Source organism: Hippocampus comes, unplaced genomic scaffold (assembly GCF_001891065.2).
Source record: "Hippocampus comes isolate QL1 unplaced genomic scaffold, H_comes_QL1_v1.1 scaffold105, whole genome shotgun sequence".
Taxonomy (NCBI): domain Eukaryota; kingdom Metazoa; phylum Chordata; class Actinopteri; order Syngnathiformes; family Syngnathidae; genus Hippocampus; species Hippocampus comes.
In genome coordinates, this window is record NW_017806235.1 from 2,300,710 (window position 1) to 2,370,522 (window position 69,813).

Genomic DNA, 69,813 nt, shown 5'->3' on the forward strand with positions numbered 1-69,813 from the left:
AACAGGTAGACTTGTGGCAAAAAAGGTGACAGCTGAAAAGTAGCGCACGAGTAGAAGGAATGTGAGAGGCTGTGTCGAACATGCGAGAGAGCAAGCGCTGATGTGAGAGAAGCTGCCGTTTGTCCTCGGGCTGCTCTCTTGGAGGAAGGGCAAGGATGCGGAGGCGGTTTTGCAACATTTACTGCCACAAGCAGCGAGCGCGTGTTCTTTCTCGACGGCAAGCAGCCACCAACTCACCTTACATAAGAAGGAGCAAAAAAAAAAAAAAAACGAGAGTTTGTGAGAAAACAATCGCATGTGTGATTATTGCGTAACCCGATACATGACATAGGGCAAAAGAAACGGATTATGGCCCCAATATGAATAAATCGTGCGCACAAAATACTAATTTGGGCCCACGAAATACGAATTTCAGTATCAAACCGCCAAATTGATATTTTGTGCGCACGTTTCATGGCCACAGTTTAATATTTCGTGGGCGCAATTCATTTTTTGCGCAACTATTTTATGGACACTATTTAGCATTTTGTTTGCGCATTGTCGGCAGTATATTTTGGCCACCTGACATGTCTGGCGCTGCATACATTAAAAGGACATTTACATTTTGATCCTGCTCTATTTTTCACGATCACGGGAAAGGAACTTGCAAGGCCTAGCAGGTACACAAATGTCATCACCGATGTCAACACTTTTAGTGCAGCGTCTTTCATAAAACCCGCACCACAAACAACTGTTATGAGACAGTTTTAGCACCAGACTGACATCACTGCGTATCCTATGTGTATGTTTAATCTTTCAAAACATAAAAATGCCCGTGGCAAGACAAGGACATACGATCAGTGTAAACGAAATGAAACAACTCACCTCTTTTACCCGAGTATTGCACTGATATTTTTCATTGGAATGAAATTATACTTGCACGCGGTGATTCCCAACCTTGATCAAGCCAAGGCATATTAAAAATGTCACCACCGAACAAAAACATCCCCCTGAAACGATCTCATTTGATGTATTGCCAACATGAAAGCTTTAAAGTGAACTAAAGGGTCCGATTGATTTATTAAAGAGGCGTGTCCCAAGACTTTTGTCCATGCAGTATGACGCGCAGTCAAGCAACTGCGGACCAGACAGATTCCTCGGGGGAGCACTGAGAGCGCTGGATGCAGCAGTATGGAAGATTCATGCACTTCAGGCCCCAAAAACAGAAGCCGGATGACCAGAAGATCAAACCATCTGGGTCACCATCCCAAATAAGAAATCCCTCGCCTCCAAAAAGTGAGACACATACCTCCAACGTCTGTCTGGTGCACAGCTTAGGAGAGGATGAGGGGGGATAAATGAGGTAGCTCAAGAGAATGTCACCTCAGCAGCTACAGCTTAAAAGCTCATTTACATCTGTTTCGCAATCACACGCGGCTAATCGAGACCTTTGACGGCACCGCATACCAAAAAGGGCCGCCTGTCTATATTCTTTGAGCTGGAGACCAGCGGGCTCCCAGGACATGAAGTTTGATAAATGACTGTTTGCCCTGACTCTGAAGCCTTTTGGAGCACAAAAGCGTGGCGGCTGTAAAGCAGACATGAATAGAATGAGCTTTGTGTTTGGATACCCAGATGGAGGCTTTACACGGTGGGAGACAATCAAATATATTCTTGTGTGTTTATTATAATTATGAGTATTTGAAATGAATCACAGCTCTGGCCTCCCTGTGTGGAGTTTGCATGTTCTCCCCGTGCCTGTGTGGGTTTTCTCCGGGTACTCCGGTTTCCTCCCGCATTCCAAAAACATGCATGGCAGGCTGATTGAACACTCGAAATTGTCCCGAGGTGTGATTGTGAGTGTGAATGGATATATGTCAATGTGTGCCCTGCGATTGGCTGGCAACCGGTTCAGGTTGTCCCCCCGCCTACCGCCCGTGTGGAGTTTGCATGTTCTCCCTGGGTCTGCGTGGGTTTTCTCTGGGTACTCCGGTTTCCTCCCGCATTCCAAAAACATGCATGGCAGGTTAATGGAACACTTTAAAATGCTTGTAGGTGTGATTGTGAGAGCGGATGGTCGTTCGTCTCTGTGTGGCCTGTGATTGGCGGGCAACTGGTTCAGGGTGTCCCCCGCCTACTGCCCGAAGATGGCTACAGTGGGCTCCAGCACTCCCCGCGACCCTTGTGAGGATAAAGCGGTTCAGAAAATGGATGGATGGAATGAATCACATTTCTGAGGGCTCAAACATGCACAAAAACGCAAATTTTGCACATAGACATCAGGCCTGGCTGGGTGTTTAATTTCTCTGTGGAACTCGAGAGAGCCAACTGTTCATACACAAATAAGTCGGTTTTCCGCATATGTCACCTTTACTGTGAGTTTTAGAGTGGAGAAGATGATAGCATTATGTCTCATTTTCTATTTTAACGTTGACCGTCATAATGTTAAGTCCTGCGTCAAGATGAGATCATGCACTTGTGCTCACTCGCTCTTTCTCTCCCTGTCGCTTGCCCGCCCCCCACCCCCTGAAATAAGTTAATTGCATCTTAAATTAGGGAAAGAACTTTACTCCATAATAAAAGCTTTACAATCAAACGGAGCTCGCCCGAGGCCCCCACAGAGACGAGTGCAGCGACGTGCACTGTGATGTGTGTGAAACTGTCAGCAAGATAATTTATCTGGCACCTTCCTCTCATCTCCGTTCGCTTCTTTGTCTCCCAGATCAGGCACTGATGCCAGAAACGATGTTACGGTAATTGGATTGTCAATGTGTCAACATTACCTGCTGGTATCAAATCTGCTGTTTTGGGAAAACATGCATCACAATCAATCAAGTGTACAGCGTGCTAAAATGTTTATGTGACAGCGTCAATACACTTGTGTCACCCGTTGTTGTTCGGATATGCGTCGCTTAAAGTGTTATAACAACTCGGCAACGCTTATGCTAACCATTAGCATGGAATGTACCATAATGCATGAGCAAGACCACATATAGACCCCAACGCCACCCCCACCCCCAAATTGTTCTTTCTATTCAGTTTTCCAATACAGATACAGGGCGTGGGTTCTGATTTGCATAGCACGCCTCCCGTTCCTGGCACTGATTTATATTTATGGGTATTCTCATCCTGTGAAAGCAATTGAGTGATTGTTTTACAGTTGCCCCTCTCACCTTTTTTTAAGGAGACATTCACCTACTTCATGAAATCAACCTCATCGGATGGAGCGCAAGATAATCCTTCTCTATTTGTCAACAACCAAGCATATATCCTGGAATTTTATGTGCATGTTTATCATCCTTTTTTTTTTTCTTGCTCGCAAATGGAACTGTAGCCTGAAATGAGTCATTCACATGCTGACTGGGGATGCAATGTAATGAATGGAAACCAGCTGCAATCGTATCTTTTCATGCTAAATAATAAGGCGAGGGCATCATGGAGTACTTCAAAAGGCACAAACGGGATGTACAGCGTTCGTTGTGTCCCGTGGCGACCTAAAAAAAAAAAAAAAAAACGCCAGCTTCTGGTGTTCAAAAATTCTCCATCCAAGCTTTTCTGCTATTATGATGTAAATTTACCATTTTCTGTCAGTTAGTTCACAATGGCACCAAAATTATTTTAATAGTGCATCCAGTGACTTTTTTTTTTCGACAAGAGAAATCACTATGAAAGTTTTTTTTTTTTTTAACCTGAGGAAAAGAATTTGAAACAGTACTTTTACAATACGGGCTCAAGTGTGTGTGTGTGTGTGTGTGTGTGTGTGTGTTTTTTTCCACTACCACCTGTCCTCAGAGCCGAGTGTGAGTACTTTTGCCACTTCCCAAATCGCAACAGTGGGATCTATACACATTTCGGTTGTGCGGATTTAGCACCTTATCTGGTGACTTTCAGAAATAGGTTCTGACATCCGGCGGACCAGAGGTCACAACACCGGCTCATATTGGAGGGGCTCCACCTGTTCGATCCTGTTGTTTTCTCTTTGCACGACGTGCAACAAAGCCTGCCGCAGGCTCAGCCCACCTCGCTGCTGTTATTGTGCAATTTCTTTTTTTTTTCATCACAGAATAGAGTTCATTTAGACCTCAATGTCTGTGTTTGTGCGTGGCGGGGGCAAACAGGATTGTAGCTCCAGGAGAGAAAAGTAAAAGGATAGTGTGGGAGGGAGTGTTTTGGTCTCTGAGTAGAGAAATATCAGCTTCAGTATTTTGTTTTGAAACAATCAAAGCCAAAAGTCTGCTGCCCTGATGGGAAAAAAAAAACTCATCCCACAAAACAATAATCCCACTCACCCCAATTTTCAGTTTTTATTTTATTAGTTTATCCACAGGCCGCAATGAAAAAAAACATTTGTGGGGTTGCAAAGACAAGGCTTTTCTATGACAGTAACTGTTTTTGTGTGTTTACTGTACATGAGCTAAAATGTCTCTATGGCTCACCTAAATATGCAAAAACAGCATTAGAGTATTGATACGATTTTATTGTTTTCTGGAGAAGAACTGATGGACGTTTTTGCTAAACTATCCTTACTTATTTTATTTTTTGCACATAGGTTAAATCCTTCCATACGCAATATATAAAGCCAGGAAAATCCCAACGACAGTATTAGTCTTTTTTTTTTTTCAGATTTTGTACTGCAGAAAAAAAAGTGCAAAATAAGCAATTGCACAGAAGTAATATTTTCTTAAATGCTGAAATAATACAGTATGAAAAGATGCTAAATATGACAGCTTTGAAATTTATTGTCGGGTATCATGGCTATACAGGGCCAGTGCCAGTGCTGACAGCGTTTCCAACATGGTTCAATGAAGCCAGCACCCCAAAAAGGCTTAATGCATACCAACGTGGCATGGCCCACTGGTTGAGAATTACGGCACTCGATACAAAACTTCTGCTGTGATTACTCTTGTAAAACCTGCATTAGAAAGTGCTGCTCAAGTTTTTTTCAATTCACTTCTTCCTCCCACACAATCCAGACTACGCCAGGATTTGAACGCCTCTACTTTTGCCCTCAATGAACCGTTCTTGCTTCGCACAAAAAAAAAAAAAAAAAGTCACGAAAAATTGCACCTTATCCTTCTTAGTTTTATCAGCACATTTTGTCTCGAAAATATTAGGAGACATTTATCATAATTTAATCAACTCACTTACTGCTGTCACACTCATTGCCCTTGTTCTGCCTTCCTCTCTCAGTGTGCCATCTGCGGGAAGACATAAGAGGCGATCACCCCTGGGCACAATATTCTCAACTCCCCTGAGAGTGTTTCAAACACGCACATTACATTTCAAATATCCTCCAGCTCACATAGTCCAGTCTGAAAGTGGGGAGGCATGAATCCTAAATGGAGGAGGATTGACAGGTGAGTGGGTGAAAGTGAAGGGAAAAAAATGGAGACCATGGCAAAACAATTCGGCATGAAATTTTTGCATTTTGTAGCCATGATGGGAGAGGAGACTGGAGGTGGGAGAACTTTTTTTTTTTTGGTGCAGTTAACGGGTGAAAATTGCATCTTGTGCATGCTCAGGGTACACAAGGCACACTTAACGCGGATGCACTCTATGGCTTAGACACAAACACGCTGAACTCTTGACTCCCTGAACTTATCTTGGAGGACAAGTGACAAGACAGAGAAAAAAGTAAATGTAATGTTTGGTGTTTTTTTTTCCTTTCTGTTTATGTAAGACTTTATGTACCCAGAAGGCCAATTTCTCTCAAATATGTTTCACAAGTGTGTCTGCACACTTGTCCTTTCCATAAATACATTAAACTCTTCCCTCCATCATGGGTTGCACGTTCGCCATCCCGCTATTTCATGGATTTGTCCTTGAGTGTTTTGAAAGGCGCTTATGAATGAAATGTATTTTTTTTGTTGGTTTTTTTACCGTTTTTGGGGGGGGGGTCTACCTCTCCAGTATATTGGGTGTACTGTAATTCCACTTTACTTAGAGCTGTTTAAAATTAAATTAAAAATGTTAAATAGAAATACACAAATGAAATATCCAGAAGTCCAATAACACGAAAACAAATAGCAACACTAGAATAAATACACATACTTACAAATCAGGAGCTGTGAAGAAAACGAGAACGACGATGAATGATACCGAGATGTCTCGAAAATCACACTTGAAGCACAACCACAATCAATAACCCAAAAAGGAGTAGCAGAAGTCAGAGTCCTTAATGACAAGGCGAGGCTGGCTGGGGAAACGAGGCACAGGTACACCTGCTGGAGGGAAACGACCTTCACTCCAACTGGAGCTGGAACACAATCAAGACAGAACATGATAATAATGGGCGGTTTTACTGTATTGGAAGGTCTGGTGAAGGGTTTATGTAGCCAGGTCTTTGGAAAGACTTTGACACCTGTGATCTACACCATTTTGCATTGTTAGTTAGCATTAGGTGGCCCGGTGGTCGACTGGTCGGCCTCACGGTGCAGATATGAAGGCTTCCGGTTTGGAGTTCTCCCCCTGTCTGCGTAGGTTCTCTCAAGATATTCCAGTTTCCTCCCACATTCCAAAAACATGCGTGGCAGGTTCATGGAACACTCTAAATTGTCCCTCGGTGTGAGTGTGATGGTTGTTTGTCTATGTGTGCCCCGCGATTGATTGGCTGGCAACCAGTTCAGGGTGTCCCCCGCCTACTGGCCGAAGACAGCTGGGATAGGCTCCAGCACCCCCCTGCCCCCCCTTCCCTGCGACCCTTGTGAGGATAAAGTGGATCGGAAAATGGATGGATGTCTATGCAAGAGTCACAAGTACTGTCATGTTGTGCTGCGTGTGTGGTGAACCGGACAAATGTGAGTGTGTCCCACCAGGGTGCAAAAGCTGATACACTCCAAAAAGGTGTTATCCTCCTTAGTGCCCGTGTAGACAATGTGTCAGCACAAGGGGGACTTTGGAGAGCGCGCACTTGGAAAGAAAGACGTGTGCAGTGATGCATGGTTCATTCTTTGCCCGCGCAGGACATCTGATAATAAGCCAATCACTGGTGCTGATGGAGATGGAAGAATGATAAGGGCACCGTCGCCCCCGCAGGGAATGAGGCTGACGTAAGGGGGTTGGAAATAAATGGTGTGTGCTGATGCAGACTGTGTTTCTTTTGCAAGGCGGCTGAGCACCTGAGACCAAGATGGAGGCAGCCCGGCAGCCCTTGGGTGAATGATTGTCTCATGTCTGCCAAAGCGATTGCATGATTAAAAAAAAAAAAAAACACACTTTGTTCTCCAATAAATCACATCTTGCGGAAAGTAGCTTTGCTCCGGCTCTGTTTACAATCGCTGTGGAACAGCAATTACGGTGTGATATATTAAGAAATTAATAAGTGCTTGGTCAAATCTCGTGGCATTTGAATCATAAAAAAATTGATAGACGAGGCTCATTGCACATTAATTGCTGCACCCTGGCTATAATCGGGAAATAAATGGGAATGTTATTTGAGTTTGGCACGGAGACAAGAGCTCGTTGCATGACTGAAGTGGATTTTCACATATGGGATGGAAGCAGAAAAATTGACTCGTCGACCGGTCGATGGTTATTATAGTTCATGAAAACTTATGAAATAACTAAAACTAAAATAAAAAAAACATTTTCATGAATGAAATCAAATGAAAATGAAACATACATTACATTTATAACACGAACTTTCAGAGGAATAAATCAAGGCAACTGCAGTGAATTGTTTCCAGTCTTGCAGCCTTTTTGCACAGTCAAGAAAATATACTCAACTAGACAGGAAATAATTGTATTGAGACAAATGCATTTATGTATTTTTTGTATAGGCTTTAAAATGTCTATCTGGCCAAGTGATTTATACACAGAACATGTCACAGCATTCAAATGTTTTCGGGCATGCATAATTTCCGTCATGTGCACTCAGAAAATAGGCAATAACAAATCATCATCAGGAGCTGGCGAGCACACAGAACGGCAAGACAATCACATATGTGAACCTGCATGACAAATCTGAGTGGTTTGTCTGAGTGCCTGCAGTGCCGAGATGAACTAACATTTGCCACTGTGCGTGTGTGCGTGTGTGTATGTGTGCATATGAGCGGGTGCACGTGTTCCGTCTAGGACAATTTGAGCCTGCAGGAGACCAGAAGCTTCACTTCAATAATTGTGTACTGGCTGCAATTCTCCCTCCATACCGTCTTTCTTTCTTGAGACCTCATTTCATAACCCATAAATACAGCAATGACGTGTCATGCTAAAACCATCATAACCACCCATATATTCGCTGTTACTAAAAATCAGCGGCTGGGATTGTGTCCTTAAATCATTCTGTACCAAGGTGGGACACGTATGGCGAGATACCACCATCTTTGTTCGATAAAGGGGCAGTCAAGTCAAAAATCGTCTTTCGAAATCATATGTCCTATGTGCTAAGTCTAAACTCTGCATTCTGATCAGTATTGCATTTTTTGGACATTGATGAATGAGGGCGGCCATTTTGCCACTTGCTGTCAGCTGAAGATGACATCACGGTGCCTCAGGGTTCAGGTAACGACCGTTATGTGACACCTGTTTTCTGATCATGTGACATTCCCAGGCTGAACCCTTAGGCACGGCCGGGTCATTTTAAGTCGATAGCAAGTGACAAAATGGCCGCCCCCTGAGATGCATGAAAACAGGAATGCCTTTCAATTTCTTTGTCTTAAATTAACATGGACTGTTTGGGCTTTTGGAGGGCTTTTACGTGTTGATGCATATTAATAAACAGGACGGAACCTACAGAATGGAATCATTACATTTCAAAATCGTTACATCCTTGAATCGTATTAGACCCCAAAGAGAATCATCTTTTGGGGAGGGAGCTGTACAATCTAAATCTTGAATGATATCAACATAAATAGAGCAAACTATCAAAACAGAATACAGTACTGTAATATTATGAGTACTCGATTATCTTTGCAAAGGCAGATTTTTTTTTTGACATCACGCTTGAAGCTGTCATTAGAGATACAGTGTACAATCTTCATCATATGGGGTCGGGGGGGACAACAGAGTCTAACAAGTCATTCATGCGAATGATTGCAGAGTCTATTTGGAAATGGGTCTGCTGTCATGTGACGGAGAGTCGGCAAGCAAAGCACAAGTGGGAGAGAGAAGAGGCGGAAAGCAGTATGTGTGCGTCTCGTCCTTTCCAGCTTTGATGGCTTCTGCTAGTACGTATCCACTTGCCCGTGCTGGAGTGTGCAGCTGTCGTGGCTCCCCCCCCACCAAACAAGAAGACACAGGGGGTTCCTATAAGGGGGAATGGTGTAGCCAAGAACTCAAAGTCTCTCCTATCAGTACACACAGCTCTGATTATGTAAGCAATGAATGGCAGAGGATGGAGAGATGGAGAAGACAAATTAAAGACGGCAGCGGAGTGACAAACAGCCGGTGGGCGTTAAGAAAGGGACAGAGAGAAAGGCGAGTGGAAAAGTCTGACTCATTCCCACAGTTCTGGCTTCAGAACTGCGCTGAGAGCCATTTACTGCAGATGAGAGCTTGACGACAGTTATATGCCTTCAAAGAAGGATTAGTCTTTAAACTCTTGCTTACGATCGAATACACACACTCATTTGATCATTATTTGTCTTATAAAGACCAAACTGGTGGTTGCTCTCATTTGTGGAGCCAAAAATAAATAAAAGTCGTGCTCCACAATCCATCCATCCATCCATTCATCCATTTTACGATCCGCTTATCCCCACAAGGGTTGCAGGACGTGCTTGAGCCTATCCCAGCTGTCTTCCGGAAGTCGGCAGGGGACATCCTGAACCGGTTGCCAGCCAATCGCCGAGCACACAGAGACGAACCACCGTCCGCGCTCACACTCACACCTAGGGACAATTTTGAGTGTTCAATCAGCCTGCCATGCATGTTTTTGAAATGTGGGAGGAAACCGGAGTACCCGGATAATACCCACGCAGGCCCGGGCAGAACATGCAAACTCCACACAGGGAGGCCGGAGCTGGAATTGAACCCGGTACCTCTGCAGTGTGAGGTCGACGCGCTAACCACTTGACCACCGGGCCGCCCGTGCTCTGTAATGTATTTTATAAATACATACAGTCCTCATGACAGAGCCGAGTCGAAAGAATTGAACAGTTTTTACCACATTTTTTGCTTCGATTCACTTAAAAATGTGCTTGCATCATCCGGTGTGTGCACCTTGGCCACCTGGGGGCAGTGAAATGCTGACATATCCCTTGGTTGAAACTCCTTAGTAAGCCACAGTAATATTACTCATTCTTCGCAGAGGATAAAGAATACATGCCTGATGGTATTGTCATATTATCTGTGTACAGGTGTTTCTCTACTTTTGTGTTCAAATATCCAGTGCTTAAAGGTTTATATGACCGTGACATTGATGCTTGTTGTTTCTTCTTTGCGGTGCTTCCGATATAATTAATGAACAATTACTTTTCTTCTTATACCATCAACAGTTGTTGTTTCTTAACTTCACACTGTGTACAGCGGCGAATTGTATTTTCTTGGCGAGACATTTTCAGCGACTCATACCATGAGCATGAGCTCCAGCTCGGCGTGTTCTCCATCTGTAAGTGCTCCCACAAAGGCCAAGCTGTGAAAGCCACAGTAAAATAGCTGTAATTATCTTCAATCAGCCGACAAGCAGGGGGTGGCTGCAAGGCAGCGAGCACACAAACACAGCACAAGCGGCGGATAAGCAGGGTGGGGGCGGGGGGGGGGGAATAGCGGGGGAAATGAAAGAAAAGGACTGCGAGTCTCAAAATCAAGCGGCGTGTCATCATAAATGAGATTTTTAAATGAAGCTGATGCAGATGTGAGGCGGAATCACTCCTTCTTTGCCTCATGCTTCATTAACGCATTTTGTCTGCCTCCGATGCTCCTCCGTAAAACTGACATCATGAATGATTAGTTTGAAAGCCGTGGCATTTGTTTCTTGAGTGCTCAACTAACCCCCCCCCCCCCCCCCCCCCCCCCCCCCCGTCCGTGCGCCTCACTCAGTTTAAATGAAAGCATTATCTGAAATTGATCAGCAGGTTCACTAATTCATGATGAGTTCCAGGCACAGAATGAGCAATTGATTTTTAGATAACATGCATGGGTGGACATGCCGCGGTTGGGTGGTTGGCAAGGGTCTGGCCAAGCGAAGCATATCAAACCCTGTTTCAATGCGCCCGGACCACCTGTGTTTCTGTGTTATTCGGATCTGCTCCAAATTGCATTTCAAATGGCCGTCACTCTCTTGTGCGTGGTTTCACATTGACTGTACCTGTTTTCTTCAGAGGCAGCATTACAGACAGTGAAAGAAGCTGTGGTGCATTAAGCACAGCTGGACAGTGTCCCATGAATAGATGTAATTATTGCACGTTATTGTACAGAGGCACAATATGATATGGGCAAATGACATCATGACGATGATGAATTGATTCGCGGTTCACTTGTCATGAATTTTTCTTTTTGGCATTTTTTTTTTCCTTTGGAAATGACACCAAGCTATGAAAAATGTAGCGAGCTACAGTTTGTGTGCTTTTTCTGAAGTGTTTCTTGAATGCCACCAGATGCTGTCTTCAAGGAAAAGGTCAAACTACGGTTATGGCTTGAGATAAGAGTGACTTGACTTTGTTCTGAGTTCCTGATTTTTTTTTTCCAGATAGGAGCTGTATTTTAAATATAACAATAGTCACAGGCATGTAACTTTATCTTTGGCAAAAATAATGCCAACTGCCTCTTACTGAGACAATTGAGAAACTCGTCTTTGCGTGTATCTCTGTCTGTATAACACTGCCCTCAAGTGGCCACACTAGGAGAAGCACATGCAATATCCATTGAATTAAACCAAAAATGTTTGCAAAACCTTTAGTAAGCGCTGGGATGAATTTGGTTCGCAGGACACCTTCGCAGTTAACGGTTCTGGGATTTAATTGTATTTTTTATCTTTTCAATTTTATTTTCATGTATTATCTGTGGGCTTCAGGGGGTTTTCTCAGGCACTTCCTCCCACATGAGTGAGTGAATGAGATTGTGTGGTTGTTTGTCTAAATGCATGATTGACTGATGGGTGTGCTGTATTGTGACTTCCTTAGACAAAACCTTGTTGACCGGTGTCCTTCTTCCACCCAGCAGTTAGCCCAGCAACGTGATTTGCTGGCTGCACAGCACGTGGTAATGTCAACCCAGCCTCAGTCAATGCCTCTGACTTGACACGCTGGGCTTTTTGTTTTTTGTTTTTTTTCCCCCCCTCCAGCACCTGTTTCTGGCCGTCAGAGCTGTTCACGTTGTGCCGCTTTCTCTGCGGAGGAACAACAACTCTGTGACAAAGGTCCCTCAACGCAGGCTCGGGGCCCCCCAAATGTGGAGTCAGGTAGGTCATTGTTTCTCTGCGGGTGAAAGGTTAGGCCTCAATTTAGTATGACACTACCAGCTTTTTTTTTTCCATTTGTGTTGCGTCCATCCATCGATCTCTGAGTGGGGATTTTTCCCTCACATCTATTTATAGTGGCGTGAGGATATTAACTCCGTGTCATGAAATGTCATAATGGCCTGACAGCATTTTAATGTAAATGTGGTGGTCGTGAGATACTTTAACGTCCATTCAAAGTGGAGAAGTTGACCTTGCGCCTTAACAGTTGGAAGACGATGCATTTAGATCAAAGTAGAAATATTTTGCCTCTCAACTTAAAACTCATTCACTGAATAAAAGAATAGACTCTCCTTTAACCAGAAGAAAATGTCTGATTTGCCCCCCCCCCCTTATTTTATGATCAGCAGTAGAATAAAGATAGGTTGCATAAAATGCAACCGTTTCTCAACTGGGCTGATCTCATATCAAAAATGGGTCATCAATGTCATTTACCGGTGGTTGTGCACCAGTAAGTTGTTCCCAAATTTGAAATTTACAGTGGAGTAGCATCAGACCCCACCCCCCCTCACCAACCCCCATCGATCACAGTTGGAAAAAAATCGAATAGACAAGCGTACTTGTCAATGGCAGTGAAAATTACATAGATTTTTCAGATACTTGAACTAGTACAGAATGTGAGTAATTTTGCTACCTCTGGTGAAAAGATTCCAAATGGAAAAATACTGACACAATCGAACAGCTTTCCCTTTCAAAGAAACACCAACAATCGACAAGGACTCTCAAAAAGACACCGTTCGATGAGTTCAATCCCTTCGTGTCATTTTGTCTCAGGACGGACATGGAGGAAAGCTATGAGACCTTTGAAGAGGAGTTAGGGCCAACAAGAAAAGATTCTCTTCCGCAGAAGCCTGTTCGACAAATCCGACAACCAGGTGGTGACACACACTGACAACCGCTCACACACGCGATCTGTCATGCCCGCACGTGGGATAAAATACACTTCCTGGAACTACACAATTGCAAGCAAAACTATACATACCAATACAAGCCACTAAAACATGATCCTTTGCCCGGTGTGCTACGGTGATAATGTGCCTGAGTTGTCCCAGAGAGACGGTTGGCCTTTGAATCGTTCATCTATTCCGACAGAAATAATTCGCCTAAATCCCACAGAATATTTGTATGACAGTGCCCAGAAAAGCAGAGTACATACACTTTTAGTCGCATGGCTTTTTTTGGGGGTGGGGGATGAGATTAACAAATACTATTTTTGTCTATGCTTTGTGAGCCTCAGAGGATCCAACCTTGCTTTAGCCGTTTCGAATTGAAATGACCCACCTCACTATAAGGCAGAACTGAATTATTTCTTCCATAATCAACGAAAAGAAAATTTAGGAGTTCAAGCACAATATGTCTCAGAAGTCCAACCAAATTTGTCATTCAAATCAGAATGATTATGGATGTCATATAAGACTTTAGCTTGAACATTGTTATTTTGTTCTGAATCCCTTTGTGTCATATTTTATTCATGTGTGCCGATTTGCTGAATTATTTTAGGTTGGGCTTTTTTTTCTTGCCATTATGATATATTGTTATGTTTCTGTTCTCCCATGAATTGTATTTTTTCACATTTTCAACACTTCTTTCATCTCTTGGGCTTACAGTATAACAGAATTACCTTGAATGCACTGACCTTGCCTGGCTTTAATTCATCTCCATTTGTCTATTGTTGCAGAAATGTATGCGAGCAGGAAGTTTACAGAGGTCAGTAGATAAACAAGCAGTATGATACAGTCTATTTTTCTTTCGTTTTATCTTTTTGTACGTGACATTATTTCTGCTGTATAGGAAATGTCTACAGTTCCTCAGCCCCCAAAAGTAGAACCAAAGGCGTTGCCGATGGAACCAACTGCTCCCAGGAAATGTGGGTTTCTGTTTGTACTTCTTCTCAAATTTACATGAAAACAACGTCGAACCCTTCTTCTTTCTCCCTTAGTTCCTGTACAAAAAACTTTGTCCATGCAGAATTTGGCTCAGATTGAAACACCGTGGGAGAACGTCACACTCAACCGTTGTCTGTTTGTGGCCATTTCCATCCTGGTCCTCACGTCGGGCTTCCAAAGACTTCATGGTGAGCACATAAAAAAATGGCAGAAGTTTGAGGACAAAGCCAATGTATGCCAGCTGTGACCGAGTGCTGTCTTTTCAATGTAACAGAGACCCTGCGTGGTCAGAGGATAGCAGAGGAGGAGCAAGAGATCGAATTGACCGGGAGGCAACCAAACACGTTACGACACAGAGGCAAACCACCGCAGGTGAAATGAAATAAAGTCTTTTCAGACTAACTAAACACTGTCAGAATGCCAGAAACACTAAACTACATGTCTCAACAACCACTGAAGTATTTGTTCAATGAAATGAAAGAGTTTAGCCTCTGTCTGATACCACGTCAATCTAATTTGTCCATAGCCTTCAGTATCGGTCAAGAAGAGTAAAAAAAAATCCACACGTAGTTGACGCTCCGAAACAATAAATGGATGACTTACAACGGTGGCAAATCACTAAACAAAGCCCCTCAAATCATTTCAACGTAGTTCCTTTGTACCAAGATGCCAAAAGAGGGCAGCTGGCCCATTTGGTTGGTCAGAGCAAAACTGCAAATAAAACACAACATTAGCAATCGGCTCACATCCAGACATTTAATAATCAACGTCTGCGGTGAGCTTTTAAATGTGTTTTTCATGTTATGAGATCAATATTTATTCTGAACTGCTCCTAATGATGGAAGTGACGCAGTTACATGCTCCAATATTGCATCTTTGTACAGTACCGATGCTTTGTATAATGGTGACAAGTGAATTAAGCCCACCCCCTTTGTGCCATCAAATACTAAAACACTCACTTCATGTTTTTAGCCCGAGACAACCCTGTGGGAAGTTTTGTTTTGGTGGCTGCCGGACCTTGATGACGATGACGAAGACGACGACAAAAAAAGGACGAAGAGTGGTCTCAGAAACAAGCCAATGCCAGACAAAAAACTCATGAAGCAGAGCAAAGGGACATTAGAGGCCAGGAGGGCCAAGAAAGTCCAAAAGCAAAAGGCAAAGGACAAGAAGGAGAAGGAGAAGGATATGCTGAAGACATCTGATGAAGCAGATGAGCAAAAAGTGGAAAAGGAGGAGGCGGTATTCGACGCAGATATGGAGAAGGAAAAGAAGAAAAAGAGTCATAAAGGATGATTTCCTTTCCTCGGTACACACAATTTCTCACCGCTTTTGCAGCGCTTGATACAACTTGCTTGTTAGCGTTAGTACGGCAAGAGAGCACCACCTTGCTCTTTACATCCACATCTGTCAAAAGAACAAATTTAAATAAAACTAACCAATGTGCCACTACCGTTGTGAAAACTTTTTGTTGAACATGAGGTGGCTCAGAGATTTTTTTCCCCCCTTAATAGCACAAATGCATCACAACATTGATCATGAACAATTTAGGATACATCACAGTGGATGTCCAACTTTTTAGAGGCTAAAAGATCATGAAAATTGGACATAACAGTTGAGCACGTAGTCATACAAGTTGCCACTTTCAGCTTTACAACACATTTTCTTCAGAAAATTCATCACAGTAACTGACCTCTGAGATTTGTTATTATCAACTTCGAGGCAAAATCTACCCAAGAGATCTGCAGTGTTATGGTGCAGGTTTCCCCAATGATATCATTACCTGTTATATCTTCACATGTGCCGTAGTGTTGGAAGAGAAGACATACAGACCCCAATTTTTTATTATTTTTTTAAGAGCATTTATTTACAAAATCTTAAAAATGAGTTGGTTGTGTAACTTGAACACGATTAATTGTTAGCCACTGTAAGGGCCTCGGGGGGTGGTGGCCTCATTGGCATTGGTGGCATGGGCATTTGAGGGGGCATTTGAGGGGTACCGGGGGCACCCGGGGGAAGGATCATCCCACCCGGAGGTGGAGGCATGGACTCGTTTTGTGGGCGAGGTGCACTCATAAGAGGGGGAGGACGCTTCATAGCAGCAGGAGGCGGTGGACCAGTCGGTGGTAGGAGAGCTTTTTCCATTTTAAAGTGGAACTGAAGGAAGAACTGAGGGGAGGAATAAAACATTTAGACCACACGCTTTTTCAGTTATCAAAGACTCTTGATTTTCTAACTGGCACCTGTTTTGTTTCTCGGTTCCAGTGTGTCCAGAAGCGGCTCTCTGCTTTGTCGATTTCTCTACTGGGGACCTAAAAGAGCCGAGGTGTTAACATCATGACACATCAAAAAGAAAAAAAGGAAAGAAAATTAGGCGCCAGCAGTCACCTTAAAAGCAATAGTCTCATAAGGTTCCGCAGCGAGCAACAGGTACTGCCAACGGCGGTCCGGGGGCTCGATGCGCTGTTCGTATGCAGACATGAAACGGTGTCTGGGTCCAATACCTTCCGCTACTTCCGGGTAGTCAATCTGAAGGTCGCAGAAATCCACCTTAGCTTCTTCACTCATTTGTGTTACAGTTTCAACAGTTTCATTTTATTGCAATTTACACCAACCTGGAAAAGTAAAGACTGCTGCCCAGTCTCCGGATCCCTCTGCTTGGTTACTGAGAAGAAACATGACATTAGTGCACTAATACATACTCATAAAAAGTTGGGGATGTTTTGTTTTAAATTCAAATTTTAGGATCTGGCTCCAAATGCACTATAAACATTCCATGTGAACTTCATTGGACCATCTCTCAACTTTTGAATGCGCATGTCCATGTTTGAGTTTGCACAAATTCCTGATCAAATTAAGTTCACCTGTAAAGATTGCTTATTTTTCATGAATTATTAAATTTCCACAGAAAACCCAACTCCCCCAACATTTTGTGAGCAGTTTCTAATCATACGGCCATACCCTACCTTTATATCCGGGCCGACCAATTTTCACAAACTTCTTGACCTCGACCTTTACTTTTGCTGGTGCCGGCTGAGCAGGAGCTTCTTTGGCCTCTTTGGCAGCTCGCCGCGCTCTGACAAAAAAAAAAAAAAAAAAAAAAAACTAAGGTCTTAACGATTTGAAAACAAATTGGACATTGGTGATGGGCCAGCCATTGCACACAGTTCAAAGATGACGTGGTACTTACAAATTAGTCTGATGTTTCTTTCCTTGTGTATGTGCTAAGTAGCTGCCCTATAATGACCAAGAGCATGTCGTTAATATTGCACTTGAACCACAAAGACTTCACATGTACGTATTCAAATTGTGACCTCGTTGTTGTGAAGCGTCAGGCAAAGTTTGCACTCATATGATCCTAAATGATTCTTCATAAAGTAGGGATCTTTGTTGATGTCAATGGTCTCCAGAGCCAGCTGGCGCAACCGCTCTCGTCTGTCCCGATTACTCTCCGAGGAGGACGCCACCCCTCCACTTCCCGTCTTCCCTCCAGCTCGATGTTGGAAATCCATTTTTGCAAGGTGATTGATCAAGACACGAAGATGCTCTCAGGCAAACGCCCAGTTGATCCAACACTGGACAGCTACTACTTTTTCTCCTTCCTGTCTTGGTTACCTAGCAGCGGAAATACACAGTTCAAGTTACAATTTTATAAGCAGAAGCAGATGTACTGTTTGTTGACTAACATTTAGACTATTGAAAATGTTAATTTAGAGACTACACGAAATAAAGTAATCAGAAGATGGGACTGAGCCCTTCACGAAAGTGCAAACCCCCAACATACTTCCATGAGCCCAATTCCGATTCAGAGAGTGCTTTGACGCCACCTTGTTGGATATTAGCGACTTACAAAAAATACAAATACAGTGCCACAGCAAACAACGGTGAGTACGTTCCAACAATGAGTGATTTGGCGAACACCGAACCGCAAATGAGCGGGATTGCGGTACATCATGTTTAGATTAGGACATATTTCGATTTTTTTTTCAATCAAGTGGGCAGTTATATTGATTTTTAAGTTACATTTTCGAACCGAAAACACACACTTTAAGTTATTAGGGGCAAGCCGACTTTTTTTCTTGATAGTTATGTGACTTTACCGGTGACTACTGAACGGAGACTGGCAAAGCTAAAGCTAAGGAACACGGTTAGCTTCCTCCGAACAACCCCATACCTCAAACGACCATCGAATCACAACAACATAAAAATATATTTACTGCACTACAATAACAGATATAAAATCCAATTACCTGTGCTATTAATACGTATTTCATATCGTATGTACTGCTTATTTAGAAAAAAAAACACTCACCAACAATACAACGCAAGGATCACGCTCACAGTGAATGCAGTCAGTGAGCATGCGCATATCGTTTATTCTTCTTTGCGACCAGTGACCACTTGATTCAATATTTTTACTAGCGCCACTTAACGATCGGAAGGCGCATAAACAATTTGAATTTCGAATGCTTCTTTATTATAAACCGCCGAAAACACACGACTCAATCTTCTTAACACTTCTTGTCAAAAACATATCTGTAATCACGTACTGTATCTTCTATCGTTACAATTTGTTTAATTCCCTCATTTTCTGTATTGAATGTAACCTTCACAGGTCGGACTAAAATATTAATCCAAGTTTCATCGGACTACCGGAACCAGTAAAAAACAAAGTACATCAGAATTAGGTTATACGTCCCCCAAACCGTGAACCAAACATCCACAGTAACTGAGATCTGGGCAAATTTTAAGCATATTTATATTTTGGCTGAAAACTTTGCTGAACACAGCTGCCTTTTAATTAATGAAAACCCTTTATTTATTTATTTTCTCTTTTTATTTTGAATATGTTATCTTAAAGATCAGTGTTTTCTACTGTGGTAACAGTACTCTCGTCCACCGACCACAAACCTTTATGGATGGTGCCATACAGGTATTTTACATGATCATGTACAGTATTTTTCTGTCGTTTCGCTTACTTCGACCCTTTCTGGCTTCCGTACAACGAGTCAAGAGGAGTGGTCCTGCTGCGTGTTCTTTGAAGGCGAATAGACACTTTTGCTGTTCTTGAAGAAGTTTCACTTTGTCTTATCCAGCAAACAAAATATTGAGATGCAGAAACTTATTTAACAACACCAGTCAGTGTTTCTGACGACGTTTGTTAAATAACGCGGTTGAGTTTTCATGATGGGAAATTGCCGTGATCGTACCTAGTGTGTCCAGCGGTCGTGCCGAGGTGAAACTTTTACTATCAGTGATGCGTTTCAACGAGAAAGAGATGGTGCATTTGAGCCGACAACCTTCAGAAATGGTCGCCGAGCTTGGGATGCGAGGACCGAAGAAGGGAGACGGTAATCTCTTCGAGTATTTGGTCGTTTCCAACTGCTGACCGCTCATGCTAGCCTCGCAGCATTAGCCACAAGACACTTTCCGGTTTGCGAGGTTTACCTTGGTTCCTTTTATGTTACAGTTGTGAAGAGGAGGCTAGTGAAACTCGTTGTCAACTTCCTCTTTTATTTTAAGACTGACGAAGAAGAAGTGAGTGTAACTACAGTACTATGGTCTTGTATTGTACATTCATTAACTGTTTAAATGGGCGAATGACTCTAAATTACTTTGTTAGCCTGTTGGAGCTTTGCTGCTGGAGCAGTGTCGGGTGGAGAAGGAGGACAACCTGACCTTCTCCGTTGGTGAGTGGTAATCATTTGACATTTTAATGTCTGCCTGTTATGCACTGTTTCCCATTACTGTAAAATTGTTTGGGTCACTGGTGAGCTGGCGGGTTTTCCAGATGACCTTGGGCGAGAGGCGGGCTTCACCCTTGGCTGGCCGCCTGCCAATCACAAAGCACAGACACAAACATCACATTTATTTTCACGCCAATGGAATATTATATATAGTCTTGGTGATTGTAATAATTACAGAATAATATTCTAATAATCTCTCACTCACAATGGTTATTTGGGAGTCACTACACTATGTACGTGTCAGTCCATCTGTAGAAGCTCTATTTTATATTTGCAGCGTTTCTCGAAGATGCAGAGAGGAAATATCTTTTTGAGTGCGACTCTGAGGAGCAGTGTGAGAAATGGATAGACTCCATCATCAAGGCAAGGTGAGAGTGCTTCCTCTGGACACAAAATTAATGACGAGATAAATATAAGGTAAATATAGTGTCATCTTAAATATGGAGTTGATATAAAGCTTCACGTCACAGATGTTTCTTCTGTTGTGTGTTTTCACGCTGTTAAATTTAACAGTCGGGATAAGCAAAGATCAAAGGGGATAAGTGGTCAGTGACACAGGAGTTAAGATTGAACTACATTTTTTTCTCAGAACTGCATTTTTTGTTGGGGTTTTTTTTTGTTTGTTTTTTTAAGAAGAAAACAACATCTTGTCTCTCCTGCAGCTATGAATTCATGAGAAGGAACCTCATCTTCTACAGAACTGAGATCCACAGGCTTACTGGCAAAGTAATTTAATTTTCTATATACATGCTGTCATCATTTACCTGAATATCTACTACCGTTCATAGAATTTCACCAAATTGTGCATGCTAGATCAGCCAAAATATCACTTAGGATATATGTCTGTTACGTCTGATATATCCTGAGCACATGCCTACTACTTTACCATCCCCGCAGGATCCATTGGAGCAGTATGGCATATCTGATGAAGCTCGTTTTCAGGTCACTAATGGCCTGCAACATTCTTCCCGAGATGCCTCCTCCATGTAGACCAGCGTTGTGCCAAGATTGATTAGCATTTTTCTTTGAGTTCTCCTTGCCACTCGGGTAGTACCACCACCTAGGACTGACAAACAGTGGCATTACTGTAAGCACTCCAGAGTTTGTGCACACCTTGTTTTCACATGACTTTTTTTTTTTTTCATCGGTTGATTACCAGCTTCAACAGTGTGTGACTCTTAAACCACTGGCTTGCTGTCACCTTTAGGTATCATGTCTGATAGTGGGCTCTCGGTCCCAGTTTTTCTACTGTAATTTTAAATAATGTGATTTTTAGTGAGGTATCATTTGATTTGCTACTGGGAGACTCAATCAGGACATTTGGAAACATATTAACATTAGATACATTGCAAGAGGAAAAAAATCCTAATTAAGGCCAGAATAATAATGGCATTCGAACTGCTGAGTTGAGCCACACGTGTGTGGGGGTGGGATGGGGAGAATTTTTTTTTTTTTTCCTAAAAGTACATGTTTATTTTCTTGCTCGTCTAAACTACTTGGTTTGTCTAAAGACACACTTTTGCACACAGTACTTTATTTGGTCTTGAGGGTTTATTTTATAACAGTTTAAAAAATTTACTTGAATTCACTTTGCATTTTCTATTGCACTTTCATTCACATTTCTTTGGTAAAGTTGGACCATCCTAAGTTACAAGTCTTGACTTTCTCTTGTGTGTTGCTACAGCTCTGACCCACATTACATTGAACCGTTCGGTAGGTTGCCATATGGTAGGTAAATGTGTTTAGTATATATGCATATCTATGTGATAAGGAGGGTTCATTATGTGTCCTGTTTTCTACACAAATGTAGGTTGCCATATGGTAGGTACATGTGTTAGTATATATGCATATCTATGTGATTAGGAGGGTTCATTATGTGTCCTGTTTTCTACACAAAAGTTATTTGTTGACTTCGTTTCATTTCTACAGCTGTTTTTTTTTTTGGCATTAAAAACAATTTAAATGATGTTCATACTTATCTTTTGCAAAGTACTACTGAAATGAATGAAGTGACACCCATTGGTATGATAATAAATTAGTACCTTGATTAGTGTACAGTCACAAGGTAGATTATTAGCCATTTACTATTATTATTTTCAAATTCGACTCGGGGGGCATGTTACTGTTGGGTGCTGTTACTGAGAGTTTTTGTGTAGTATTGATGGTTTCTATAATTGTGATCTAATAGTGGTGGTATTAATAGGTGGCAGTCGGTAAATCCACTGAAGGCTAAAGAATCAAATGCCAGCTACTGGCAAATGACAGGTGTCAAGTAAAATTTATTGGCAAAGCCTGTAAAGATTTGATAGTACTAAGTTAATGTACAGTAACCCATTGTGTGAAAATCATGGCAAATGTAAGATATGTATAGTGACATGAGAAACGGTGGATACAACGTAGGATTTACCCTTGTATTTTCTTTTGTGGAAGGATCCAAAATGGCGCTGATACATTATAGAATGTTGTAACTTCCGTTTCCTACATTTTTGTTCGTAATATTACGACTCTAAATAAATACCCAAGGACTGGGTGAAAGTTCCGAAACCTTTTCAATGTTTTTGCAGGAGGAAGCAGTGCCCCCGAAAGCGACGTTTCCTTAGCAACGGAAAATGCGCGATTCAAAAACAATGACGTTTTATTTTCCCGTGATCCTTAGCGACACTGGCTTCAGCGCTTAGCGAAATAAAAAGAGCTGTCCCGTTCTCTTAAACCTTTATCGATTACACAAAAAAGACAAAATATCCGCAAAAGATTTTGCATCGGCACGGGAGAAAGAGTGCCGGACGTGCGATCGAAGGAGTTTTCTTCGGCACCGGTGAGTGGAAATTCAAAATGCGGATTGTAAATAATGGTGCTGGTCAAGTTTCTCGACACCTTATTTCGGCTAGCATCGCTAGCTGCAGCTACCTATAATTGGCATTGGCGCTGGAGAGATTTGTTTCAGTATTCCCATTGTTAGGATAAAATTGACGTCTGTCATGCGGTTCAAATTACAATAAATTCAGATGTTTACTGCCGCTTTTGTCGTGTCCTAAAGATCAGCTGCTATTTGAACCACGTCTCTGTGTTTTTGCACAAGCCTAATATCTGTAAAACAGAGATTATATTTTTGTGTCGGTATTGACGGCTAAATTACCTTGAAAAATAATATAACTATACAATAGTGCATTTTAATATGCGATTTTCCCCCAAGGCCCTCCTTATTACTGTTATTATTATTGTTTTCAAACAAAATGACCAACAAATTAATCTGTATTACTGTGTTGGATACAGGGCTGAACGATTTTGACAATTTAATTAAGATTGCCCCCCCCCCACCCCCATCATATTGGGGTTGTGATTTTAAATCGATTATATTTTCTTTTTTAACAAACGCAAGCAACACATTTACTCCATATCACAATAATGTTTTGGTCTTAGGTTAGGTGTACAGTATGCTTAAAGGCATGACCATTACTATCAAAGGCAGTTTATTTGTCTACTGACACACCTTTTTGTTTTTCTAAAAATTGCAGCATTTGCAATCAGATGTGCTGAAGTAGAGAGACATCTAAAACAGGCGGGATATGGCTCTCGAGGAACTGGAGTTCCCTACCTCTGTTTTAGTTTATACTATCAATGTATAGAGATTTCATAATTCATCAGGGAAAAAAAAAGTGTGAGTGTTGAATTAATTATTATAACTCATTCTATTGTATGAATGGTAACTCACAGGTCTGTTTTACCTTCTGCCATCTATGGAAGAGTATTTAATCGTTCTTCCTGTCCCTGCTACTGGCATAGCTAAATGGACATAGATATGTTTGTAATTAATAAATATTGGATTGACAAATTAAGTGGAATTGGATCATGTCCTACGGCACACCTGAAGATATCTGCCGGCATGCCGGTGGGGAAGCGTTGATGATGAACTCTAACCATCATGAATTTATTATAATACAATTGGATTTACTGTTAACCTCTTTTCAGGCATTATGGATCAGGACTATGAGTCCAGGCTGCTAAGGCAACTCAATATCCACAATGCGAATGCCAGCCCAGTGGTAAGTTCACGACATCCACAGGAATGACTTGTAACGTTTCATAAAAGATTAAATGCAAATGTACTGAACTTAAATAAAACGAAATTGTACTTATGCAGTGATTTTATTTTTTATTTTTTGAGGTGAGGGGGCGGGTCATATCATCAGAGAGCACTTGCGTGAAAATCACTCGAGTCATAAAATGACCTCTGCTCTCCTCCCCTGTGTAGAAATCTCTTGGCGCGCTACGAGCTCTGTCGCCAGTCAGCTCCCCGCTGTCCTCCCCGAGCAAGCACGGCGATCGCTTCATCCCTTCACGGGCCGGCGCCAACTGGAGCGTCAACTTCCACCGCATCAATGTGAGTTTGCTGCAATGCGGGCAAAGAGGCAACTGTCAGTTGCATCAGTGTCAAAGTGATTCCCTGAGCTGATGCTTAATGCTGTGCCAAATCGAGTGTGAGGTCTCGGTTGATGGAGCTAACGTGTTTTTGTTGTTCCGGCGTAGGAAATTGAAAAGTCACACAATCAAAACAGGAAAACCAAAGATGGAACAGCAGACAGTAACAAAGGTAGAGCCGTCCACTTGTTCCTGCTTCTTTTCAGACTGGCAGGACACATTGTTTCAGTCTGGTATATTCACATTGTAAATTTTTCATTGCTTTGTTTTTTTTTTTTGTTTTTTTTTAACTGCATGTTCAAAATAAACCTTCAGTAAAATTGAAGTAGATGGGTAGAAATATAGTGCTGCTTTGCCTTAAGAGTGCAGCAACTTAGAAGTTATGAGCCGTCACTTGGTTATTTTAAAAATTTGGATTAGCGAGTTTCATATTGCCGCTCGAGTGAAGGGAAAAGAAAATACAGGTTTAGCGAAAATTAAGCGACGGTGATACCCTCACATATGGGCAAGGAGAGTCAAAATCGTAGATGCAATTTGAGCCACATATTGAAAGGAACAAGCACACAAATAAAGTACAATAAATGCAAAAATGTGAGAAAAGTGTGAAGGTTTTTGAAATCATTCATTTCATCAGTGTGTTTGAACTTGTGCGCCCTCAGCGGATGGTCTCGCTTACTCGGCGCTGCTGAAGAACGAGCTGCTCGGAGCCGGAATCGACAAAGTCCAGGACCCCCAGTCTGAAGATCGCCGTCTTCAGCCAGCCACCCCTACAAGGAGGAGCCTTTTTAAAGTAACATTTTATCGAGTCCTATGACTTACATTTTTATTGTTTTGTTTTTTTTTTAACCACATTTAAGATAAAGGTCTGCTTTTCTCTTCTAGTATTCTTTGAGTACCAAGAGGTCTCTGGAAGAAGATGGAAATGCAGTCTCTCCTTATTCTTTATCACCCGTCAGTAGCAACAGGTAAATATTCCCTCCAGTGTTTTTTTTTTTTTTCCCTTCTCTCTCTTCGTTTTCTTCAAGCCGAGGTGGGTTCGGATCATACTCGCTGACACGATCCATTGTGTTTCGCAGCCAGAAACTGCTCCGGTCGCCACGGAAACCCATGCGCAAGATATCCAAAATACCTTTTAAAGTACTCGACGCTCCCGAGCTTCAGGATGACTTCTACCTCAACCTTGTGGACTGGTCCTCTCTCAACGTGCTCAGTGTGGGACTGGGCACTTGTGTGTACCTGTGGAGCGCCTGCACCAGCCAGGTGTGTGTGTCTGTGTTTTTCTCTGTTCGCCTGCAGACATTTAAATGTGTTAAAATGGGGTAAAACTACATATGTGGCTGTCCATATTTATCGGAGGTTTGATTCTTCCCGTGTCTGTCTCTTTTTAGGTGACGCGTCTGTGCGACCTTTCTGTGGAAGGAGACTCTGTAACATCAGTGGGCTGGTCAGAAAGGGTAGGGTTTGTTTTTTTTCCCCCTAATTGTTAACATTATGTTGTAAGCAAGTTTGTTGATGACCCACCCCTCTTTTAAACTTTATTTAAAAAAAAAAAAAAAAAAGTCATCTTAATGCAGATGTTGTTGGTCTCTCTCATGTCTTTTGTGCTTGTTTCTTATTTAAGGGTAACCTAGTTGCTGTGGGGACTCATAAAGGGTACGTTCAAATCTGGGATGCCGCCGCGGGGAAGAAGCTCTCTACACTTGAGGGACACACGGCCAGAGTGGGTGAGTTGAGAGACCAGACTCAAGAAGGCATGGATGGTTTGGAGATGATTGGATTTTTTTTTTTTTATCCTTTTGGATTTCTGACCCAGAAGTGTTTTTTTTCCATACAAATGTTTACTGTCATTTTTGGCTTTACTGCTGTGTTAGTGTAGTTTACTGAGACGACGACATGTTGCGACTTGGGGATTATGTCACAGCTGTACCGATGTTCATTTTATTGCTCTTCATATTTCTACGTATGTGCTAGGCGCGTTGGCATGGAACGCAGACCAGCTATCGTCCGGAAGTCGCGATAGGGTCATCCTGCAGCGGGACATCAGAGCCCCGCCTCTCCAGTCCGAGCGCCGGCTCCAGGGACACCGGCAGGAAGTGTGCGGACTGAAGTGGAGCACGGACCATCAGCTGTTAGCATCTGGCGGCAATGATAACAAGGTTTACAGAGAATTTCGGAGTGTAATTAGAGCAGAAGATGTCGGTCAAGGTAACACCGTCATGTATTTATCGGTGCCCTCCTGACGTTTGCAGTTGCTGGTGTGGAACCACTCGAGCGTCCTCCCAGTGCAGCAGTACACTGAGCATTTGGCGGCAGTGAAGGCTATCGCCTGGTCCCCCCACCAGCACGGCCTGCTGGCCTCCGGAGGGGGCACCGCCGACCGCTGCATCCGCTTCTGGAACACTCTGACGGGCCAGCCCCTGCAGTGCACCGACACGGGCTCTCAGGTGTGCAACCTGGCCTGGTCTAAGCACACCAACGAACTGGTGAGTCAGACTCAAAGCTTATATTGCGATAGAAGACTTTGTCCACATTTCCCACCACTGCAACTGCCTTGGAAACTGAGACAAAATACTGTCGTCTAATTTGACTCCCAACTTTTTATTTGTTTTCCCTTCTCAGGTCAGCACACATGGTTATTCCCAAAACCAAATCCTAGTGTGGAAATATCCCTCCCTCACTCAAGTGGCCAAACTTACAGGACATTCCTACAGAGTTCTCTACCTGGTCAGTATTTACTGGGCTATTTGTCATGGGGCGTCTCCAGAGCAGTGGTCCCCAACCACTCCTCCGTGGTTTGGTAGCCACTTGGTACAGGTGGTTGTTTAAAAAAAAAAATGCAGTTATGTTCTCGTTTAAATCGGTCATTGGCACAAAAAAAAAGGTCAGGGGCCACTGCTCTAGAGGATGACATAAAAAGATCAATGTACTATACATGTCAATGAGTTTACGGGTGATGTGTGTGCAGGCCATGTCCCCTGATGGAGAGGCCATCGTGACGGGGGCAGGAGATGAAACTCTCCGCTTCTGGAATGTCTTTAGCAAGATGAGATCCACTAAAGTACGTTTTTGGTTTTTGTTTTTGTTTTTTGTTTTTTTGGGGTGGGGGGGTCATTAAGTACTGCATAGTTCCTCTTGGCATTATGGTGTTTATTATTCCTCTTGCAACAAATAATAGCTTTTTGGCGGAGCCTGAATTTGTCTGAAAAGAGAGAGACTCCACTAAACGAAGTTACTCGCAACTGCCTTTAAAACCCACTTGTGTCCTCTCCCTTTCAGGAGTCTGTGTCAGTCCTCAACCTTTTCACCAGGATCCGGTAGTCAGCGCACTCAGAGCTACTGGCGACGAAAGATGAAAATTCCTCTTTGCATGCACCAAGTCCATGCGTTAAGCATCAGCCCAGTTGTGAATGCTTGAAGTGGTAACCACGCGCGATGTTCGATGATCACAGACTAAATAATCAACCAGACTCATCGTCACAGAACCGTTTACAGCCCCTAAATTGTGCAAAACTGCCAAATGTTGAGTTTGTCTTTTTTTATTATTTTAAAAAAATAATAATTTATTATGTTTTGTTTTGTGCTTGTCCTGCGTTTGTTTTGCATATCAATACTTTTGTGTTTGTCGTTGAATTCAGCATTTGCGCAAGTGAACGTTTTTGGTTGAATCTGTGGAGTTTGCCGTTGCCTTCGGGGGTTTGGCTTTGCCGACAGACGTGTGAGTCCTGCATTATGAATATGTTTCATCGGGCTAAAACAAAACGTGTATCGTTTGAGAAAGCACCAAAAATCGCAAACCTCACCTGTGTAGTACATCACTGCAAAATGAAAGCATTGCCGATCAGAGTCATTAGTAACAGCAATTAAAGCCTTACAATCCATAACAATTAGCTGCACGGTAAAATGCTCTGCTTTGCGACCATCGTGACATTTGGCTTGCGGTTCTATTTCTGTGCAGGTGCTTGTTTTGTCTAATTTGCAGCCCAAATTCCATATCACCTGCAACCCACCCCTCCATTATCATTCTTTTTATTTCCCAGTTTGAATGCTGAGTGTGAGACATTTACATTCATGCTATTTATTTGTGTTGTGTAAAGAAGTTCTTGTACAGTAATGGCATGCTTGGTGGAAAAAAAGAAAAAAACGGAGCGGAGAAAAGCAGTTTAACGCCACATTGAACGTCATTGTACTTATTAGGACAACTTGACTTACACATTGAATGTAAAACAATGTCTATTTCTGTACTCAGGTAATGGGCAATTAAAAACATCACATCATGTCTTGTACATTATCCGGCAAGTGCTTCCTCTTTTATTCTGTGAACATATTCGCTGTAGTTCAATTTGTAGCTGGTTTAATTGACAAATTGGCTTTTTTTGGGTGGGAGGGGGGTCCATAAAGTGTATAGAAAATACTCTATATAATTAATAGTTTGAGACTCAATGTGCCGCTACCGCATGCTGTTATCACAAGGAAATATACTGTATTTTAAACACGTACACATTACTCCAATGTGCTCACACAGCACATGAATAATTTTCACACCCCACTGAAACAATTTCACACACCAGGGAAATTTTTTTTTTTTTTTTTACTCACACAGACTACTGAAACTGATCTCACACACCTGAGGAACGTCTTTTCAGTCATGCACACTACTGAAACACTATTTACGATTTTTTTTCTCATGTACTATTGAAATAATGTCACATGCTACAGAATTTTCTTTTTGCCCATGCACGCTGCTGAAAGGCTCTCACACTTCAAAAGATTTGGCACTTGCACCCACTGCTGAACTACTCTCACACTCTACAAAAATATGTTTTGCTCAAAATGTCTACGAACATATTAAACATTTTTTTTAACTTATGCACACATCACAAAAATGTTATTTCGGTCACACTAGTAAAGTGATTTCACACATGAAAATATTTTTCGCTCATGCACACTTGAAAAGATCTCACACACTATGGAAATATTTTTTGCTCACACACTTCTGAAACATTTCCAAGTCAAGTTCATGACTGAAACGCTCTCACATAGTGTTGAAATAATTTTTGCTCACACTTCACACACACACACAATGACAATATTTTTCATTCACTTCTAAAATGCTATCACAGCAAGAAAAGAAACTGTCTCAACCGTTTTAGATTTTTCTCCACTTCATACACTACAAAAGTGTTTCAGTAGTGCTTGAGCGTGCCTTCCAGTTGTGAGTGTGTGATGAATAATTTCCCCGATGGTGCCATAATGGAGATTGTCGTAATCTGTGAGTAAAAGGGTTCATAGAGCATCCTGTGCGCTTTTCCACGGACGATTTGAGTTTTTCTTATTGACCACCAGGGAGAGCCATTTTAATGTCCAATTGCGTTGATTGATTGCTATTGCCACATCCATACGATCAACCTTAACCAAGTTACCTACAAGGTGAAACGCCGGTTAAACTCTTCTGAGACATTAGCACGCCCATAACGTAAGCAGTCTGTATCTCAGGCCATGAGGGTGTCTCGACATTTATTCTCCATCCACGCCACATTTGTTAGAGCCAGAAAGCCGTGAATGGCTACAAAACATCCCAAGGCCTCAATCTGTCCTCCTCGAAGGCAGCAAATTATTGTCGAATTGCTTTTATCATGAGCATAAAACATAAATGAACCTATTAACCACCACCGCTACTCCCTCAAAAATAACCTCTATAATTCACATTTAACCTTGATTTCTTAGGTTCATTGTCAACCTACAGTATTTGAGAATCTATGAAAGACAAAATGCATTTATGGATACGGTACACCCATCTCCCCTTTTCAGTATTTATGAGCCTAGTTTGGACATTTTCACTTTGGGGTGCACTCTTGTTTTCAGCGGTTTGGACATTAAAAATTTAAATGTATGCATATATTTTGCCAAATAGTATTTTTGTCATATATCGGGTTAGGAAGTGTATGTGGCCTCCCGGGACCACTGATTTGTAAAATTGCGGCCCACTCCATCATTTAAGTTGCCCATCCCTGTCTGATAACATGCCCGGTTTTTGCTATATAAAAAAAAAAAAAAAAAGATCAAAATATATTTTTTTAAACTTTATCCGTGGCTCTCTAGCAGAAGAAGGAGCCTTTCGCTGCTTCAGGCCCAATTATAAAATCATCAAAATAAGAAATGCTGACCATTATAGTGATCAGACAAATGCTTACAATGGAAAACAGTCGTCGGTTGCTTGGTGGCGAGCTCTGAAAGCAGCGAGCGGGGGGATCGTTACTATGCATAATCCTACCTCCTGATGTTTCTATCAAGAGGCACAGAGTGTGATGTTCCTCATACAACTAAAGGCCGACAGCATCTCCCAGGTTCCTCCCTTAAGCCTGACTCTTGAGCTTCATTGTTAACTAGCTCGCAGGGCTGTTTGAAAGGAACAAGGGTTTTGTAAAAAACTAATAGCTGCAGCCACCTAGGCTTTTTTTTTTGGGGTGGGGGGAGTGCACAGAATAGAGCACAGAGAAGCTCCCTCATATGTCGTATTTACAAATACACCCTCACCCCAGAAGCACCTTGCATTCATCCAAAGGGGGCAAGATGGGTGTTTGCGCCATGGCCTCCATACTTTGTGATGAGCTGTCACACAGCAGGTGTCAAGGATGATTTAAATAGCTTTCTGAAATCAAAAAGAAAGGAAAAAAGGAACAAGATTACAGAGTTGTTGATATTCATGAGTTCAGATTTTTTTTTCACGCGGGGCCTTGAATGCACACAAAGCATGCTGGTTGCATCTAACTGCACAAAACAGCGGTGGTGTTGGGTTTCTTCAGAGTACAGCAAAAGGTGCAAAACTTTTTTTTTTTTTTTGCTGCGGGCCATGTTGTGGTTCTGGTTTGCTTCAGTGGACCGTAAAACCACATGGAAAAGGTAGTGCCTTGAGATACGAGTGCCTTGACTCATGAGCTGTCGTTCAGGTTTTTTTTTTTTTGCTTTGACTTGCAAGCAAAAATAAATACTGTACTGTGTGGGGGCAGCAAACTCAAACTCACTTCGGAACAAGTAGCAGTTTGGCAGAGTGAGTTTTGCGACAAGTAGCATGTAAAACGGTTTAAGGAAAAGCTATTTGAACACACATGGTGCAGCAACACATAGAGACACAAATTACAACAAATACGTATAAGGTTTCTTTTTTCAAACAATGGCCTTTTATTTATCTATTCATTTTTTGGGGTGAAGAGAAAAAAAAACTCTTACCTTGCTGGCAATTTCATCTGTCACTAAAGCTTTCATCGAATCTGTTCCTGCGTCTTTGTGACGTGTGACGAAGGAGGTGTGGAGATGGCACCAACAACAGGGAAGAGTGGGGCTACCACATTGCTTCAACGGCGGCAAGGGGTTGGACCGCAGCTTTGACCGGGTCGGGGAGCCTTATTTTGAAGGGTTCTCGACCCTGTCAGCAAGTTGTTTACTTTGTTGTCCATGCACAAACGTACAATGCATGATTGTGTTGGTGTCAAGGGTAAAGAGCAGATTTTCTGCCCCCTTGCTTCATTTAACGTGGAAAATATCAATGACTAAATTGTCTTTCAGTTCTGATGAACATGCATACAACACAATACATGCAACAAGAGATTTACATTTATTTAATCTAAGGTGAAAAAACCCCAATCTTAACAAAAAGAATCTTTATTTAAGTCATTGTGGAGACTCTTTCAAGATGCAATATGAAATATGCAGTATAAAAGACGAGTATGATTGAAATAGTTTTTCTGGAATAAAATGTGTGTGTGTGTTGGGTGTGGGGGGGATTACAGAGCATAAATTGTTGATATTCACGAGTTCAGCAGGGCCTTGAATGTGACACACAAAGAATGCCCAATGCTTATAAACTCAGAAAAAGAAGTCAGTGCTCTTGGGTCTCTTCAGCATAAAACACGGTAACAAATGAAAGAGCTTTGTGATAGCTTACGCTGAAGACATTGGAACCTCAAACCTCGGAATTGTGACTTGTTAGCCACAAACCAACCCAACTGCCGCCATTGAAATCACAAAATTGCTGGCCTACTTCAGCTAGACAATAGTGACCCAACAGAAAAGCCTGACTTTAATGAAGTCTGGCCTATCATTATATTTCATCATACATGATGTCCTACAGCAATTGGCTGTGGTTCAACAGCTCAATTTAAACCACCACCCATTCGTTTTCTTTGCATGTGTCCTCATTTCAGTCTCTGGTGAAATGGAGCCTACACAAGAAGTCCGAGATTTGAACACCGAACCTTAAAACTGTGAAGCGGATGTGCTAACCAATTATGAAACATGCTGCCCGACATGATGAGAAGAATATTGCATGCAGCCTAACAATCAACAAACCTTGCCAGGGTGTCAATCACAAACAAGCAGTATTATATTTGGAAAAGATGAATTTTGGACGACTCTTGTATGACCTCATTAGACTGTGTACCGAATCAAGTGTCCGCTCATTGTCTCTGACCCTCTCCTGAGATAATTTGCCCTGGTTTGGGCCGCACCCTCAACAGGTCTGATTGAAAAAAAAAAAAAAATCCAGACGTCACTCGACGTGACCCCGCCCCCTTCTTGTCTTCTGGCGGCAGACATATAAAAACACAGCCTGCCATCCATCTCGCCGCAGCCTTCCCAGTTACACAACCGTGGCCAGCTAAGATGTTGTAGAGAATTTATTATCAAGGAAAGAAAAAAGAAAAGAAAAGGAAAAAAAACAAGTCAGCGAAGGGAGAAGGAAAGGCATTCTCACCCGCTCATCCAGATGTTGCATCATGTCCGAAACGGTGAGTCTGTCTTTCACCTCGTGTATTATTATATAAATATATATAATTTTTGTATTATTATTTGCTGTTTCTTTTTACGATGTGTTGTTGTAAAAAGGAAGAAGAAGAGGTGTGTAGCGCTGAGGCAATCGCAAACTAAAACAGTCGGCACGTCGACTAGCAAATCAAATGTCAAGCGAGGGGTGAAATGTATCCCATCACGTCGTCAGATTCATCGGTACGACACAAACATTAAAGCAAATAAAACTTGAATACACTCTGTCGGATGAGTTTTAAAATATTCCAGCGAGAAAACTTCCGTGCAGCAACAGGTGGCTTTTTTTTTTTTTTTTTTTTGTACGAGCAGGACGCGGAGGAAAAAAGTAGGGCGTCATTCAGCACCGCCACAGTGGACAGCTCCCAACCAACGCCGCTTCTTTTCCCTTTCACCGCTTTTTTATTCCAATTTTACATACATATTGACACAACACGACATATATGATTTTTTTTTTTTTTTTGGTCTTCCCCAAGTGATCTCCTCTAGTGGAGGGAATTCAGTTTACAGTGAAGCAAAGCCTCCCTTATTCCCTTCCAGCAGCCTTCCCTCCTCACACTAAAGTACCCCCGGCTTCCCCTCCCCCACTTCCTCCTCTTCCACCGACTCCCAGTCTTGTTGCATAGCTACCAGCTCAGAAACATACTGGATATGCAGGACAATCTGTCTGTCTCTTCGCAGGGGAAGGGAAACACTCCGTAACCTTCATGGATCCCTGTTTGTCACGTGATTGTAAATGCTTATGTTGTTTCTTCCACCTCCTCCTCGTGCTCTTCCTCTTCTTCCTTCTCCTCCGTTTGCCTTGGCCTCCTGCTTTTGAGAGGAACAGAAAGGTTGGCATTAGAACAACAAAGGAAGGATGGAATGTCAGAAGGCTTCACAGGTAAATTAGTCGGGGTGGGAGGGGGTGGGGGGTGGAGGTGGAGGGGCATCTAAAGTTCACAAGCATGCTTCTGATGTCTGGCTCTGATGCACAATCAATTGCGGAATATTTCACACTGCTATGCTGCAGTATTCAAAGGGGCTGCTAGTCTCGAAATCCCATTTTGTCAACCGTACACCGGCTGGACCTCGTTTTAGGATTCAGTACAAAATCACAAATAAAGCCCCATAATGGTCAGACTCATTCATATGTGGTGGATTTGGTGTTGTTTTATTGGTCACTGCGGGCTGTCGACGGAATTTCCTTCGCACAAGATTAAAAACTAAAGGTGATTATGCTTTGTTTTGAGTCTCTTCAGTGGGCATTTTTAAAAAGCAGTTCAAAGCAGATTTGTTGAGGCAGACATTTCGGTAAGACTAGAGGGTTTTGTGTTGTTTTCTTTTTTCTTTTTCTTGAATCAGTCAATCGATCAAAAATTTTCCAGAAAACAAAAAACACATTAAGACCTAGGTGAGTTTGAATACATTTTATTTTGTGAAGCGCTGTGTGTGTCCTCTCGGCAAAAAACTCAGTCTGAATAAAATATACGTCCTTATTTACTTTTCCTTTCAGAGCGCAAGCAGAGTGGCGTGGAGTAGGAAACGTGCCGGAAGTGGTGGTGGTGCTGAGTGGAAGACTAGTGATTTTGTTGCGATGCTCGTCAAAAGAACAACAAGTCCCAGTCTGCCTCTCGGCACGAGCCAAAACTCTTCTTTGGTCTCAGCTCACAAGCAGCTCACATTTCACGCCTCAGCTCCTATTTATTTTTCATGTGACCCCCCCCCTCCCACCACCACCACTTTTTTTACGCTCCCGTTCCCCCCCCCCCCCCACAACCCCACCTCCTCTCTGTACGAATGGGCCTTAATAGCTGGAAACGATCGAAAGCTTGATCTACACTGACAGAAATACACACACACACACACACACACGATTACACAAAGTGATTTTGAGACACTGCAATTTGCACTTTAGTCCCGATAAAATGTCGCATGTGTGTTTATTACTGTTACATTTTTGACCTTAATAAAGCCCTGTGTAAATCTCTGAAGTATGTTTTTCCTTTGCTCTACACATATTCAATCTCCTACTGCTTCCTTGTATCGATACTCATTGATTTTCAAGCTCTAAGAAAATAAATAAATAAAAACAAAACCAGAACCACCCATCCTTGCATCATCGTTAATTGTTTATTATTTTAGGTTATGGTTGCTGCCCAATTCAAAGAAGGGTGCCACATATATAGATATACACACATATATAAATTATAAAATAAAATTTTGAATTGTCCAATTTTTAAGTTAGTAACTCACGTTCTGCTTTCATTTGTTTTGCTTTTTTTTTCTGGTATCACCTTCCCCATATAAATATATTTTTGAGTGCAGACTCTAAATTGCCAACCGGTACAGGGGTGTGAACAGTTGTTTGTCGATACTGGATATGCCCTCCATCTGGCTGGAGACTAATTCAGGGTGTACATACACAACGGAAAATAAATGAATAGAAAGAAAGCTGTACAGGATACAAATGAGACAACATTCCCCAATTTTCTATTACACTGCAAATACTAGCTTTGTCAGTCATCTGTCATATGTTCACATGTGTTTTGCATTATTCAAAAATCGATCCTATATTTACAGTGCGGTGTATGTTGATGTTACAGCACTCCATGATATATTTTCTTATGTTTAGCTCCTGGGGGATTATAATATGCTCCCATAATTGCGTCCCTTTCAATGCACGTATGAAGAATTACAGTGTGACATGAGTTAAACTCGTACAGAGTACTCATAAAACATTCCGAGAGCGTGAAATTACAAAGCCTGACGGTGTAAGTTGTGTGAACGCATTGTATCAGAAGGAGACATAATTATGGAAGTGTTCCCTCCTCTAGTATTTGATTTAGATATTTAATAATTAGATTTTGGATGTGGCACTCCTTACAAGGAAATAAAACATGAATCCATTTTCATTAGCACTTGTGCAAATTAGGGGCACAGTTAAGTTAGAGCCTAGCCCAGCTGATCTAGAGGTCGGGTACACACAGGGCTTTTTTTTTTTTAATCATACAGTTTTCAATGCATCTATAAAAGGTCAATGATCCTAAATTGACGAAGCGTTTGAAGCAAAGAACAAAATAACCATATTCTGTCTTTTTTTTCTCTTCTCCCAGTGCAAGGAGCTCTCGTGCATGAAAAATAGCATTCAAGGATGGCACAAAGCCGCTGAACAAGAAACCAACATTCAGGACAAGGCTTCATTTTTTTCAGTTTTTTTTTTCCACCACAAAAAAATAACTCACTCAAAATTTTAATAGTATTACGGTACAATGTTGGTCCTGCATATCATTTTAAAACACACAAAACATGAGGCCTATTCACGTTGTGATGTAAGACAGTATAAAACCCAGTGAAAGTGCAACCAAGACTTGTCTGCCATCTATTGGTGATTTTTGATATTACGACTTCAAGCCACAGTCAACCCCTGCATATTTTGCAGATTTTTGTCAATATTTTTAAAATATTTTGTATTTGTAATTTTCCTGCTTTGTGCCATTACTTTACCGCCATTTGCCCCCGTTTTTTTTAAATCAGCGTTTTTTAAAGCTTTTTTTTGGGGGGGGGGGTTGTACAATAAATAACTAAATAAATACATCTTTGAGAAAAACATTTTGGGAGTGTGGATTGCCACGGGCCACCAATTGCCCATCCCTGTATCAGGTTGACATTCAAATATTTGGAACGTGGGACTGCTTGATTCAAAAAAACGACGTCTACTAACCATAAGTTCACCGTGCTCCCAGGAAACAACGATGCGCAAATGGAAGACATTTCGAAATACTCAAACAAACAAACAAGAAATGCCCAGTAGCAAACACATGATCGAAAATAGAACCAATAAAAAACGTAAATGAATATGGCAAGCAAAGCTGGGACATATATTACCGGCACTGTCTAATTGAAGGCGTCAAGCCATCAAATCATGACTAAACAAAAAGATAAGAAAAAACAAAACAAACGCTTTTTATTCGGCTGTTTCCAGGATACCTGCATGAGTGACCTGATAGGATCCCCAGCTCTTTTTTTTTCCCCGCTGGGCAAACAAGCTGCTCGAACAACAAGTCACGCCCGCCTCATTAGCAACACGTTACATACACCATCGCGTGATTTTTAAACATCTCGATGAAAAGTAAAGACCGTTGCGATTTGTTTACTCAACATATTCGTAACCTTCCCAGCTCTCCATAAATTAAATGGAGAGCGACGAAACCTACATCGTTTTAATTAATCACACGCCATGGCTTGTCTCATTCAGGCTCGACCGGGTAAGTCTACAGATTGAGGCCATGCTGAGTCTTTTTAGTCTTTTTTTTAAACATAAAACCGGTGACTGCCTTATGTTGCTAGGCAACACAAAAGAGTCAAGTACATTGGTTCATTGGCCAATAAGAATGACTGGTAAGTTTCAAGGTTTTTGAGGGAGGTCGTCTACGAAGAAGAAATAAAAAATGAACACACACAGAAAGGGGGGGGGGGTGGCAGGAGAGGGAAACATGACGTTTATTTTTTGGGAGTTCAGCTGTGAGTGTTTTACCAAAACCTTTGGAAAAGAAAATATTCAGCTCAAGTGTTCAGAGACTAATAAGGCTTCTCTACACGCAAGAGCCCCCCCCCCCCCCCCCCCCGTCAATACTTTTGCGAGTGTACTCAAGCCTGTTTGTACATAGACAATCAATTTGAAGTGTACAACACTACACAACCCCCCACATCCATCCATCTTATTTTCTGTATCGCTAAGTTGCTAACCACCAGAGCGCCATGATGCCCGTCACGAACTGTGAAGAATTCGCCCCCCCCCCCAAAAAAAAAGCTGCTTCAGGCTGTTTCATGCCACTCGCTAGTTTAAGTATACGGTACTGTCAAACTAAACATCAAACAAAGAATAACAACTTAAGTATTTAACCCTTTCATGCACACTGTAACCTGATAACATGGTAAGATGCCCACTGTAGTAACCGCTGTCCCTCAAAGGGTTCAAATTGGCACGGGTTAGGAGGGACACAGCCTTGCCGAGAGCTGCAAAAATCCGCATCTAATTAACACCTAACCAGAAAGGTTTTCTAATTGCCTCTCGATACCACAAGATGACCCAAGTTTGAGAACCACGAGGAGACACGATTTAATCATTTCTGAAGTTTATAGAAGAGCTGGTGTTCAATAGTGTCCTGTGATACAAGTCACCAAATAACTCCATTTATATGAACTGTGCGGTTATTAAAGGGATAAGGGGAACTCATTTTCAGTAGTCCTGTCTTGTGTTCATTCCTCCGAGGGTCACAATATTACTTTGACACCAAATGGATTGGAATGACATTTAGCGCAGACAATCGCCATCTAGAGAGGATGAAACCGGATTCCGTTGTTGATCTTTGAAAGCTTTTTTTCTCCCTCATGCTTCTCCGAGACTGGCATTTGGGGTTTGAGATGGATGCCCTCGCACGTATGAAATGGACTTTAGTAGTAAAGACACAATTGATTGTGGAATGGAGATTGCGTTCCAGCAACAGGGTGGCACATGTGGTCAGCGCGTCGGCTTCACAATCACATACCTGTACTGGATGAGAAGAGTGGTCAAAGTGGATGAAATCCCCCCCCATAATAAAATATGTGAAAGAATCACGTGGAGAGAAACTGATTTTCAAACATCTTTGATTAGCTTCATAAAAATGATTCCATTCATATTTACAGAACAAAAGTAAGCGGTTACAATATTTTGAGGCCATAAGCGCACAATTTAGTTTCAGCAAATAATGATTGGCTTCAAAACGAAAATGTTGGTCGCCAATTTAACATAAATAGCATGGAGCACAAACACTGTTGAAGCAGACATCAACATTAGTATATATATGATATATTACTAGAGAGTAGAAAACTTGCAGTTTACACAATAGCACAGAAATATTATACAGTTATTCTTTTTTTTTTCATCCTGAATAATCTGTGACACAATCAATTTCTATACAATTCAACTGAAATCTTGAGTTCACCGCGACGGTCAAATCGGCACGTCACTCAAAATGAATAGGACTTTGATATTCAATTGACCCAGTAAGACACGTAAAAGCACAACAGGAACAGCCAGATATTCTGTATGAAGAATAATTACAATGCGTGAAAGTGTAAGAAAAAGAATTTAGTCTTGAACTTGGCCCTATCGAAGAATTGAACAGCTCTGTCACCTGCTGGGCTGTACAACGGTTGTCATTGACCGTCCTCAAACTGGTAATGCATGTGAGGCGAGGCCAGGAAATGAAAGGTTATCTTCGGCAACAATTCAAGAAAAGTCGCTAACACTTCAACCGGTAACGACTGGCCGAGTCAAAATGGCTGGGGCTGTCAGTATTAGTCCTAGGTGGTTTTAACCAGGTCGTAGACGTGGATGTGGACGTCGTCGTCGTATTTGATGTAGTACACCGTGGGCTTGGCGGGGACCTGATAGATGACCAGGCCTGTCCTCTTCAAACCGTTATCTGTGACGTACTCCACCTGTTTGCCCACGAGGCTCTCTGGCTCCTCCCCCGGCTTCCTGTCTGCTGGTAGCAGGTGTTTGTTCTCTGCGCGGTGGACAGAGAAGGAGGACGACATTTTGAATTATAAACACCAGCAAGAACATCTGTGCGCCCTTTACATGGCAGTAACGTCTCACGTTTCATCGTGACAAGCAAATCATTGCCCCATCTGGTCTCAATTTCAGCTTGGCGGTGAACCCGTGTGGCCTATTCGCTTCTCTCAAATTCACCTTCTCATATTTTTTTTTTGTTTACATGTTTTTGTGTGTCAATAATAGACAAGATGTTGACAAAGCCCCGGCTGGGCTACCTGATTCAGGAAGAACACGAAGATCGCCGTCCTTGTAATCGTCCCACAGCTGGTACATGTAGAGCACGGGGTCCTTCTCGTAGGTGATGTAATACCAGTGGGTCATGATGGGGGCCCGAGACAGCACCATGCCTCTCCATTCGTTTTTCTCACCGTCCTCCTTCTCAAACAGATGTTCCACCGCCCGTCCGACCAGCTCCTCCGCCCCAGGAGGCACCTTGATCTTATTATTCACTGCGGGAAAAACAGGACAACTTAATGAGCCTGCTGACCAGGAAACCGTTCGGATGGAGCGAAGTGCTGACAAAGCGCCTTTTGCGCAACGATCAGCTGTTCTGACGCTGTCACGTGCATAAAGCGAGCAACTACAATAGCAGCCAGGTGAGCGCTGACATTGTTTAATATACTTCCTCTGGTTACTTGACAGATATTTATTGGAAATTCAGTCAGACAGACACAACATAAAGAACAGAAGAAAAAAAAAAGTCAAAACGGGATATGTCGACAATAACGTTACATCGAAGTTGGATTTCATCGAGGCAATTCGACATCCGATGAGAACGGGACACAAGTAGCAAATAGGACAAATGTGTCGTGACACTCACCGACTTTCTCGGCCAACACCTGCAGATTTGACACTCGACTGTCTTTGAACAACTCGATGCCATAGACGCAGTCGAAGCCGTCGTATTTGACCATGTAAAGGGAGCTGTTGACGGTCAGCCGTTCCAGAACCGTGCCTTTCCACTTGGTCACGTTGCCCTTCTCCCTCCAGTTGTGCTGGATTCTGCGGCCCAGCAGGTTGTCCGGGTCGGGGCTCAAAGTGGACGCCGAGCTCTCGCTCAACTCTTCGCTGCTACGCTTCCTGTCAGAGCGGTACAGTGTCAAATACTTTGGGGTGAATTGGGGTGATTGTATTTTATGCCTTTGTAATGAGGAAGTCTTCGGCACAGAAAATGAATTTACCAGTTTGTTACCATTTTTAGTTCAGCTGCCAAATGATCTCAGTGACATTTTAATTTAATGACACTTCAGCACATGTTCATGATGCACGATCATCACTTCAAAGATGGCGACGATGAGATGGCAGCCTGTGATGAGAGCGCTGCTCACATTTTTCTTCGAGCTTGCGTTTTTCTACCCTTTTTGGTGTTCATTGTGCATCATATTAGTGTCTGCCGTACATCACATTGTACATCAGTTTGTTTTAAATGTCATTATTTGCATTTGCTTTTATTTTGCCTTGTTTTGCTCCATTGTCTGCAGCCACATCAGCATTGCCGAAGAGAATGGGTTCTCAATTGCCAAACCTGGATTTATAAAATATTAATAAATTGATCACATACTGCCCATTTGCTAGAGGGCTTTGCTTTGGTTCATAAGTGAGCTGGAGCCTGCCCTGTATACACCCTTGAAAGGTTGCCAATCAATTACAGGACACACATAGTTACTTTCACACCTATGAACATTTTAGAGTCTTCAATTAACCTAACATGCATGTTTTGGTGATGTGGGAGGAAACCGGAGTGCCCCGAGATAACCCTGGCAATATACGAATAAATATGTTTTATCATTTTTGTTGAACCAAAATCCCTTTACAAATCAGCTCAATCAAAAATAATTTTCTTGCAATCCTTCAGCATCAATCAAGCTTGCTGGTGAAATTACCTGCCCCGCTTCTTTGACATGTTTCCATAAAGTCACACAACCCTTCGAAACACAAAAGACACCAGTTAGTGACCATGACATAACCAGTTTTCTCCAAACCACCCATAGATGACTACAGGCGTACAATGTTGGTCTTTTAAATGCTGCAAAAAATGTCTTTGCGGACAAGTGTCCTTTACAAATCTCATTCCATACGCACATTTGAGTGCGTGCAATTCAAACACTTGTCTACAGGTTTACAACTTAAAAGGTAAACGTGCACATTTCTTGCATTTGATGTACCTTGAGTGGACTGTTCACACACGCTTCAAAATCATGATTTTACTGTAGCACACATATGCAAATGAGCCAACTGTCCGGATGTAAACATTTACTGTAAGAGCTAATTGCTAATGCTAACTATTATGCTTACTGTAGCGCCGTGCGGGTTATTCATTTGTGCACATTACAGAAGGCTGCCTCGCAAAAAAAAAAAAAAAAAAGCCTAACTTCACAATGGCTAACGTTAGCCAACTAAATTGAATGTCGACGTGTCGTCGGTAATGAATAGGATTGTGTAAATGGGACTTAATTAAATGCGACGTATTTTCTTAAGTGAGCAGAGTGAGAAATTAAGTTGGAATATTGCGCCAACATTTTGCAAGTAAGCTAACTAAACAAAAGGAAACGCATCGCCATGTAAGCGGTGATTTTTCTATCCGGACTATAGCTACATTTTTAAATGGGTAAAATAAGGACATGCGGAGAGGAATTAATTCATATTTTAAAGCATCTCGACGGGTTTGTCAGGTGAGAGCTGATAGAATAAGACGTTTGCCCTACCTGATCAATATTTTTACGTGTGTTTTCCTATGAAGAACAGATTCCACCACCTAAGGTAGGCTAAATAAGGAAACGAATTTAAGGACTACAATTCCCAGGATCCAAACATACAGCCATGATGCATTCTGGGATTAAACACTGCTTGACGTACTGCAGTGTTTCCGGGTTAGGGTGTAGTGCCCTGTTTCTCAGAAAACGAACACCATTTTTTTCCTATTATCACACAGTATGTAAACGTTTGTTTAAGAAATAGATATGTACCTTCAATAATAATGTAAAATAGCTGCCATATACAGTACTTGTTAAATAAGCAGCCGCGACCACAAATTTCACAATATTGCTTCACTGTTGTAGGCTTGACTGTATATTTGCTAATGTGTTCCTGTTTAGACATACATTATTTTGTCATTGTTTTGATTCGTAGGTCGTATTCATGGGCACAGTTTTGGGTTGAAGTCAACAATTCCGCCACTAGATGTCACACTGAACACAGTATCTCCTGCATAAGCCAGTGAGGAAAAAAAAAACTCGAGTTGAGTGGTGAGGTAAGTGAATGCTTTTCTTAGCTGCATTGGGGGCTAATTGAAGTGCACCCTTTAATAGGGATTTTTAATACACCGATTATATAAACTCAACAACTGTACAAAATCACCACTATCATTAAGTAATCAAAAAGCATTTAGAAGCAAATACAAGCACTGATGAAATAATGAATCATTTATTGGTTCTCATTTTTTGTTTGTTTGTTTTTACACCAAGTTACATGTAAAAGAAATGGATAGCTTTCCAAGAACCATCATCAAGACCAACATTCAAATACAGTAACAGAATAGACGTTTATCAAAAACAATACCATGGTTTTATTCCTAAGAACTCTGTGTAATATTTAGTATAAAGCACCGCACGATTAGGCACAGTTTGAACATTGCCACTACGTTTAGATACATGAAAAACAACAAAACATTTTGATCAGATATTTTTTAGAGGACTTGCCTACAGATGGAATTCAGTCAATTCAGAAAAAAAAGGTGTGATTCAGTGTTGTTTGACTGCAAAGCTGAAAGCCTTTGTGAGTACGCCAGTGTTGTATTGACACAAAGCTGTCCGCCGTCCAAGGTTACCTCCTCTTGTCCTTGTTGTCAGAGCTACAGAAAAGACCCAAATCCTTCTCTGTTCTCTACAGGAATGAACCAACCTTCTTTTGTCTACAACGAACTGGACACATTAGACACACATGACTCACATCCAATGAAAGGTGGGATTTTTTTTCCTCTCTCTGTTATATGCAGTGAGATTATACACTGCGGAGTTTTAAAGTCAACCCAAGGTTAGTGTGTCCACATATGTGTGTCCATTGATTAGTTATCTCTATTATTAGCCAAGTGCCCAAAGTGATTGGAAGTATGATACCTTGAGAGGGATGAGATGTCATTGCTGCAACATACATGTCTGGAAAGTAATCCAATCCTACTTTGACGTGTGTGTGTGTGTGTGTGTGTGTGTGTGTGTGTGTGTGTGTGTGTGTGTTGGTTTGTTTTGTTAGGACTCAGATCGTAAAATTAAAAAAAAAAAGTTTTTTTTTTTAATGGTGAAGGTAACTATGTTTACTTCTTTTACGTAATATTGTCACGTCACAGGTTTAGGGTCATTTTAATTGTGACAAACTGGCAGAATTCCTCATCCTTCCTGACTTGATCATTTTTTTTTAGCTTCAAATATTCCAGCAGATGTCGCTGCTCCGTCAATCCACAGTTATACTGTAAACGTTCGTTGTATTCAAGTAAACTTGGTACATGTTTAACAATACTTACAATTCATTGACTCCTTTGAGGAAAAAAGAAACATGCAACATGCTGTAACTCATCTCGTTATTTCATTACATCTTCACCTTGTAAAGACCATACCCGTTTAAAAAAAAAACTATCATGAAAAACAACTCTGTATGAGGGTGCACATAGAAATACTGTACTGTGATACTGTGAAATTCAATATTTTAACTTTTTTTTTCACTTTGGCAGCATATGCATAATATGTATTGACTCAGATAATAATTTCCTTATGAATACCTTGCATTCTCATTTGCTAGGAGAAATCACATGGTTCTTTTGCCTGAAGTAGGGTACACTCTTAACTTTCACCCAAAAGCTGGACTAATCATAAATCCAGAGTCATGTAATGTTTCCATCTTCAATGGTCATTGCAGTGGCATACAAATATACTCTGTGAATATCTCAGCTGTGAATGGGTTACAGTAACCAGTGGTTTCTTTCTCCTTCAAGACATTCCAAAAGATTTGAATTAAGTTACGACTAATATTTGTCTCATGGGTCTCGTTGCTTTTCAATCTTCTCTAGCTTCATGATTGCTTTTTAAAATTTTTTTTTTACTCATAGACAGCTTCCTGGTTTGTGTACGTTACACCTCCAGTTTAAACAGTACGCACAGGCGTGTTTTTTTAAATAATCAATGCGGTAGATCATTAGTGATATCTCGTCTTGTGTTTGACTTTTAATGTCAATGCCAAAGGTCCGCACAGCAAAAACAAATTAATTGGTCTCACCGCTGAAATATCTTTGGAGGGGAGTGTATTTTGGTGCCGTTTGGACGCCTTGTGTGCGTTTGGTGCTGATGGCAGGGTGCGCTGAGGACACGTGCGTCTTAGCGTGGATGAGGAAGAGACGGAAGGAGAAGGAGAGCTGGTTTGCAGCTTTACCCTTCCAGTGACTCAGCAATTTCAGAGATGAATTCTGTAAATAATCTCCTCTCTCCTCGCCTTCTCCCCGCTGACCTTTTCACACTCCACCTCCAGCCCTCGCACCCAATAATCATTCAAGTCTCATTACCGAATTGCTTTTGGACACATAAATAACATCTCATCATTGTAATGACTCTCAGTTGGGGGTAAAAGGAGGACGGACTATTTAGAAACTCATCACATTCGCATTGATTGAGGTGGGAAATATAATGGGGTTAAATGGAAGGGGGTCGGGGAGAAACTATTAATCACATTGTGTTGGTTTGTGGTGGGATCTTCAGTTGAATGCCCATTACTGACTGACTGGCCTCATGTGTTTAGTGCAGGGAGAGACGTCAGATGCACTCCGGTGGACAGAAATAGACTGTAGTGGGATATGTGAGCAGAGGAGAAGGGAGAGGCCCTTGCTATCCTGCCATCCGAGATAATGCAGACTCTTCTGCACTGTGAGGTGGCGAATTAGAGCCCAAAGAGACAATGGGCTCATGTGTGTCTTTGTCTATTCCCAGTCACGGGGTTGAGCCGATCTTCCAGAAAGATGACAGGAGAAAGGAAATTAGTCACTTTGTGTACGTGTCACTAATTTCGACTCTGTTGATGACGATGGTTTTAGTGAAATGCGTGCGTATTATCCTAGCTTTCTTCAGTAGATTTCTGCACAAGCCTGCAGCAACTTACAGATGATTTCACAGGTTCGGGAACTATCTGAGTGGTTTCCTGAGCACACTGTTTCGTGTTGTATTGAGGTATTTTTGCTCAGTAGCGTCCTGCGGTTTGTTTCCCCGCAATTATTCTAATTGATGAGATACAGTCGATAATATTCCCTTGTTGTCTTCAAATATGTGAATGTGAACAGTGTTGTGGTTCACTCGAGGTAGCACAGTATAGTCACACAGACACAAACAAAGAAGGGTTTCACGAAACTAATTTAAGTGAGTCAGTAAGACACAGGAATTAGTTGTTTGTTGTTCTTATTATCGAAAAAAAATATTCCTGTGAGCATTGTTCTACTCTCTATCTACATGTGTTGCTGCACTATTGGTGTTTATATATACATTTTTTAAAAGTATTATAACACTGCCGCACCATTTTTCATTGATTAGTCCATACACGTTGTGTGTTACCGTTAAACTAGTTGACTTTAAAGCAAAGTTACGATTGATAAATACACTTTATTATTCTTTCGATAAACTGACCCCACAAGAAATGGATTGAAAAAGGAATTACCGAAGTAATGAATCAACATACAAATATAATAAATACACAGGGAGTAAGTGCGTACTGTACTTGAATAGACATGTCACAATGCACCTCACATCTAATCGCCTCCGACATACATTTTAGTCCCTTACAAATTGAAAGAGTGAAATCCTCGACTTGCTCTCCTAATTTTCCTTCACCTGATCACTCGTGTCGGCAATAAACACTTCCACCTCAACTGGCATTACATTATTGATAGGATGAGTGCCCAAGAGTAATCGGACATGCCAACAGAAACTGCTAATGTGAGGCAGTTACACAATCTTTCTCCCCGGAACACGGATTTGGCGATTCTCAATCGACCCGTCAATGTCTCGCTCTCCACCTTTACACGAGCATTCCAACAATTAAACGTCTCCTCTTAAATAGATGCCTCGTTCTTATAAACACCTCATCCTCTCCCCAGCTGAGCCGTGCTACTATTTTCAGCATTTGGTAAAAGGAGGAAGGATGAAGGAAAGTTCACACAGGAGGATGGACTCGTTGCGAATATGGTCTGTCTTTCTGAAAGTGGAAAAACACAAGAAGGATTTGTCATTAGACTGAATGTTAAATGGGGAGAAACTCAACAGACAGAGGCACATTAAGGCTTGTGGGGTGGACTTACCTGAATTCTCTTTGATCCCATCAGACAGAGAGAAAGGGAGTGAGAACGTGGCTATTAGGAACCTCGGGGGCACTCAGTGTAAAATGATGGATGCTGTGTTTTTTTTTTTCCTTCGGATCCCCCCCATTGACAATTAAACTGTCTGCACCTCGCACCCAGAAAATGCACAGCCCACTTGACACATCCTTGCTCAGTGCCATCAATCTTCTTTCAGGCCACTTAAAATTATGGCTGGATCTTAGATTTCTACATAGAGGGTTGGGTTCCACGATAGCATTAAAAAAAAAAAATCTCTGCATACTCCTCACACGGTTAACTAGCAAGTAGCGAAATGAAAAACCTCACAAAAAGCTGGAGAGAGGATGACAACGAGAAATAGATGATATAAATAACATCTTTTGTGAAGAAGTACTACCGAGCTGCCCTTGAGCAAGAGTTTCAAATGAATCATGTTTATGTAAAAATGTGGTCTTGGGAAGCATCGGAGGGGTTGCTGTGGTCAGGGTTTCGCAAAATGTTGTAAGTGTGGAAATTAGTCCGTCAAAGCAACATCCTTGATGTGACAGGACCACAGTTCTGTATGTGTGTGTGTGTGTGTGTGTGTGTGTGTGTGTGCGCGCGCCTCAATGTGTGAGTGTGTCGGCTCTGATGAATAGCCAGAGTGTCACAGAGTATAGACCTTGACAGTGCAGAACAGATGAGGTGAGTCAGAAGCCCAAGCTTTGTCCTGGCTTTCGTCACTTCACTCGGCGGCTCAGAGCAAATATTATCAGTGGATGATGGAGTGAAATTAGTGGGCGGGGACCTGTGCTTCCTATCGCGTGACGATTCCGGTTGAAAAAGCACCTGGTAGATTAATAACGGCGTTGCAAACACAGTTGTTGGGTGCAACTTGTAAATGTCGTGTGGTAAAACCTGGACATTTCTGGCTTGTCAGTAATAGGAAGAGTTTAGCAGAACAGCTGTCGTGACTGTTTGCTTCGCCTGTTTTTGTTGCTATGGAGTTGCTGTGGCTCTTTTATGCTTTGTATCTTTTTTTGTTTTCTGTCATATAGGCTTGATGTGTCCCAGTATATAAAATTGGATGACTCCGGGACAGGTTGTCAGTACGTCAAGCTTTCTACCAGAGTGTCAGCTCTTCCGTTGTCTTCAGCATCCAGCCCTGCTCTCTGTAGTTGCTTTATATGAACAAAGATCAAGATTCTTACTTTTCAACTTCCGTATTATGTCTGCTCCTGGGTCCTAATTTTGCTGCTCGCAGAAAGCCCTGCAGACTCTCCTCAAAACAAATAAATAAACAAACAAACAAATAAATAAATAAATGACGGTTTAAATACATGTGGAGATATGTGTGCAGACTGCTGATATGTGTCTCTTAACGAGATTAGTAAAAATAATATTTGCTCCTTCACCCCGAGCCCCCACTCATTTCTATGCATTGCTTGTCATACAAAATCACGATAGATTCTCATGGGAAAAGCTTCGGTAATATGTTCATAGATTCGTGGCCAACGAGTAATGCAAACTCCCTTCCTCCTTTGCGAATGGGCCATTGCACGCGAGAGTGATTTACAGATTCCTGTGATCTTTAGGACGTCATGTGTCCTTGGACGAAGACTGCATTGATCCATCAGAATTGAGTCTCTCTCTCTCTCTCTCTCTCTCTCTCTCTCTCTCTCTCTCTCTCTCTCTCTTTTTTTTTGGTCGATATAAACAGTAAAACAATGTAGAACACCCTCAGGAGCCACGGGTGAGAGTGCCGTGATATATTTTTATCCAGATGACACGGTGAACGCGTTGCTTCTTGCTCTCTCTCCTACTGTTTGTTTTTCCTTCAACCATTTGAGCCTGACGCACTGCTCACATCCTCCCCAGCCTGCTTCACTGTCCAGTAACTGTGATGCTTATGCTGAGGCCTGCGGCTACTGGATGACTGACTTATGCAGCCCCCCCCCCAAAGTCTTCCTGATCCTCCAACCTCCCCACAACCGCCTCTTTGCTTTATCAGCCTGTCTTGTTCACTGACTCATTCACGGACCCGGAGCTTTAACCGAATGCTAATCCTGATTTCAAAATTGAGCAGAGTTCTTGTGACACTCGCCAGCTGCAAAGACACATGGGGGTTCAGTGGGTGGGAATTATTTGGGAAGATACAGTCCATAGCACTACAATACTGTATTTCATTGCAAACAGTGAAAAAAAAAATCACCAGAGGTGCCAAAATCAGTGGCACACTGTTTTAACCTATTTTTCCATATATACTGTAAATAATAATTTCCTGTAACACATCCGATGACCTCCTCACGGTTCATGACTCAAATAGTTGGGAAACACTGACTTAAGAGTCTTTTCCTTTACGTCACATGTACGTACCCATGCACAAAGTTTCATTGACACGGTAACACTGATTATGAATCTTTTTTTTTAATGCATAATCCTGTTTGTGCATTCTAGATGGAGGTAAAAACAGTCATTCAGAGATAAGAAATCATCTGGTGTCTCCCATATGGCAACAAAGGAATAGTAAAAAAAAAAAAAAAAAAACCTAACAAACAATGAAGACATTATTGAAGTCCCCTATGGTAATAGAGTTTGGTGGGCGGGAGGACGGCATGGACTAAATAAGCAAATGGCCCCGTGGAGGTAAAAAGCTATGAGGGTTGTGCAGGAGATGCTGATATGATTAATTGAAGTAGGACAGCCAGGGACACGGGAGAGGGCCGCCGCTGCAATGAAAATGAGGTAGAGGACAATCCTTGGATGTGTACAGTATGAAGGTGGATACGCTCACTACTTAGACTGTTGCCAAATTTGTTGCTGAGCGGACTCTTGCAGAATTCCGATTTGAGAAAGGTGCCAAAGCGACTGTGAAAAACTGTAATGTGTTGATTAAACAGCAGTATCCTTGCGCTGATGGGCTTTAGGTTGCCCACAATAAAAGGCCGCTCTAAAATGTCTTTGTGCAAGCTATGTTTTGCACTGCGCGAGGAAAATGGTGGTCACACCAGAAACTGACTGGTTCTCTGCCCCCGCAAACCTTCCCCCAGTCAGTAAAACTGCACATATTATAGTGTATTTTTATTGTGGGGTGCCTAAAGCACACCTGTGCAATTAATGAGTTGCGGTAGCTGGATGGATGGATTGATAGATGGATGGATCAAACGTGTCACAAGAGGAGAGGGAGAGAAAAAGAGAGGTAGACCATGTGTCACGTCAAGGCAGAACTGTTTCAACGCACTGCGGATGGCCTCGCCCACATTTGTAGCAACACAATGTTGAGCTCGGTGTTAAAACCGCCTCACCTTGCATGTAATTTTTATCATCTTGTCTCTGTGTGCATAATCACTGAAGATCCAGACACCAGTGTGTGTGTGTGTGTGTGTGTGTGTGTGTGTGTGTGTGTGTGTGTGTGTGTGCGCGTGTGGGAGGGGAGGGGAGTGTTTAAAGGAAACAGACGTCGAAGGAATGGGTGGGTGCTGCTCCCAGGCTGCTCGAGGAGTGTGTCCTTGGACTGCCCTCATCTCTGACGCACACACACCCACCCACCCTTTCGCACACAGGCACACTCATAGACATTTGCACACGCACACACACCACGGCCGCTTCATTTGCCGTCACTTCACAAAAGACAAATACACAAAAAGAAACATTTGGACCTTCATATAAACACTTCATGTGAGATTCAGGCAAAAATGTACTGCGCTATTACATTTATGTGTGTTGGCGTATACACACACACACACACACACACACGCACACGCACACACACACACACACACACACACACACACACACACACACACACACACACACGCGCACACACATGGACACAAACGGAGAAAGCCCTGAGACTGAGCTCAGACATCTCATCGAGGATGCAGCATAGCCCCTGTCTGCAGAAAGAGATCTCGTCTGATGTGGGGTGCGATGAGGGTGGAGGGGCTACTGGCTGATTTACAAGGTTGAGGTGTGTGTTTTTGTGTCAGGTTTGCAAGATCTTCGTGGATATGCACACACAAATAAAAAAATAAATAACGAAATAACAGCGACAATGAACAAAGGTCCACGCGCACACAGAGATCATTATGCCAATGCGCTCATCTTTTTATTGCACAACAATGTAATCGTCTTTTTACGAACGCCTAAAACAACATTGCCACTGACTGACAGACCAGCTTATTGAGAGAGACCAGGGTGTGGCTCCATGTTGTCGGCTATAGCAGAGGTGGTGGACATGACAGCCGTTTTGGATGCAAGCTCAACTCGGGCCACACTGAGAGCAGCTTTGAGCCTGGATTGTTTGTCGACATTAACTTAGACACACCCGCACACACCAGAAGATGGTTGCAAACTGCGGCCCCTCCCTCCCCCCTGAGCCACCCAGCAAAGAGCGACAACACTTTTCCTGCATCACATAGTCTGTGCTGTTTTCTACATGTTGCTGGTAAAGTATCTCTGGTTGCAGAGCCAAGACTATGGAATGCTACTTGCATGTGCTCAAGTCATCTGCAGGAGATTTACACAGTTTTGTTCTTCCGTATAATCGAGTCGTGATTGTGTAAAACTGCCCCGGCTTTTTTGCTCGTGTGTATTTCAAGCCTTCTCTAAATAGAATCGTATTCTCAAGTGGGACCGACATTATCGAAGGAAAGGCACAGGAACATACACGCACACATACGCAATAACTTCAAGCACACGATACAGTGAGTCCTGAAGCAGACAGAAGGCTTAGTTAGGTCAGCTAAGCGGGCTACAGTAGCTACGACACAAGAGTTTGAACTGCGAAATGAAGTCATTGTACAGCGGTTGGTGGTACACGACAATGTCTAGAATTTGAAGGTCCCACTTAGAATCATGTGAAGCTAGATAAATAACAGCATGCGCTCAGCTATTGTGTGTCAAAGTAACCCAATCAGGGAACAGGTTTGTGACGTCTCTTTTTGTGATCAGGGTGCAACCAACGTTGGTGTTTTAAGTAAAAAAAAAAGAAAGAAAGAGAGAAAGAAAAAGAAAAAAACGTGCAGCAATTTTCCAGCGTGTGCCTACTTTATCTTTAGTCTGCAGGCATCCCCACTTGTATTATTTTCATAGCAATTTGGTCATCCAAGCTAACGTTTAGACTGTTGATATCCACCAGAAGCCTGTGAGAGCAAAGCCTCTCACTGTATAAAACAGTATTTGTACATCAGGTTGCGGTAAAAACACAACAATGTGCCCCACATCGCTGTGTACACCATATATACAGAATATGAAATGACGGAGTACAGCGCGCATGGTGTTGGAAGGCTCAAACCAACAAAAATGTGCAAGATTGTGATTTCCCAAATCAGGGAAAATTATAAATACTGACATTGTCATTTTTAGGTTAGCAATACTAGTCTTCGGCTAATGTTTTTTTTTTTAAAACACATATTGCAAGTTAAAAATAAAAAACACAAATTAGCATTTTTACAGGCACATAAATACCACAAAAATAGACTATGTGGAAACTAGATATACTAGGCACAAGGTATATACAGTCCATGTGCATGGGGCACATTGTAAAAACAAGGACCAAAAAAAACGATACGGACAAATTAGAAGACACATATACCTATATCTATATATCTATATATCTATCTATATATATATAAAGAAAACGAAGACCCTGATTTTGCTCACATTTCAACACCAAGGCATTCGGTACCCTTTATATCTGGTACAGCAACAAATGAGAGGTTTGAGTCTTTCATACTCTCAATAATTGTCAGTCAGTGTCAAACATATATGAGAGGTTCTCGTCCCACCTGACAGATAGGTCCAGAAGCAGCACTCAGAAACCCCGACCGGGTACGGGTGGGGGGGGGGGGGCATCTATAGGACGCTATCACATGCAAAGCATGTATGTGCTTGGCCGTGACGGTCAAGGGTTCTGGTTCTGGGATGTCATCCTTTCCGTGCAGAGTGACTGACATACTCAAGACTGGGCGGATGCAATGGAATAGTGTCTGATATTGCCTGAAACATTAGCTCTTTAGCTCTCTTAGCGTCTTTGCTCTAACTGACTGCGAACCCCCTTCAAATAATATCAGCACAGTCCTGATAGCAGCTTAATAGGGCAAACTCTGGTATTAGCACAAAAAGGAACATGGAGAAGACCAATCGATTGCACTGGAACAGTATTGAATGAAGCACACGACAAGCTACGGACTCAAATAAACTCAATTCATTCACAATCGTATACGCCCTTTTCGCATGTAGTGTACTGTACCCTTTCCCATAGGAAAAAAAAAAGCAACAGAAAGTTGCTGACGAATGGGGCCACCGCATGGTGACCCACTATGACAAAAGTGCGCGTGAGTCACTGAACCCAACATGACAATGCCTGACATTAAAAAAAGCGATGAGATGAAGCCCTTAGACAAAAACCAGTCACCTAAACCTTGTTTCAAGCGCAGAAGACGCGATTAAAACTTGGTGGCATCAATTTAACCCTTTCGGGGACAGCGGTTACTACAGCGGACAGCTTAACATCTTTTATCAGGTTACAGGATGCATGAAACGGTTAAAATGAAAGACGTCGCGCAGTTCGATCAACACCTTGATTATGGGGAGAATAAAGAAGTGTATATCAATCAATAGCCCACTTGGCTGCATCAATCAATACATCGCTCTCGAGAAAGGAAGCAAACCTGAGTGAAAAGTCCATCGCATCAGTTTTACTAGTTGGGCTTCGGGTCAAGGCTAACGACGGAAAAGTTGCAAATGATGCCTTGTTTGTGGAGCGCACTCAATCATCTGCCGAGCAAACTGGAATTGAATCCGCTTCGCTCCGGCCAAACCGCATAATTGGTCCAGGAGAAGTCCCGCAACCATTTTAGGAGCATTGATTTTCATTTGGATTACAAGGTTGGAGTGCAACACAAGCTGCTTAATAATGGTTTTGTTCGACCTCAGTAAATTGATTGTTTGATGCGGTGATGGTGGTCGCAAACACGGCAACCTGGAGAGGCGTCATCAAGTTTTCGAAAAAAAAAAAGACACGCGGCAACGACATACAGCGGCCCCCCTCGCATCGTAAAATGCCATTCCCATTCAAACGATCATCGCTTTATTTACATGGCAGTTCGATCTGATGAGCTGTCTTCCTTTGCGTATGGCATACATTCAGTAAGAGAAGGATGTGACTAATTCCCGAAGGAATACAACCAAAGCCTCAACTCACTCCTCAGACAGCAGTAGTCGTTTGGACTCAAAATGTTGAGACATTCATTGTAGTTTGGGGACACAGGCGACTGATTGACTTCGACTTGGACCAGAGTTATTTTTATCTTTTATCCCAAGTCGCCCACTACCTGGAGGAGTCGTGAACTCGCTCCGATGGGATGTAAAGCGGATTTTTGTTGATCTGAACCGGCTTCTTCAATCAGTCTTTTTTTCCCCCCCCTCTCCTTCTTGTTTTTCTTTTTTTTTTTCTTCTTAAAATAAGACTGCACAGCCTCCAATCCCTTCAAATATTTTTGGTTAAGGTGGATTACAATAGCTCAAGTGAAGCCACAACAGCTGCTGGCTTCTTCAAAAGTTCACGTTAAAAACAAAAGAATAAGAAATCACTTTCCTGTACAACATGTTTAGATATCTATATTCATATATATTTATATATATATAGGCGGGGTAGAGTATTGCAGAATTATATTGCATGTGTTAATCAATAAACCTCGACAAAAACAAGCAAGTATACAATATGTGATGTTGTTCGATGTCTCCATTTTGATAAAGCTGAGATTATTTAAGCGCCTTTGCCTCCAGGCTTACAATCAGAATGCTGAGCAAACGTCCGGCCACTTGGCAGATGTTTCACGAGAAGCGGTCAGTGACGCTGTCAGCATGCCAAAACTAATCAGGCCTGACGAAGCAGAGTGAGAGAGAGAGAGAGAGAGAGAGAGTGTGAGTCCATTCTCCGAAAACAAGAGCCCAAAACATACCAAAAAACCCACGCACACAAACGTACGCTCACGTATATGGATACGCACAAACCAAATATATGGCTTCTAACATTGAATCAAGGCAGTTAAATAAATGGCATTTTCTTCGATGTTTCATTTTTTCCGTTGATACAGACACAACCAGACTTTGTGTTCAAGCTCAACTTTGGTTTGGGTAGATACAATGAATAGAATATTCCTCTGTACTCTTTTTCATCAAGTATTTACACTTCGATGTAAGATCGACCAGCGGTCTACAACATTATTATTATTTTTTTTCCCCCCACTACTATTTGAAACAAAATGAAGAGCAATATGTCATTTTGCTACGACAGCTTATACGTCAAATAAAATGGACTCAAAACACTTCAACGTTTAAATTGTCATTTGACCTCAAGTCCCTGATTTTCATGTTTAACTCCAGCTCCTGCTAGATTGCATTGCATGGATTCTACACAGTATGCAAATGTTACGTTAACCATACTTTTCTAAATATCTTTACAGTAATGACAGCGATATACAGTAGGTGTTTGGAAGCAGAGTGTAAGGGGTGATACTAAGAATAAAGTTGCTGGCACAGTAGTCTAGACCAGTTCAACCTCACCTTATACTACTTTCATTGTATAGACTTCTCCTCGATCAATGTCCCAAGTCATTGAGACGCCTCTCCCTCAGCTGACATCCGGGCCCAATGACCGGCGGCGTCAGCAACAGCCGATTGGTCAGCGAGACCAGTGGCACTGACCCAAAACAAACAGATTCACCTACAAAAAAGGCCTCTTTCCTGAAATGGACCAGGGTCACAAGTTGGAAGACAGCCGAGATCTGGCAGAGTCTAGCTCCGGAAGGCTGACAATTGAATCTTTCTTGGGAACGCCAGAGTCTGGGGGCCCTGATCCAGCAGCTCCTGCTCCTGCCCCCGTTGCAGCGGGACCGCTGGGAGGAGGTGTGGAGGCGAAGGCTACCCTCTGTTGAGTGCCCACTGATCTCCCCACCCCAGAGGGCCCGGGCAGGTTAGGGTGTGGGGGTCCGATGGAGGTGTTGGACGTGCGTGTCGAGGGAGGTGGGCTGGCGACCGCGGACGCAGTTTGCGGCCCACCCTCCTGGGGGAGTGAAGGCTGGGAGGCAGACAGTGCTCGAGTATCCTGGCTCAAGCTTCCCGTGTGAAGGGAGTGGGTGCTCTTGTGTGAGGCAGGCCTCTGCTGGGTCTGTGTGGGACTGGGTACGTGGTGCTGTACTAAGGACAACTGGGAACCCGAGGGGCCCACACTGGCCATATACTGGAAAGTCCGTCCTGAGGCCGCTAAGGGGCTTTGAACGGGGGGGCTCGAGATTGCAGATCCAAATGCTCCTCCGAACGTCTGAGGCGGTTGCGACTGAAGAGGAGACATGGAGACCGGGCTTTGCAAGCTCTGCATCACCTGGAACCTTCGCACCATTCGAGGTGATTGTAAAGTTCCTGGACCCACGAGTGGATTCGCCATTTGAGGGCAGAAGCTCATGGCCACAGCCTGCTGGAGGGTGGCGATAGCGGAACCTGTCTGTGACTGGCCGGGGGGAGCGAAGATACCACCAATGGAAGGAGTCATCGACATTGCCCGTGGCCGTTGCAGGTCCACAAGCTTCACCATCTCGCGGTCGTACTTGACGATCTCCTGGATCATCTCATTCTCACGGTTGTTGAAGACGCCCGAGTTGAGATCGTGCTGAACTTTGTGCATCAGGATGGAATTCTTTTTCCCTGAAAAAAATTTAAAATCATAAAGAATATATATTTTAATACACAGTCTATCCGGGATAGAAAACAACCCAGCACGTTATGCATATATCTTAATCTAACTCCAGGAAATTTTGGTGGATCGTTTTGTGTTTGAACTGCAGGAACTATTGTCTAAATGTAGCTGCCGACTTATCATTCCATTGGTGGACGGTCTGACCTGGCCCAAACACGATCAGAAGCACTGACCAGTATTTAAAACCTTCCATCCATCCACCCATCCATCCATATTATTCTCTTCCGCTTGTCTGAGGTCGGTTCACAGGGGCAGAAGCTTAAAAGCAAGAAGCCCAGACTTCCCTCTCCCAAGCTACTTTGTACAGTTCCTCCTGGGGGACCCCAGGAGGAACAGTAGTCAGTCGACATAGTCTCTCCAGCGTGTCCTGGGTCATCGCCGGGGCCTCCTCTGAGTGGGACGTGCCCCGAACAACTCATCAATGAAGTGTCCAGAAGACATCCTATCAAGGTGCCTCATATGGGTCTTCTCCAAATGGAGGAGCAGCGACTGACTCTGAGCCCCTCCCGGATGACCGAGCTTCTCTCCCTACCTTTAAGGGGAGCCCAGACATCCTGAGGAGGTAACCCATAATTTGGTCCTTTTACCAAGCTGTGTTTTATATTCTGCTTCTCATACTTTATCACTATTGGTCATATGAGAAGCTGCTTTCTTACCTATGCGATCCAAACGATCAATAGCCACCGTCTCAAAGGCTCGTCTCATCATGGGATATTCTTCCAGCACCTCATTGAAGTCGTCCACAGACAAAGAATAGAGTCGACAATAAGTCTCTGCTCGGACGCTGGCCGTCCGTCGACCCCTCGTCAACAGACAGATCTCTGAAACAATGTGTTGAAGTTAAAAAGAAAAAAAAACAACACTGGTTTGTAACATATTAGAAGAAGAACGTGTGTCATTACCTCCAAAGTAGGAGCCATCAGAGAGTTTCATTGCAAGTGTGCCTTTGGTGATGACGCTGCACACTCCATGCTGGATGAAATACATTTTCTTCCCAATGGTGCCCTCCCGTATGATGTAATCGTGAGGCTGAAAAACCTCAAAGTGCAGTTTCGTCAACATGGCCGTGACGAAGTTGGGCTCCGCGTTGGCAAACAGGGGCATGGAAGCCACCAGCTTGCGACAATTGAAGTTGACAATTTCCTGGAGGTGGAACAATGATCAAAGATATGATGTGTTCAAAGATAACAGCATGGACACACACACACGCACACACACACACACACACACACACACACACACACACAAATTGTGGGCTTAGTTTGTCTCACCTCTCGGAGGGGCTCGCTGAGTTCTCCCAAAATGCTCTCCTCGTCAAACATCTTGCCCTGGTATCTGTGCTCGTAATAATCATGGATCTTCTGACGGAAGTCGGCAGGCAATTTGTGGAATGACATGTACTGCTCCACTTGTTTGTACTATAGAAAGGAGCAGATTGGACAAAGTTAGTATTCTTTTCAAAAACACTGGACACCATTTCATGAGATCCTTTGCAAAATCTCTCTCAAAAATTCATCCTGCATCCCTAAAAAAAAAAAAAATCTGAATTTGTTGTCACAACCTTATGACTTTTTCCTCAAAAATAGGCATCTTTTTTAATTTGTATGGCATTCAGAGGTATGCCTGGTAGTTTTGATTAATTGCTGTTCAGGATTATGAGGAGTGTGGTTGCACAAGTGTGCACAACCTCTGATGACAAGGGTGTGGCTGCGTTCAAAATATATTCCATCACATTCAAACTTATGTCAAATGGAAGTCAGCCTTCTTCCTTTTCTTCTTCTTCTTCTGCAAATAACGGACCGGCAAAATTTACTGACGCACCCACCTCCAGCAAATGCTTTTGTTACCGTTGGTGAAAAGGGGACTGCAATGCACAGAAAGTCAACACGATAAGGGAACGGGGATTTTGTGTGCCAGTCCAAGATCTAATTTGAATATGTACCAGTCACAGGACCAGCCAAACGATACCAAAAAGTGTGACTTGTCTTCTGAAAAATAAAGTACTCAAATACCAGTACATGGATGAAAAAAACCTACTTGAGCAAAGTAACACAGTATACTTTATTTCCTACCACTTTTACTTCAAGTCATGGCAGTCTTTCTACATTAGTGTACTCCAAATGCCAAATGACAGAACCTTGACACACGTGACACCATCTTTTATTCTGGCCTTGAGAATGTACCATCAGCGCGGTAATAGTGTGGTGTGAGATGTGCTGAGATTAGCCTCATGATCATCCTAATCAGCATTGTGTGAAACACTTGAGCAAAGCCTCTAATGCAAGGTTCAATACATGTCATATACTGGAAATATTATGTGCTTCAGCTCAGGGCCTCCGCTCCACTTTAAGGTTGATTGGTTCCACTTCATATGGACCGTGCAGAAATTGTATAGCCCTTGTTATGAATAGTCTCTCAGTTTCAGGGACCAGAGTGGAGCATTAAATGCATCACAGTTGGTGGATGACTGTAGCCTCTGACGCACGGCCATTAGAAGACATTGGGCATCATCGCTGATGTCACGCAGCCGGAATTAAAGCAGAAGAAAGAGACAACTTTTTTTTTTTTTCCCAAATAGTTTTTGTCCCCTGAGTCACCCTACAGTTGAGAAGTTTAACGAATACAAATTCATTCATTTTCCGATCCGCTTATCCTCACAAGGGTCACGGGGGGTGCTGCAGCCTATCCCGGCTGTCTTCGGGCAGTAGGCGGGGGGGACACCCTGAACCGGTTGCCAGCCAATCGCAGGGCACACAGAGATGAACAACCATCCGCGCTCACACTCACACCTAGGGACAATTTGGAGTGTTCAATCAGCCTGCCGTGCATGTTTTTGGAATGTGGGATGAAACCGGAGTACCCGGAGAAAACCCACGCAGATTACTTGCAAGGCCAGGGTTATTGTGTCTCCTCTGACTGTGAGTTGCACGCCTTTGTTTCCTCCATTTTTTATCAAGCTTGATGTAAATTAGTCAACCTTTGCTTATATGAGGGGGTATGGGGACTTTGGATACGGTCATGTGACTGCCTGGCTCTGTTTCACTGGTCAAATTGAGTCACACGCCGAAAGCTTCAATGTTCGATTGATGAAATAGGGGGAAGCTTTGTAGGTGAAAATCTTTGCTATACTTGACGTATAACTTCAGTTGTTCAACAGCCGTGCCATCTCCGTTGTCATATTTTGCACCCATTTTCAATGGGAGACAGGTCTGGGATCTTGGCAGGCCAGTATAGTTCTCGCGTTCTTTTGCTACCAAGCTACATTGTTGTTACATTCTACTGCAATGTTTGAGTATAAATAATTGCGGACCAATGCTATTACGTCATCTTGAATCATTCCAGATGAGGGTTAATGTATTGGTGTGACGCTACACGAGTCTCACCTGCGTGAGTGAGTCACTTTCTTCACGTGTGAAGTGTGTCACAAGTTTTTTTAGCCGATGCGTCAAAAGAGGCGCTGCAGCTGGTGTCCTTTTCAGACTGTAGATGAGAGGTGCTGATTGGGAACATAATGGAGGTGTCGAGAGGTGTTGGGGAGAGCCCGACGCTCTGGCTGAGCAGCTGCTGTTCCGTACCTGACCCCATTTTTGATGCAATGTAGAGAGGGTGTGGGGAGTGACCGAGGATGCTAATAAGTGAAAAAGTGATGGAATATTTTCAGAAGCACTGACTCACACTGTAAATTCTTATTTTTGTTCCATTAAATTACAGTGATTTATTCCCAACAGTCTAGTATTGCCATTTCATAGCGTTTCTTTTGGCTCGACTGCATCTCTCTAGCCGCTATATTTGTCCAATCAGATTTCAGCCTCTATGTGTTGCTATGTCAATCAAATCTGCCTGCGGCGTTCAGGATCTAGCGCCGTCCAATGTAACTGAAACTAGCTTCGTAATGGGCCTTAAAAAATCAGATTTCAAATTCACTGGCTCTTTTTTTTTTTCTGATTGGTTTGATCACAGGAAATTTTTTTTTACAGCCACCTGTGATCAGCAAAACACGTCTCTGGCAATCTGAACATGTTTAACAATCAACGTGTTTTTTTTTTTTTTAATTTACATGTGCATGTTTTTGCCATGTTATTTGAAAGTCCACATACATAATACAGCCTATACCTTACATGGTGGTATTTACGCCGTGTGCAAAACCAAGATGAAGTTTCACAGAGGAGACGGAGCAAGCAATTAGCCGGTGTGTCACAGTGGCCGCAGGGGGACTGACAACAGCCAAATGAGAGAAAATGACGTCCATTTGCTGTCACTTGGATGACGTATGTGGCAGCTCAACTCTCTGCTGACATTTTGTCATCCAAACTACCAACTCATTGCATTTTCTCATTTGTCTTTCAGCGACCAATAGAACCATTATTGCCTTTGCTTTTCCTTTCCCTTCACTTTACTTAGTTTGTCCTCCTGCACTTTCCTCCCACAACCGCTCTCCATTGGAAATTCTAATTCGGGCTCATCCCAAACGGCCGTGAGAATGTATAATTCATTCACTTCATTCCTGGCTAAATCGCCTTGTTATCTTATAAAGCACATTCGCCAAAGAGAGGAACATCAGATAGCGAGTAAATCGGAGCTTGTCCTGTCTGACTTCTATTCACAAAAGTGCATGTGGGGAGGAAAAACATTCTGTGGGGTCTCACCCTCTACAAAGTCTCTTTAAATGAAAAAGGCCTGGGAGGGAGACTGACACTACTTTGTAATTTGAACATCATACATACTTTGTAGGCTGTTTAAGAAAAAAAAAATCATTTAAGTCAGTCCTTTATAAGGACACGTGGCTGTGTGGCTGTGTTTAACTAAAGATCTTTGCGAGGTCAGCCTGCTTCGGGATAATTGGAGTGATCAGTGACAGGCTGTCTGGTTGGCAGAAGACAGAGCGCTGTTGTGACAGACGCATGGCGACGGAGGCGAGCACAGGAAGAAAACATTGTTGCTTCCTGTCATGTACTGCATCATGCCAACCAGCTCAGACTGCACAGAGTCTGCACAGCGTCTCGCTCGTCCTGGGAATTGTGATGAGTTGGTCCAGCAACACAAGAGGAGAGCAGATTCAAGTTTCATGACAGTGATGGGGTAGCCGACGAATTTCCAACGCAATAAAAAGTCTTTTGGAAGGCATGGGACAAAAAGTCCACAAGACTCTACTGTGCAGATTTGTTATTTCAATGCTGATCTATTAATCAGGAATAAGTGATCGATTTGATTGCACGTGAGACATTTTAAAGCGGCCGCACTTTTCTGCCTAATTGGAACAGCAGCGTTCTGTCGTGATGTCAACCGTTGGCTGGAGAATTGGCAGCAAAGCCAGTGTTACTCGCATTTACATCTTAATAGAATTCACTGGTAATTTAATAAGCTCAAAGTGCTCACGAATAACACTAATCCATACACTAAATGGCGTGAATGGTAATGAACCAAATTCAAGCTCATTTTGGCTATTTAGAATAAATAATGTGACCTGAGGCTGATAGGGGATTTTCGAACGCATGCCAAGGGATATTTAGTTTAATTAGGATGTCATTTTATTTTAGTCAAGATGACTTTCTATGAAATGAAAAGGAAGTCAGAAATCAGCGATCAACAACAAGCCGGTTTGTTGCATACACAGTGACTGACACAAATGACTCAAAGTAGTCAAGACTGGAAACAAAATAGCCTGCTCTGATGGTGCAGGATGAATATTATTGTGGCTTTGTCATATTGTAGAAGGGTTTTTTTTTGCACGCAAAAACAATGCAATATGATACATAACAAAAGCAAACGTGACCACTGGCCAACCCGATACTATCTCACCAGCCTGCTGACATCTGATAAATGAGGCAATAAACAGAAAAAGAAAGATAGAGTTCAGCACAGCTCAAATGGAATACTTTACAAGAAACAAGCTGTCCAAAACACCATTTTCAAAACATCTGCACTATACAGACACCTGTGACACCTGTTGAATCCCAAGTTGTTGTAATATTAGCTAACTACACAGTGTTTTAGGAGAATAGGGCCAATTGCCATTTTATAGACATAACTCCAAGAGCCATTCTTCTTTGTAAAATCATCCAAAATGTTACAACCGGAAGTGATTGAGAGTTGAATTCAACCATCCACCCATGCATTTTCTGATCCGCTTCCAACAATCATCATCATTATCCTCTCTGGCTTGACACTATCTGCTCTGCATGGTTTTTTTTCGTAAGCACAATTTGAGCTCAAATATTAATAATGCACGGAGCAACACTTTGCAGCAGAGATAATTGGACGATTGGTCAGAAATCCACTTCTCTGCCCTCAGCCCCCCCCCAACAAATATATATACATCTTTTAAGCGGCATGGAGTGTAAACACTGTTATGTAGCTCCTTTCTCCTGAAGTGCATACAAACACACACACTTAGGATAATACAAACATCAAATAAGCGCATCAGACTTCAGGACTTTAAGGCCGAGTTTCATTTTCAGGTGTTTATCTTGTTCGTGGAGTGTAAAGCAGCACATGCTGTACTGTCTATTTGTCGACAAGGACAACCTTTCAGATTGAAGCAATAGGCTCAGCTGGATAAGATTCTGTGCAGTATTTGTTGCAAAGCGGGCGTCATTTTAACTTTTATGGGAGGCTCAATCGCAGGGTGGTACCAGATTTATGGCAATATAAAATACGGTTCTTTGCCCTCTAAGGGGCTACCAACATTTAACAAAACTGTCATATTACCACTAAAAGCAGTGCCGTACTAGTATGCTTGTGGGAGTGACTGTGTCTGGAGTCCCGCTCATCTGCAGAATACAGTACACACTAAAGATGACATCACCACTAGCCAGAAATAAGGCGCTGACAAAAGCGATGTAAACAATGTAAAATAGTCCAGGCACTATTTAACATCTCGCAGTGACAACAAGGCCTCTTCATCTCCCACAGGTTACCCCCCGCCCCTACCCGCCCAATCCTCTCTGCTGCTCCATGTAGCAGCCAGCTAGCAGTACGGCACTGCATCCTCTCAAGGACACCACCCGCAAAGCGAAGAGATAGCAAGAGAGAGAAAGCAAGAGGGCAAATCAAGACAAAGATCAGTTGCGGCTCTTTAAGGGACGCAGGGTGGATGCGAAAGAAATGAGAAAGGGAGAGGAAAAGAGATATTAGAAAAAAAGGGAACCGAAAAAAAAACAAAACAGCGTCTGTGTTTGAAATCGCTCCCTAATCACCATACGGTGTACTTGAATGTGAGTTTTCAATTTTGTAATGCCATCCGGATGTGGAGTGAGCTTCCCTATAACGTGACCTCAATGTATCCCCCAATGCGTCTTAAAAAATAGTGAACAAAGATGCTCAGTAGGTTATCGCCTATATCCCATGATGTATTGCAGCTCTCATTAGAGCAAGTAGTGCTTTGTTTATATTCGTAGTGTAAACTACATTCATCTTAAAACAATATGTTTATTTCTTCAATATTTCTTCACAGACGGCCCGCCGGCTGACATTGATTCGCCATCTTGTAACTATGCGACAGCAGTGACGTAATTAACGCCGCACCCGAGTAGTGCTCCAAAACTATTTTTCATTTCGCTGATGAATGAACTGTAGTCCATTATATAAAAATCACTAATCACAATTAAGTGTTTTGTTTTTTTTAATAGACTTCTTCTTTTGTGTGTGTGTGTGAAATAAATAGTCCACACTACAGTAGCTATAGTAGAGCTTTGGGATTCGGCAAGTAATGAACGATTTCAAACGCAGCGAGCCAGGCGGCCATGTTTAACTACGTCGCCTTCAAGATGACATTGTCAGGACACACAGGTCTGCTACCTCATCAATTCTCTCGCTGCCCAAGGGGGACATCATATCACACACTCTCCCACCCCCTCGCCCCTCTGTCTCCCTTCCACATCAACACATTAAGCGTGGCCACATCGGCCCCGCCCCTGGCCATGTGCAGCCTCTACCTGGCTGAACACACCCGTGGCCTCTGATTGGCTGCTCAGAGGAAGCAGCATCCCCCGACCTCCCTCTGCGCCCCACTTGGACAGACTCTGCTTAGAAACAGAGAGGCTGCTCTGCTTCCTGTGCAGGCCACTGCCGTAGCTCTGATCTCTCCATCCTCATTCACAATGTGTCTTCTTGATAGCATGACAAAAATGCGCCCTGATTGTTAGACAGTGGTACCTTTTGTTTTATTTTTCTTTCATTGACTATGCTGCATCAAGTCCCGCATTGAAAATGAATTGATATGCCATTTATCCATCACAGTCCCCTTGTTGAGTCTTTTGAGTAAAGAAAAATAGCACCGCGTGTAAATATATAAACTGCTTTTATCAAATGTAATTACTGTACAGACTGTAGTATTTGTGTGTTGGGGTGGCTTTTAGGGATGTGGCCCGGTGGCTCAGAGTTCAGCATGAGTGTGAGTTGTGGCCTACAGCAGCTTTTTGCAGTTGTTCACATTTTGTGTTGTTTTTTTTTTTTTTTTACAGTTTGTCCCGTTGAATCATTGATTCAAAGTGCATCGCCAACCATTGCTCTCCTTGCCCACACGCAAAGTTTTTTTTTTTTTCATTTCACTCAAGTGATGGCGTACCCGAAACTCGCTCATAACTCAAACCTCAAACGTGAACGTCACACATTAAAGCTGGAGCTTCGATTTGAACCCAGGACCTCAAAATTGTAAGGCAAACCACTTGTGTCTGTGTAATGCATACACGCAGTATTGATTGGCATTACTATTTATAGTTAGCCACTTGTGTGCTTCATTATATTATAAATCAGTCAAATAGGAGGGGAATAAAAGGGATGATTTTGTCAATGAGGTGAGGAAACAAACCGATCCCGAACCATTTACGACACAGGGAGATAATATTAACATCTTTGTGGCTACTTTGAGGTTGAACTTCAGTCACATTTAAGTTATTTGACCGGCCTACCTTTTCTTGATATTGTCGTCTGGAGGAGTCCAGGGATTGGATGAGTGCTGTTGCATGGCCGATAAAGACAGCGTAGCAAGTGGCTCCCACAATCATACTCAGCATGGTGAGCCAGATATCTGACAAACTTTCCGGGGCTTGGCGGCCGTATCCGATGCACAGCATGTGGCTCATCGCTTTGAAGACGGCAAAGGAGTACAGCTCAGACCAGGTGTCATTCTAGCAAGAAATAAAGTGAGGGAGAATCAATTCGTCAAATGTGTCATTGAAATAAAAAGGCCGGTCTTGAAGGCGAGCCGTGTGCGTCTGAGGAGCAGGAGGGGGAAAAAAAGGCCTTGGGGACAGCGGGGTCATGGAAAAGCACTTTGACAAATAAGAACTCAAGGGACGGGATTGCGTTACAAAGACGTAGAAGGGGAGCGGAAACGGCGTCAGGGGAATTCTTTGAGGCCTCATCAGCTGAGCACAGAGGATGGGAAATAATTTCCTCAGAGAAAAACGGTAATAAGCAGTTGTTAAATACATCCGATCGGAGCTTAGTAAAAGGCTGCCCAATATCGCAGGAAAAAATTGTCTTGTGACTTTGGAGGTCAAAAGGAATATCTGGTTCTTAGGAAAAAGAAAAGATGGAATATCATAAATGTGGATAGTGGCTCTGGTGTGGGGCCGTAACAGTTTTGTGACAAATTGTCATTCCTCATGAAGGAAGGATAAATATCTGGATGGATTCATTGGCATGTAGTTGTATTCATTCATCCATCCCATTTCAGGCCATCTGGGACAAATCGAAATGGTTGTGAAACGTGGATAGGCGGAAGGGGCAATGGTGACAGGCTGTCATTGCTATGGATGCCTTCCTTGGGAGATTTTTGTGTCACGGTGCAGATGGGAAAACTAATCTGTCTCAGTATCTCGCACTTGCCACCTGTAACCAACTAAATCCAAGCAATGTGTGTAGTGCCATAGCTGTTTATAAAATTGAATTTTCAAAGTGTGTGTGTGTGTGTGTGTGTGTGTGTGTGTGTGTGTGTGTGTGTGTGTGTGTGTGTGTGTGTGTGTGTGTGTGCGCGCGCGTGTGCATGTGCGTGTGCGTGTGTGGAACAGGCCGACGCATAGATAGCTTGTGTGAGAGCACTGTGCGGTGGATGTGAATAATGCCATCTTCTGCATGTTTGGGTGTTTAATGAATTAGTTGCTGACAGAAAAAAAAAAATCATTTCACATTTATTGAGTGACAGTATATTCCCCTGCGCTGATGCAAACTCTGGACCCAGGCCCAGTAGGGGTGCTTTGTTCGACTCCGCCGGGGCACAAAACATGTTCCAAAGCTTCCTGGCTTTTTTAATGGGCATCCGTAGAAAGTTTTGAACGAATGTGAGAGATGTGAAAGATCTCATTAGAACACGCCGGGTTGATAGGGAACTTTCTGGCACCTCTATTTAATCATGGGCCGAACCGTAGAGCGCCTTTGGGTCTGCAGGACTCATCAGATCCCGTGAGAAATCTTAGCGAGACTCGAAATGCAAAGGAAAAAAATGGCCGACATTCGGCGGCAAACTTGGCTGCCGTGGCCGCCGAGAACCAAGTGTAAACGTAGCCTTCGAGCAGTCGACGAAGGAACAAATGCAAACAGCAGAAAAGGAACAATGTTATGGCCCTACAGCTGCGGCGCCTCACCTTCACGGAAGACTCCAAAAATAAACACAGCTCCACCAAGTGGGCTGAGGCTAAACAGTGGATGCGGAAACAGAAAGAGAAACAGTGGAGTGCAACAGATTGAATAATAGATGAAGAACGAGCACTTTGATTCTGAAATAGCGCAGTCAAGAGAGAAGAGGGGAGTCTCAACAGCTCTCCCAAGAGGGTTCCATTTGGGAGCTATCGTTGTTTTTGTTGATAATCAACATCTCCATCAGCGGCACATCGACTTCTTGACTAGCCTAAAATGCCTATTTGAACACTCGCGGGCCACTGTATTGATTGGAACGTGCACACTCAATTGAGATCCAAAATTGAGGATTATTATCTTTGAAAGGGCAAGAGATTTTTTTGACTGGGCTTGTATAAGATTTCATCGGATCGTAATGTTGTGGCTGATGAATGGATGCTCCCATACATTTCAACCTAACTGCTACCTCAAAGGTCAATTATGGTCAGTTGCTTTCAGAATTCAGGAAGCACCAAAGTTTTAAATCTCACCCCAAAAATTTGGAAGAAAATATGTCGTTTTTGTCATGATAACAGTTGGATGGATCATTTTTATTGAGAAAGTGTGGAGGTTGACCTGCCGTCCTGGAACTTAGCGTGTTGGACTTCGTCGCGTTCAAAGTATCAGATAAGAGCTGATGATGTATTGAAATTGTTGGCACTCATCTAAAAATATCCACAGCCAAAGGTGATGTAATTATAGGGATTGTTACGTTGTTGTTTATGGAGGAAGTGATCATATTTTACAGGTGTACATCCCATTCCGCTGTATTTCATATTAGCTGTCCATTTCAGGTCATATCAGAGCATCTCAAATGGATTTAAATCTTTGACTTTTGACGACAGCAAAACCTTCATTTCATTTTTCCTTTTTCTGCCGTGCCTCAAAGCCTAAAAGTGAACATGACAACATAAAATGATGGCCAGACGTTCTCCTACAGTATTTTCCTATAACTGTATATATTGTAAATGTAGATCGTATAATGTACAGTATATATCCATGGTAGGAGTGAATGGGGGGGGGGGGGAGCCCTTAAATATGGTGTTCACTTTTCTCCTCTAATGTCTCTCACCAGGGCAATTTCTTTTGGGCAATAAACTTAACTATGCATTACAGCTGCACTGGAGGTGCTGGCATCTTTGTCCTTTGGAGAGACCCTTTATGCTAAGCTAATCACCTCCTGGCCCAGGCTCTATACTTAATGGAACATGAAAGTGCCATTGATTATCTTGGGCAATTTTTGCAGCAAAGTGAATACACAGTTCATTCCTGTGACGCATGTTGGGTTTTTTCCCCCCCAACCATCTGAATGCCCCCCCCCCCTTTATAATTCACATGAGCGTGAACCAATAGCTGAGTTGTATTATTTTATGAAGGTTCTCCGTTTTGGTCTGATAACAGCATCGGTTCTCTTGTCATCCAGCAAACTAACAAACAAATAAATCCCTATTTACAGAGCTTTAAGAGCAGAAGAACACGATGAAGATATATTAGTTCCCACAGTGGAGAAATTCCAGCCAATGATGGAATCACAAACAACCGGAAGTATCACTTTGCTATGGTATCAATACAAAACAACGCTATTACTTCTAATACACAGTGAAAACTTTAAAGGGGAAGTCAACCCCAAAATTGTCTTTCCATTAATATGTTCTACACACCTTCACTAGTCTCAACACGCCATTCCGATTAATATTGCGTTTCTGCAATAAGAGTTAAACAGCAAAATCCACCCATTTTTGTCCATCTCAGGGGGCGGCCATTTTGCCACTTTCAATCAACTGAAAATGACATCAGAGTTGCCCAGGGCTCAGGTAAGGACTAATCATGGCTCACCTGTTTTCTGAAGCTGAGACATGATTGGTCATGACCTAAACCCTTGACTAATTGTGATGTCATTTTCAGTTGACAGCAACTGGCAAAACGGCCGTGCCCTGAGATGGACAAAAACAGGTGGATTTTACTGCTTGACTCATATCACATATTGCAGTGTTTATACTAGTGGGGCTGCGTAGAGCATCTTATCGTTGTGACGGACAAGGCTCTCGATAGCTTGACCAAATATAAACCAAATGGAGTTAATGGATAGAAGAGGCGGAACGTAATGAAAACAGCCTCAGTCCCTGAGGTGTTACAAGTTGTACTAAAATCCAATTACTGACTGGCGGATGTCATCCAGCGTTACACAATGTTCTCAATTCCCTCCATGGGTCCTGCCCGAGGGCCCCCTCTCCACCAAAGCCACTGTAGGGGTGTGAGCTTTGATGGATGGCCGGGCTGCAAC

General features: G+C 42.6%; 6 protein-coding genes and 1 long non-coding RNA gene across 9 annotated transcripts in view; 3 read left to right on the plus strand and 4 right to left on the minus strand.

The window, feature by feature from the left end:
* Positions 1-12,182: 12,182 nt before the first annotated feature.
* LOC109507421 (uncharacterized) lies at positions 12,183-15,735 on the plus strand. 2 transcript variants are annotated; one of them, XM_019856839.1, is made up of 7 exons: positions 12,183-12,316; positions 13,148-13,248; positions 14,052-14,080; positions 14,165-14,240; positions 14,313-14,447; positions 14,534-14,631; positions 15,232-15,735. In XM_019856839.1, the coding sequence occupies exons 2-7, from the start codon at positions 13,155-13,157 to the stop codon at positions 15,553-15,555; spliced, it is 756 nt and encodes a 251-aa protein (XP_019712398.1). In that variant the 5' UTR covers positions 12,183-12,316; positions 13,148-13,154; the 3' UTR covers positions 15,556-15,735. The 2 variants fall into 2 exon arrangements, with proteins under 2 accessions (XP_019712398.1, XP_019712399.1); XM_019856840.1 differs by lacking the exon at positions 12,183-12,316 and having other exon boundaries at positions 13,144-13,248; positions 13,981-14,080.
* A 360-nt stretch (positions 15,736-16,095) lies between these two features.
* sf3a2 (splicing factor 3a, subunit 2) lies at positions 16,096-19,343 on the minus strand. Of its 2 annotated transcripts, none has more exons than XM_019856837.1 (8): positions 18,572-18,676; positions 17,574-17,874; positions 17,450-17,496; positions 17,226-17,335; positions 16,875-16,924; positions 16,648-16,788; positions 16,503-16,571; positions 16,096-16,428 (listed from the first exon to the last, which is right to left on the minus strand). In XM_019856837.1, the coding sequence occupies exons 2-8, from the start codon at positions 17,769-17,771 to the stop codon at positions 16,171-16,173; spliced, it is 873 nt and encodes a 290-aa protein (XP_019712396.1). In that variant the 5' UTR covers positions 17,772-17,874; positions 18,572-18,676; the 3' UTR covers positions 16,096-16,170. The 2 variants fall into 2 exon arrangements, with proteins under 2 accessions (XP_019712396.1, XP_019712397.1); XM_019856838.1 differs by lacking the exon at positions 18,572-18,676 and adding an exon at positions 19,239-19,343 and having other exon boundaries at positions 16,108-16,428.
* A 150-nt stretch (positions 19,344-19,493) lies between these two features.
* plekhj1 (pleckstrin homology domain containing, family J member 1) lies at positions 19,494-21,776 on the plus strand. The gene is made up of 6 exons (XM_019856841.1): positions 19,494-19,610; positions 19,730-19,797; positions 19,883-19,949; positions 20,284-20,374; positions 20,669-20,732; positions 20,904-21,776. The coding sequence occupies exons 1-6, from the start codon at positions 19,517-19,519 to the stop codon at positions 20,994-20,996; spliced, it is 477 nt and encodes a 158-aa protein (XP_019712400.1). The 5' UTR covers positions 19,494-19,516; the 3' UTR covers positions 20,997-21,776.
* Positions 19,951-20,980, minus strand: LOC109507423 (uncharacterized). Its single transcript, XR_002166464.1, has 2 exons — positions 20,893-20,980; positions 19,951-20,092 (listed from the first exon to the last, which is right to left on the minus strand). It is a non-coding gene; the product is annotated as an uncharacterized LOC109507423 (long non-coding RNA).
* Positions 21,777-22,642: 866 nt separating the features above from the next.
* On the plus strand, positions 22,643-28,713 carry LOC109507419 (fizzy-related protein homolog). Its single transcript, XM_019856836.1, has 14 exons — positions 22,643-22,821; positions 23,976-24,049; positions 24,259-24,387; positions 24,534-24,597; positions 25,085-25,215; positions 25,308-25,390; positions 25,502-25,685; positions 25,814-25,879; positions 26,047-26,149; positions 26,397-26,581; positions 26,675-26,908; positions 27,045-27,149; positions 27,391-27,483; positions 27,702-28,713. Exons 2-14 carry the CDS (start codon positions 23,981-23,983, stop codon positions 27,741-27,743), a joined length of 1,488 nt encoding a protein of 495 aa, XP_019712395.1. The 5' UTR covers positions 22,643-22,821; positions 23,976-23,980; the 3' UTR covers positions 27,744-28,713.
* Positions 28,714-39,506: 10,793 nt separating this feature from the next.
* On the minus strand, positions 39,507-42,619 carry LOC109507432 (spindlin-Z-like). The gene is made up of 5 exons (XM_019856858.1): positions 42,534-42,619; positions 41,712-41,753; positions 40,649-40,908; positions 40,044-40,277; positions 39,507-39,778 (listed from the first exon to the last, which is right to left on the minus strand). Exons 2-5 carry the CDS (start codon positions 41,729-41,731, stop codon positions 39,573-39,575), a joined length of 720 nt encoding a protein of 239 aa, XP_019712417.1. The 5' UTR covers positions 41,732-41,753; positions 42,534-42,619; the 3' UTR covers positions 39,507-39,572.
* An 8,616-nt stretch (positions 42,620-51,235) lies between these two features.
* The window catches only part of LOC109507314 (potassium/sodium hyperpolarization-activated cyclic nucleotide-gated channel 2-like), a 27,106-nt gene continuing 8,528 nt past the window's right edge, over positions 51,236-69,813 (minus strand). The window contains 5 exon segments of the mRNA XM_019856645.1: positions 51,236-56,860; positions 57,569-57,733; positions 57,815-58,055; positions 58,184-58,330; positions 65,822-66,040. Of these exon segments, the coding sequence (XP_019712204.1) occupies positions 55,920-56,860; positions 57,569-57,733; positions 57,815-58,055; positions 58,184-58,330; positions 65,822-66,040 (1,713 nt within the window). The 3' untranslated portion in view covers positions 51,236-55,919.

What these genes read in the sequence shown, in the direction of transcription:
- LOC109507432 (XM_019856858.1), bottom strand. Translation starts at nt 41,731, where the DNA reads ATGTCAAAGAAGCGGGGCAG. An exon ending in ATGTCAAAGAAGCGGGGCAG is followed by an intron (nt 40,909 to 41,711) that starts GTAATTTCACCA and finishes CCGCTCTGACAG; the next exon opens with GAAGCGTAGCAGCGAAGAGT. An exon ending in TCGTGTTCTTCCTGAATCAG is followed by an intron (nt 39,779 to 40,043) that starts GTAGCCCAGCCG and finishes TCCACCGCGCAG; the next exon opens with AGAACAAACACCTGCTACCA.
- LOC109507421 (XM_019856839.1), top strand. Translation starts at nt 13,155, where the DNA reads ATGGAGGAAAGCTATGAGACCTTTGAAGAGGAGTTAGGGCCAACAAGA. An exon ending in CGAGCAGGAAGTTTACAGAG is followed by an intron (nt 14,081 to 14,164) that starts GTCAGTAGATAA and finishes TCTGCTGTATAG; the next exon opens with GAAATGTCTACAGTTCCTCA. An exon ending in ACAGAGGCAAACCACCGCAG is followed by an intron (nt 14,632 to 15,231) that starts GTGAAATGAAAT and finishes TCATGTTTTTAG; the next exon opens with CCCGAGACAACCCTGTGGGA.
- LOC109507419 (XM_019856836.1), top strand. Translation starts at nt 23,981, where the DNA reads ATGGATCAGGACTATGAGTCCAGGCTGCTAAGGCAACTCAATATCCAC. An exon ending in GGAGCGCCTGCACCAGCCAG is followed by an intron (nt 25,686 to 25,813) that starts GTGTGTGTGTCT and finishes GTCTCTTTTTAG; the next exon opens with GTGACGCGTCTGTGCGACCT. An exon ending in CAGTGGGCTGGTCAGAAAGG is followed by an intron (nt 25,880 to 26,046) that starts GTAGGGTTTGTT and finishes TTCTTATTTAAG; the next exon opens with GGTAACCTAGTTGCTGTGGG.
- sf3a2 (XM_019856837.1), bottom strand. Translation starts at nt 17,771, where the DNA reads ATGGATTTCCAACATCGAGCTGGAGGGAAGACGGGAAGTGGAGGGGTG. An exon ending in TGACGCTTCACAACAACGAG is followed by an intron (nt 17,497 to 17,573) that starts GTCACAATTTGA and finishes TGGTCATTATAG; the next exon opens with GGCAGCTACTTAGCACATAC. An exon ending in GGAACCGAGAAACAAAACAG is followed by an intron (nt 16,429 to 16,502) that starts GTGCCAGTTAGA and finishes TCCTCCCCTCAG; the next exon opens with TTCTTCCTTCAGTTCCACTT.
- plekhj1 (XM_019856841.1), top strand. Translation starts at nt 19,517, where the DNA reads ATGCGTTTCAACGAGAAAGAGATGGTGCATTTGAGCCGACAACCTTCA. An exon ending in AGGACCGAAGAAGGGAGACG is followed by an intron (nt 19,611 to 19,729) that starts GTAATCTCTTCG and finishes TTTATGTTACAG; the next exon opens with TTGTGAAGAGGAGGCTAGTG. An exon ending in TCCACAGGCTTACTGGCAAA is followed by an intron (nt 20,733 to 20,903) that starts GTAATTTAATTT and finishes CCATCCCCGCAG; the next exon opens with GATCCATTGGAGCAGTATGG.